Source organism: Polyergus mexicanus, unplaced genomic scaffold, assembly GCF_030449975.1.
Source record: "Polyergus mexicanus isolate NDT 795.1 unplaced genomic scaffold, iyPolMexi1.0 SCAF_14, whole genome shotgun sequence".
NCBI lineage: Eukaryota > Metazoa > Arthropoda > Insecta > Hymenoptera > Formicidae > Polyergus > Polyergus mexicanus.
In genome coordinates this window covers 7,173,862-7,241,632 of record NW_027223334.1, presented here as the reverse complement: position 1 = coordinate 7,241,632, position 67,771 = coordinate 7,173,862, and the positions used below count along the sequence as shown (strand labels likewise).

General features: G+C 35.8%; 9 protein-coding genes across 17 annotated transcripts in view; 5 read left to right on the top strand and 4 right to left on the bottom strand.

Annotated features, from left to right (window-relative positions):
- The first annotated feature begins 7,274 nt into the window (after positions 1 to 7,274).
- LOC138939557 (hexuronate transporter) lies at positions 7,275 to 22,877 on the top strand. 2 transcript variants are annotated; one of them, XM_070307426.1, is made up of 10 exons: positions 7,275 to 7,499; positions 14,693 to 14,809; positions 14,977 to 15,100; positions 15,567 to 15,719; positions 15,782 to 15,892; positions 15,999 to 16,161; positions 16,566 to 16,761; positions 17,076 to 17,354; positions 17,540 to 17,737; positions 18,042 to 22,876. In XM_070307426.1, the coding sequence occupies exons 2-10, from the start codon at positions 14,704 to 14,706 to the stop codon at positions 18,242 to 18,244; spliced, it is 1,533 nt and encodes a 510-aa protein (XP_070163527.1). In that variant the 5' UTR covers positions 7,275 to 7,499; positions 14,693 to 14,703; the 3' UTR covers positions 18,245 to 22,876. The 2 variants fall into 2 exon arrangements, with proteins under 2 accessions (XP_070163527.1, XP_070163528.1); XM_070307427.1 differs by lacking the exon at positions 7,275 to 7,499 and adding an exon at positions 13,883 to 14,300 and having other exon boundaries at positions 18,042 to 22,877.
- Positions 18,875 to 41,336, bottom strand: LOC138939556 (uncharacterized). Of its 5 annotated transcripts, XM_070307423.1 has the most exons (5): positions 40,890 to 41,335; positions 33,299 to 33,464; positions 28,766 to 28,874; positions 25,043 to 25,257; positions 18,875 to 22,453 (listed from the first exon to the last, which is right to left on the bottom strand). In XM_070307423.1, the coding sequence occupies exons 4-5, from the start codon at positions 25,225 to 25,227 to the stop codon at positions 20,149 to 20,151; spliced, it is 2,490 nt and encodes an 829-aa protein (XP_070163524.1). In that variant the 5' UTR covers positions 25,228 to 25,257; positions 28,766 to 28,874; positions 33,299 to 33,464; positions 40,890 to 41,335; the 3' UTR covers positions 18,875 to 20,148. The 5 variants fall into 5 exon arrangements, with proteins under 5 accessions (XP_070163524.1, XP_070163522.1, XP_070163523.1 ...); XM_070307421.1 differs by lacking the exon at positions 33,299 to 33,464; XM_070307422.1 differs by lacking the exons at positions 33,299 to 33,464; positions 40,890 to 41,335 and adding an exon at positions 30,061 to 30,285.
- A 3,108-nt stretch (positions 41,337 to 44,444) lies between these two features.
- Positions 44,445 to 49,616, bottom strand: LOC138939431 (uncharacterized). Its single transcript, XM_070307210.1, has 5 exons — positions 49,481 to 49,616; positions 46,866 to 48,386; positions 46,526 to 46,769; positions 45,560 to 46,186; positions 44,445 to 45,277 (listed from the first exon to the last, which is right to left on the bottom strand). Exons 1-5 carry the CDS (start codon positions 49,559 to 49,561, stop codon positions 44,460 to 44,462), a joined length of 3,291 nt encoding a protein of 1,096 aa, XP_070163311.1. The 5' UTR covers positions 49,562 to 49,616; the 3' UTR covers positions 44,445 to 44,459.
- Positions 49,617 to 50,197: 581 nt separating this feature from the next.
- Positions 50,198 to 53,266, top strand: LOC138939314 (uncharacterized). The gene is made up of 3 exons (XM_070306983.1): positions 50,198 to 50,483; positions 50,949 to 51,050; positions 51,382 to 53,266. Exons 1-3 carry the CDS (start codon positions 50,349 to 50,351, stop codon positions 51,724 to 51,726), a joined length of 582 nt encoding a protein of 193 aa, XP_070163084.1. The 5' UTR covers positions 50,198 to 50,348; the 3' UTR covers positions 51,727 to 53,266.
- Positions 53,267 to 53,982: 716 nt separating this feature from the next.
- LOC138939414 (uncharacterized protein F58A4.6) lies at positions 53,983 to 55,418 on the top strand. Its single transcript, XM_070307175.1, has 3 exons — positions 53,983 to 54,752; positions 54,844 to 54,958; positions 55,041 to 55,418. Exons 1-3 carry the CDS (start codon positions 54,322 to 54,324, stop codon positions 55,335 to 55,337), a joined length of 843 nt encoding a protein of 280 aa, XP_070163276.1. The 5' UTR covers positions 53,983 to 54,321; the 3' UTR covers positions 55,338 to 55,418.
- A 113-nt stretch (positions 55,419 to 55,531) lies between these two features.
- On the bottom strand, positions 55,532 to 58,526 carry LOC138939413 (bleomycin hydrolase). Its single transcript, XM_070307174.1, has 4 exons — positions 58,224 to 58,526; positions 57,493 to 57,803; positions 56,569 to 57,396; positions 55,532 to 56,492 (listed from the first exon to the last, which is right to left on the bottom strand). Exons 1-4 carry the CDS (start codon positions 58,231 to 58,233, stop codon positions 56,274 to 56,276), a joined length of 1,368 nt encoding a protein of 455 aa, XP_070163275.1. The 5' UTR covers positions 58,234 to 58,526; the 3' UTR covers positions 55,532 to 56,273.
- A 450-nt stretch (positions 58,527 to 58,976) lies between these two features.
- Positions 58,977 to 61,334, top strand: LOC138939273 (uncharacterized). Of its 3 annotated transcripts, none has more exons than XM_070306922.1 (5): positions 58,977 to 59,144; positions 59,302 to 59,513; positions 59,722 to 60,178; positions 60,257 to 60,334; positions 60,459 to 61,334. In XM_070306922.1, exons 2-5 carry the CDS (start codon positions 59,435 to 59,437, stop codon positions 60,790 to 60,792), a joined length of 948 nt encoding a protein of 315 aa, XP_070163023.1. In that variant the 5' UTR covers positions 58,977 to 59,144; positions 59,302 to 59,434; the 3' UTR covers positions 60,793 to 61,334. The 3 variants fall into 3 exon arrangements, with proteins under 3 accessions (XP_070163023.1, XP_070163024.1, XP_070163022.1); XM_070306923.1 differs by having other exon boundaries at positions 58,977 to 59,148; XM_070306921.1 differs by having other exon boundaries at positions 58,977 to 59,513.
- A 67-nt stretch (positions 61,335 to 61,401) lies between these two features.
- Metrs (methionyl-tRNA synthetase 1) lies at positions 61,402 to 66,667 on the top strand. Its single transcript, XM_070306916.1, has 16 exons — positions 61,402 to 61,810; positions 62,007 to 62,158; positions 62,241 to 62,360; positions 62,448 to 62,597; positions 62,679 to 62,804; positions 63,031 to 63,146; positions 63,238 to 63,354; positions 63,439 to 63,477; positions 63,550 to 63,714; positions 63,798 to 64,074; positions 64,157 to 64,541; positions 64,814 to 65,027; positions 65,118 to 65,357; positions 65,452 to 65,788; positions 65,860 to 66,090; positions 66,171 to 66,667. Exons 1-16 carry the CDS (start codon positions 61,708 to 61,710, stop codon positions 66,318 to 66,320), a joined length of 2,922 nt encoding a protein of 973 aa, XP_070163017.1. The 5' UTR covers positions 61,402 to 61,707; the 3' UTR covers positions 66,321 to 66,667.
- LOC138939271 (ionotropic receptor 75a) overlaps positions 66,617 to 67,771 on the bottom strand; it is a 3,612-nt gene continuing 2,457 nt past the window's right edge. For both annotated transcript variants that reach the window (XM_070306917.1, XM_070306918.1), the window contains 3 exons: positions 67,525 to 67,739; positions 67,174 to 67,442; positions 66,617 to 67,052 (listed from right to left, as the gene is read on the bottom strand). In XM_070306917.1, the coding sequence (XP_070163018.1) occupies positions 66,701 to 67,052; positions 67,174 to 67,442; positions 67,525 to 67,739 (836 nt within the window). In that variant the 3' untranslated portion in view covers positions 66,617 to 66,700. The remainder of the gene's footprint in view (positions 67,053 to 67,173; positions 67,443 to 67,524; positions 67,740 to 67,771) is intronic.

Below are 67,771 nucleotides of genomic sequence, written 5' to 3'. Positions count from 1 at the left end.
ATACTCTGAATACACTTATGCTAAGTCGCGCGTTTTTTCTTCCATTCTTGATGCGGATCTAAATTTATAGATCTAGATTTAAAAACTGCAGGATTTTAGAATCTCAGCAATCATAGTTATACCCAGAGAGAGCGCAATATATTCTTTGGCTATTCTATTTAGCGTCAAATATATTATTTTGCGGACATTCTTATAGAATTATCTATGAATCTTTGTAGAATATTTTCGTGTTAAAAGAATTTATAAATCTGCTTAGAACATTGTTTATTTAGAATAATCTCATTTTTCTATGCAGATTCATAGCTCGTTTTCTTTTTCACTTTATTAGAATATTCAAATATCCACTGAAGGATATTTATAGAATATTTATAGAGTAGGTTTGTGCCGTTTGCATCAGATTTAAGTTGAATCTTTAGGATACATTAAAAAATATCCCATATATCCAATATATCAAATATTGTATATCTTCAGAAATTATGATTTCGTATACATTTTGATTAAATCGAATTTACTGATGGATTATCGGTACCTCCAGCATGGCATCGTTATCGCCCAGGGTAGAATGATGATGTCCGCTGCTTCTCGCGCGTTTATGCGAGTGCGCCAACGGCGGAGGCTGCGGCGGCAATCGTACCGGACCAAGACCGCCGATCGGCGCCGGTTTGTACACCGGGCTCTCCAGCTTCTCCTTGGACAGCTCATGAAGATTCGGCAAGGACCCCATCGTCTCCGCCCGTTTCCGCCGTTGTCGCTTCGCGATTATTCGTATGGTACCTCCTCACGCGCGATCAGGTCCTTCGCTCGATCTCATTACGATCGAGTAACCACTGTCGTGATCATTTTTCACATCTGCGAGTTGGTCATCTAAACCGGAAGCAACAGACTTTGTACAAAGCGTAATGTGATTATTTTTTTTTTACATGTATACAAATTCAATTTTGTATGTTAAAAAATCTCATATTTATCAAGTAAATTATACGTCAAATAATATATGTCAAAAAGATGAAATATATGTTTATCCAGCTTGCAAGAATATTTTAAATTGCAAAATTTTTAAGTATACAGGGTATCCCAGACTTACCGCACCACCTGCTAATAGCAAATTCTTGAGATCATTTAGAAATAATTTTTCTTTAGCAAGAAAAGTCATTATTTTTTGCAATTTTCCAATTTTTTTCATCATATATCTTTCTAACTAAGCCTTAAATTATAATACTCTCTCTCTATTAAAGTAAAATTCTTTTTTTGGAATTAACTAAAGAATATAGTTTTAACTTTCTATAAAGTTTCAATTTGTAGAAAACCCTCCGTTTTTTGAATCGTTATTGATACCTCGACATTTTTGTTGAGAAAAAAATTGTCTCCAAATGATTTCAAGAATCTGCTTTTAGCAGGTGATGCGGTAGGTTTGCGACACTCTATACATATATATATATACAATATATAGAGAAAAATTTCGCAATTTAAAATACTCTTGCAAGCTGGATAAAAATACATTTCATCTTCTATAAAATTTTAAATCTGTAGCTTGGGAAGGAACAAAGCAGGACGTGAATGAGAAACTCTCGATACATTTTCGCATATACATATACTCAGAATTTTCGGAAATATCCATCTTTTTGACAAACGCACTCGAGTTGTGATGAAGGATCGCGATGTGCACCGTTAAGTAAAGGAATCGCAACGAGATCGCCGCGCGTCTTGCGTAATTATGACGATTCTCGGACTAATTAATTACGAGATGGAGAAAAAGAACGGAAAATAAAAATCCTAGCGATCACCCGCGCAACCTTGAACGAGAACTTGCTGAGTGAGTGAGCCGTTAGTGTAACTATAAATAAATGAGCCACACAGTATGAGGCCTTGGATGTCACTTCGTCGAACGGTTTCGTACAATAGGCGGTGATCGGCAATCGGCGGTTAAAACCGGAAATGCAAACAGATGCAAATTCGCGGGGAGTAAAACGGCTCGGTGATTGTGGTATTCACGATTTTAATTAGATCGAGAGAGAGAGAGAGAGAGAGAAACACAGGAGATCAATAGCGATATATACTCGCTGAGAATACGATAATTATCTGCTTATGTAATCCGAGATTGCAATTCAACAAACACCTGCTTCGCAATACACACCTTCTAGGGAACACGCGCAATCCTTATTATCAGACGATCGAATCGCGAAAATGAGAAACGATTACATTTATATTCTAATTTATAGCATTAGATCTCTAGACTAATTTCAATAATTGGAAAATTCTTTTATATCAAATAAAATCACAAAACATCACAAGTCTTTTATTTATCATAACGGGATTTTTAAACTACGATTAGAATGATCTGATAAGACGGTCACCGCTATTTGACATGTTGCTCGTTCATTTCCGCACGAAAAAAAAAAAAAAAAAAAAAGAAATTTGCGTCCATTGAAATATTTTGGGTTGTGATACTTCGCAATAAGGAGCCAGAAGAATTACGAGGCGTTTATGTTTACTCGAGAACAGCACCTGCATACGCCTCTTTTTAAAGAACAGAATATTCGAGTGAGCATTCATTGGAACCCAGTAAGTCGAGTAGTTGGATTAGCGAGAGAAATTTTCGGAGAGCAAATATTTTCAAGCTGAAAGTAACATCGGCTCCGCGATTTAAGCGATTCGTGGCTAACTTTCTGCTTCTCTCGATCATGAATCTCTCGTACGTCCAATCTCGTTTTTTTTCTTTTTTTATCTTTCATAACGTCAACGTGCGCGTAGCGTGCGATTCGACGATGGCAAATTGATGTGGAGATCTATCGAAAGAAATCGAAGCTATATGGGTGTAGTCAGTCAATCGAAGGTGAACCAGTTTCCATATGTAATATTATATCTAGCGGCGTGTATCTAACTAATGATCTCGGGGAATCTGCGGAGGTCCCGAGATCGAAAAGAAGAAAGAGATAAAGACAGAAGCAACGAGCACAGCTACACATTCGTAGCGATAATAAAGTCTAATGAGAAGAATTTCAAAATAAAACCGATTTCATTAACGTTTCAGCTCGTGAACGTGACGGTAGAAATAATTGTAAAAATAATTGGATAAAATGAAGAATGAAAAGTTCGAAATCCCACTGAGGGGAGGAATGTGAGAACAACCTAATTGTTCGTTGTATCAATTGATCCTCTCTCTCTCTCTCTCTCTCTCTCTCTCTCTCTCTCTCTGGCTGTACGCCGTCTCTGAAAGATCCAAAGACCTGTGGCGGTAGCGCGCTACAGTTGGATTCCGCGTGAGATATCCGCTGCGTGGATGCTGGATGCATCTCGCGGCGTTGCAACGACGTGCGTCACAGGGGAAAATGCAGCCGATGCGACACGGTGCGCAATCGATATTTCGTTTTTCAGCACTGTCCGCGCTCCTGACCTTGACTATTATTCTCGTGTCGGCCCACGTAACATTAAAGCAGCCGATAATTACGTAGGTTTGCGCCGCCTGACTCGAGTAACAAGGAACAATGATTGAGAATGAAAAAAAATATCGTAAATCCCTCCTCCCTCTCTCTCTCTTTCTTTAACAAAGCCCTGTTGAAGACTCGCTAGAATCAATAAAAAAGAAATTAATGATGAAATTTTACTTTTAAATTAATTGGTAATCAATTCTAATTGATTTTATCCTGAGAGAGAGAGAGAGAGAGAGAGGAATAATTTAAAAAGTTAATATTGCTAAGATAATTTGTAAAATTAAGAAATTTCTATATTTATATATATATAGTATCGTATCCTGTTGAAAAATAAATTTTATCTCTATTCAATCGGAATACGATTATCGATACAAACTGCCTAATAGAAGAGAATTGCGTGCGAAGTGGGATTTATTTTTTCACGCTACATTTTTACACATGACGGTAATATAACGCGGCTGTCAGAGAGCGAATCAAAGACAACGGAATGATGAAGCAGTTTATTGTACGTAAGCCCGAATCGTATATTTAGACGGAGGACGTTGCAGATCGTCAGAAAGACGAATTTAAGTCTTGCAAACTGAAAGAACTGTAGCGGGATGGTAATAGAGAAAAAAAATATCATAAAAAGTGCGGAGCTTACGTTTTCGCGTTCACGCTGCTGTACGGCCGTTCGACATTTGCCATGATTTCTGTTGACGAGAAGCTGCCAAAACTTAGCCAGTTGTCACGCCGCGGATCGTCACGGTTCATGATCGTCGCTCGAGAAATCGCTCGTCGTTTTCATAACGATAACGAACTTCGTCATCGACATTCGCGGTAGAAATTTCGCGCGTTGCCTCTTGGAGGCTTAAATCAAATACAAGGGGTCGATGACACGCGACGTTAAATATTTGCACTCGTGACACTCGCAAAATGTTAGCAACTCAAGGGGGAAGTCGTCAGGAATACTCGCATCCCACGTGAGTTCGCGCGTCACTTTAGATTTAATTAGAGTTAAGCTTGAACCGAGACGTCAACGATCGCGCTTGGTACAAAAATGACGGACTGCGTTTGGCATCAAAATCGAATTAAAATCATGAACGACGCGATGTCGCCCTCGAACAATTAAGTTCGATGGACCTAATGCATCTGCGAGATGCCGACGAAATTTCAAAGAGACAGTCGAGACGAGAATTAACGCGTCTCAAGCTGATCGCCATGAATCAACGCGTGGATCCGCGAATAACACTCCGGGGGCCATTATTAACACGCGGAACATTGACACGATGAATCGCAAAAGGTATAAAGGGCACTGACATACGATCGATCACCGAGCGAGATATTCCGTTTCACCAGCGCATCTAATTAAGATTCCTCTATTTCTATGAATGTCGGGAGATCCTGGTATTGGGTCCCATTGGGAAATGTAAACACGGTGCTAGTCCATAATCCTGATTCTTTCTTCCGAGTTCTTCGCGTCCGTTTAAAAGACGCGAGCGAAAGACGCGAGATATCTCGCGTTCGCTCGCTCGCTCGAGATCGCGATCGACAAATAATCCGAAATCCCGATCCGCGCGTTTTGCAGGACGGGATCTAGGTCCTGGGCCGACGAAGGGACGACTCACCGAGCGGCTTGACTCTACGTCCGCGATTCGGTGTCGCTCGGTTCCGCTCGAGCCAGCTCGGCTCGGCCTCTTCTCCTGATGGTCGATAACAACGAGAGTGCGTAGTGAAGGCGCGCTCCTTTAATTGCCTCACGAATCTCTCCCGAGTACGAATTTCCTTTCAATCTCACTCTGGCATGCGAAAGATCCTGTCGCGGGAATCTTAATCGGTCAATTATCGAGATCGATATTAGTCGATGGTTACGAGATTAGTCGAAAAGTTTGCCGAACCGATCTTTCGCGACGATATCGTCTATTAGCGCACCTTTCTCATGCTTCACGCTGTATATTTCTTCTTAAATAATATAATCGTTGATTACATTTATAATTATGTCTAATAATTATAAAAGATGCAAAGAGAAATCAAAGTAAACTTATTAAAATTAAGAAAAGATTAAAAAAAAATTTGTGTTACATAAACATAAACGATGAGCGCATTAAATAATAATTCGCGCGTTCCATTTCTGAAACGAAGCGATTTCGAATTAATTGATATCGAAATTTTCTATTGCTCGTTAAAAATCAGGTCGGGGTCACTCGTGGACGATATCAGATCCATAATCAGTGTCTTCCAGCCGCTAATGACCCACACTTTTGCGGGAACGAAGATTTTGCTCGCGAATCAAACGACCTTCTACTGATATACACGCACCGCATGCATCTTTCAATTATGTCACGAGTTCTATCGTTGACGGTAACGTCGATTGTTGCACTTGTCACATGTGGCTGACACGCTCGATAGTGGAGGAGAATCGAGCGTGAAGCGCTTAAATGCGGTATCGGCAGGGTGTAAAGTTAATTAAATCAGTGAGAAAGAGAGGAAGAAAGGGACAGGAAAAAATATGCACTATTTTTTAAAATATAGCAAAGAAGTAAGAATAATTAAACAAAATTTAATCCAATTATATTGCTGCGAGCAAACTTTCTAAATTCAATGCAATAATCCTAAACTTCCGCTTACTTTCGTTCGAGGGAATGATTTTGTCCCGCTGTATCCGGTTAGACATCCTACAATCTCGAAATTAAGAGATCCAGTCGTAGATATAGCGAATGAGTATACGAGACAGGCATGCGTATAAGAAGCGTACAGATTTATGACAGTGTTAACTCGTATTTTAACTTTTATATTTTTGCCCAGATTCAAATAATAGCCACCATTTTGCAATAACGTAACGCAGCTAAAATCAATAAAATCAAAATATTTGAGATGTAATTTATATTTTACAGAAACGAGATCTCTCTCACATCTCGAATATGCGTGCCAAGATACGTTTCGAAGGAGCGGCACGATGAATAATCGTGGTATGCGATTAATTTCATTTAACCTCCCTCCCCCAAAGATCACGTTCTCAGATTAGAGATCGCGATTAATAGTGTATGTCCTGCTCCTGCGCCTCAAGGAGAGACGTCGAACTGTCTTTACTATTGTATCGTCGCGCACTTAAGAACCGTGACACATGAGAAGCACGGGGAAGTATGTCAATGTTATGTACAATCGTGTGTCACGTAGGTATATACGTATATAGGTAGATGTGAGCCACTCTTCAAGCTATGAGGTTAATCACCCTAGACTACTCATTGTACTCTATCACACTTGACAGAGATTAGTACTTTCCAAGAATTGGTAAGTACTAATTAACCATCCTACTGTTGAAGAATTTTTCACACGTTTGATATAAGATTACAATAGTAAGAGAAAAGAATCGATACGTTGAATGTTGCCCAGATTCTCCATAAGGTATTAATAATTATCTTTCGAATAAATAATAAGTCTACTCTCGCAAATGTTTCCAAATACGGCTATATAGTAATTATTCGAGCTAAAACCCATGATATCTCTTTATGCCTTCCGCTGGATTACTAACGCGCGTGATTCGAAGGACTTCTTTGTTTCCGTGGCGAAACGTCGTAAGCCTCTCCCCGCTTCTCTTCTCCGCTTCGTTCTCTGTCATTTCAAACGCGATGATATAACGAAGCGAAGTGCAAGCGGTCAAGTCACGACGCCACCTTGAGAATCGAAGTTCGCGAGTATTCCCGTAGTAGTGGTGATCTCCCACTATGGAGAAGTATAGCTTTTTTCCATACACGCATCGCAAAGTCCGTAATCCTGTCTCGTATCCCTTCCTCCAGCTCGGCTGCTACTGACAGAAGGAAGATCCTTGGACACTTTCTTATAAATGAAGCTTGGTTACCGACTCGCGCCTCATTTAACGCTCCACCCTCCGCACACGGAGGGATCGATCCTCGAGAATCCACGTTCCGGTTCTCTCTCGTGTTTTCTCATCTTATCTTCTTCTCCACCTCCGGTTCCCATATCATCGGATTCCTTCGCGGTCGGTCCAACGTTAATTGCGAGCGCGGATTCTTTCTGATCCTTTCTGCAATTTGGGGATCTTGATCTCACGGATTTTGTCAAAGGATACGTGTGAGTACTCTTTCGCAGTCCTCTTAATTTTCGAGATTTTTACGCGAAGCCCAGAAGAGCAAATTACTCGCTAAGCTTTCCTTAATGGTAGATAATAAAAAGAACAAGGAAGCTCTTTATATACTTTTCGCGTTATCATTTGTCGAAAGAGGCAAGTAAAAAATTTATTGCGATAGAAATAAGCGAGGCATTTGTAAAAAAAATTATATATATATGAAAGATTTTAAATTTTTTTCTTCTATTCTATATATTTTAACTTCTTTTCTCAGCTTCATATTTTTTAATTAATTCTACTTTAATTACAAAAATTACTCTCTAACAGAATATTAAATAGTGAAACTTGATATATATATATATATATATATATATATATATATATATATATATATTTCTACGCTACAGAAAAATAAAATTAGCTAGAAGAAAGACGGTAATTTCGAGAAAACGTAATGTCGTATAATAGTAGGAACTAAAGTTTGCACAAGTGACACTGAATATAATAAAAAAGACACGTAGTAAAATTATCGAATACACGCGTGCGAATGAAAGACAATACGTAAAAAATTCCAGATCTACACGTAATACAACGGTACCGTGTAATATACAATATGTATTACGCCCGTGTAAGAATTGTGTTCGCGCAACTGTCTCCTTGTTTTGCGCTATTTATATAAAACTCGGCGTAAAGTAAAAGAATCGACGCGTGCAAAAATCTAGATCCGCATACGCATGCAAATAGGAAACTCAATTATTAATAACACACGCGTAACAACACTGTGAGACTAATTGGCAATTGACGAATTCAAATGTTGAATAAATGTACTCGTCGAGTCGATCGCAATGCGATACAAACGAGTCGCGCGATCACGATGGATTTTTTTCTACTCAATTGCGCAATTAATTAATTAATGCGGGCGCGATCATTATTGCGTATATAATGCCGCGTTGTTCCGTGCTACTTGCCGGACTCGTAACTCGCGATAGAGGCCCGTTAGATCCGCGTCCAATCCGGAATGCCAACGCACGATCTACGCCCATAACGTTCGTTCAGCCTACAACTTGTTAGCGCACAAAGCTCTAATTAAAATCTCTCGCATCCGCTTCGAACGATGCGAGTGACGCGGACTTGACGTCGCGGTCGATCGTGACGCGGTCTCTGATTTCACGCGAAATCACCATTGATTATTTTAACATGTCTTTTGTAGCCATATTCCTATTGTCTTAACTTCAATTTCGCAATCTGGCAAATAATTAGATAGATAATATAAAATCTTTGATTGCGTACAATAAATGCATGCTCAAATTACACGGAGTAAAATAGTCTCGCGAATATTTGAGAGATGCAACAACGATGGGCGAACGCTAATAATCGATAAATTATTCGCAACTGATGGAATAATCACGGCTAATAAGTATACAACGCGTAAATTCGCATTCATTCGCGTCGTTTGCATCCATTACACGTGTATTTATACGCTCGTATTTACAATACTTGTATTTACTATATGTGCAGTTATGAGCTAGCCAATATGCGGAATGAATTCGTGGATTTACTCATGGATAACTTGATGGATTTATGTAATATATTATTTATTAGTCGTGTGATGATCTGATGCGCCATAAATAGCTTATTAGTTGACATAGCTTATTCATCGACGTAAAACTATATGCTATCTGTTCATTTTCATGGTCAATTTTTCTTATTATCGTATCTCGCCAGCTATCGCGATCGCTTTATGTTGGCGAAATCATTTCTATACTGCTCCTCTTTATATATATATATAAAAGGATGTATAATTATTTTGCGCGATTAAATTTATCCTATATATTTATAAAATGAAAGGGAAAATTTGGATATGATATTAAGAAACAATATCGTTCAAATATATAAAACTTTCGCATCGCAAATATATATTTTTCATTACTCGATCAAACTTTCACCGAAGAAAGGTCATCTCTAGGCTTGTAAGAGCGTTCTCGTAATATGATGCACGCTTCGTGAAACACCCTGTATAAGCACAACGGTGTTCGTCGCCCTGCGGAATCTCTCTCTCTCTCTCTCTCTCGAGCAACGCTGGAAAGAATCATTAAATCCAATCGGCTGGAAAATACGAAAAGCTCCCCTCGAGAAAAGCGAGACGGCAGGTGGCTTTTAATCGATCGATCGGGGGGAAGAACAGGGGAAGGGGAGAGGAAGGGGGAGGGGGAAAGTGCTCTCTGGACAATGTATAAATAATGTATCGAAAGGGAGAGCCGAGAGTAAACTGTTACTGCAAAAATATATACACTCACGAAAATCATTGTATAAGAGCTTTAAGTTTCGCAAATACAAATGATTTCTCGATATGAATGATAACCATCGGTTTGTCGATTGTAAGTAAACGGAGATAATTAAAATATCTTTACAGATATTTAATTTGAATATGAATACGTATTTATATTCTAATCGCCATAATCTACGCGAATATGTATCAATATAAATACGTATTCATATAATCTTATTATCTCGTTTAATTCGCTATTTATCGTTCGCATATTTTTGCACGTTTTATCGCATGTTATCCGACTAGGGTGCACCGTTTTTCCTCGATCTACTCCTTTTTTTTTTTTGTCCTTATGGTAATTTTTAGCAACGCATAGTGCATAATACGATATATACCTCGCAATATTAATCTGTACGAATAAATCATTATATGAAGGAATTTTTTTATTGTCAATTTTTTTAAGCGAAGTAATTCACGTTATACGAGGACACTCTGATATTTTGTGGCGTCTTTCGAAGAAAAATTGTGAATGTGCTTACTTATAACTGTAAAGCAGAATTGCTAGATTCTTGATATGATATCTCTGACAATTTTTTTTTTATTGCTAGATTCTATCTAGAATCTCCATATTTCTAAGAATGTGCGTTTATGTAATCGCTTATTAAAAATGAACGGTTTTTCGACGCGCCCGTTCGTTCCGCTCGTCGTTATATTGATGTTGCGAAACGATTTTTCCGATCATTAAGTACTTGCCTTTTAATCGGCGTTGATGTAACATGAACAAATGACACTTTTGCGCAATAAGATATAAAACGCGATATATTTGATCTCGGAAATTACAGCTTTGACAACAACGTGATATATTTCTTCATCTTTTTCCGCTCTTGCACAATTTTACTGTATAATCTCTGAAGTAGCCTTAAAGAAACGCAATTAAAGTTTGTCTTAAATATGCGTTTTACGATGCCTCTATTTCCATCGCCCGATTCTACTTTGTAATAACAAACATCCAAAATAGCTAAGCTTCTGATCAAAGTCTTAAATTAGTAGATGCTAAGTTTCGATTACTTTAACTTTATATTTTCGTATATTTATACCTTTATATTATTTTTATTATTTTATTATAATTTGCATAAAAAAACGCGACCAATAAAACTTTTCGTAAATTACGAGTATTTAAAAAAATCCATGCTATAAATATATAGCAATTTCGATTCGCTCAAAGACCTCAAAGGATCTTTAATTTTACAAAAACTACAAAAACTAATCAAACTTTAAAAAAAAAAAAAATGTTCTACAATTGGCGCAATTGTCGCGTTGGAATTATTAGCAAAAATTTTCATGTTGCTTGGAGAAACCTACCTGTTACACACGAGTTCGCGACAGAGTTATAAGGATTAACGCGCGAATATACGCATGTATCCGCTGTGCAATAATGCGATAATACGCGCGATAATCTCGCGCAATGGAGATTAATTGTATTACATCGTGCTGTTTATCGAGTTAAAGAAGATAAAAAAGAAACGCTTTGTAAGATTGCTGTGTATCGAGCACACATCGAATAGATTATTTGTACAATACAAATCGCGAGCTACAATTAAAAAGAAGAAAATAAACAATTATATAAAACAACGTGGGCCAACATCCGCGTAAATGGATGAATGATATTAAGAAATTTCCAATGCACATAACATACGCTGCATTATGTAAAGTAATTGTATATCATCAATCTTTCCGTTGTTCTTCTAAAGACACGAATAAAATATATAATAAAACATAATTGAGATGGTTTTTTTTTTTTTTTTTTTTTTTGCTGTTATCCGATGAAATATCATTGCCGCATACGATGCAGAATCCTCGCTTACAACGATATTTTTATAGCATCAGCTTTATTCGTATTCTGCGAATAAAATGCGGCGAGTCAAGATGCCGCGAAAAGATACAACGTATAATTTTACATAGTACATGCACACCCACTCATCGCAATTTTATTTATGCGTTTGTCCATCTATCGTACGCGACCGCGACCAAGGATTTTTACATTATACATAAATCACATCTTGTGTTTCTCTCTCTCTCTCTCTCTCTCTCTTTTCTCCCATCTGAGAATTTCCGGCTCACCCGAGATACCCTCTGGCGATTCACGCATTGCCATAATAACAAACTTGCACACAAATCTTGGCTCTTACGTTTTTCAGTTACACAAGAATCGAACAAATAGATTAGCTATTAGTCGTCGGTTGTAAACTATAGCAAATAACTATGCTTCGCGTGTATATCTCTGATTGTATATCAGTGTACCATTCGCGGGTGTAATTACAGCGGATTGAATTACATTGCATTTGCATCGCTTCCATGCATCGGATGCACTTTGACGTTGATAAAACGCTATTGAAACGAAAATTTACTGTCATGTAACATCTTATGATCATTACAGCATTATATCTCCTATATTGCCAAGCACTTACATCTCGATATCAAGCTATATCAATTACCAATTAATTGATTGTAGCTGATAGGAATGTGAAGGAATTCCTCTGTCGATTCATTCCATTGTGCATCTATACATAATCGCATTTCTTGCCGATATTGAAATATTCGCACTAATTTCACGTTATTCGAACAATCATGATTCCTTTATCGATATCATTATCATTTCTTCAAAAATACCATTATCTTCTTTTGATATCCACCGTTTTATCAGATGAAGCGTAACGGTCTTTATAGATTAATTCCCTATTAGACTCCGTCAGCTTCATCTTTGCCTCATTTCTACGCGCTTTGCACATTTTTTATAAATCCAAACAAATATTTTTTATAAATCCAAACAAATCCAAACAAAATTTAAAATAAAATAAATATTATAAAAATAAAAAGTTATACATTATATAAGATTGAAATTAATATATGTAAATGTGATTGATCTTAAAATATGATTAACTCTAAGGGAATGTTCTTCCCGTTCGCGAATTAAAGTGGTATGTCGCTATTCTAACAAACTAAATGATACTAATGATAGTCAAATGACAATTTTCGTTCCGTTTCAATGATTTTGGTTCAAGGTGATCTGGCTGTACATATATACGGCGTAAGACTCACGCCTTAACTTCTCGCGCGTGTACAAGAATAAGTGTATGTGAGTTTTTTTTTTTTTTTTTTTATCCGTTCGTTATCATAATTATAACGATGAGTTCTCCTTTCCCGAAGATGATACTCGTGCGTGCGATGAAACATGATATCGTATAAAATCATGATGAAAACGAGCGCACAATTTCGCATTCTATTGCGCAAATTATCACGTGTCAGTCGTGGCATGTGCGAAAATATGCTGTCATCCACAAAATTGGGAAACTTACTTTAGTAACTCATTATCATTACTGTTCTTTTTGCTAAAGAATAATTCATTATCGTAACTCGTTACCAATTTTGAAAAGTAATTTGTTACCGTCATTATTATCGTTGCAATTTTCGTTACTGTTTCTCATAATGTGTAGGCGTCTAGAAAGAATATGTAAACGATCAGAGAGAATGTGGTAGTATGGGGCAGTGTGTGGCTCTACTCGAGAAAGGCTTACAGCTGTTATAAAATCAACTAAAAAAACATATATAAAATTAAACATATATGTTGTTACATATTTCGTCAAAATTATTTAATTTAAAAAAAATATTTAATACCCGTTATGTGTGTTTCTTTGCGAAAATCACGCCGCGTAGGTTCGAAAAGTAACAATAAAAGTAACCGTTGAATTTGTTACTCGTTAATGAAAAAAATTTATCAAACGAAACGCCGTTATTTTTACCGTTAAAGAAAAATAATTATAACAATAACGTCGTTACAAGTAATGCATTATTTCCCAACTTTACTTGTCATCTATCTTGCTAATCGTATTGATTCTTTAACCTAAACCTAGTAACCTTTCCGTCATGTATCACGATAATGTAAAAACATAAATTTACGACAACAAAATTGCATAATATCTGCAGAGGAGATAAAATTCTTAACACATATATATTACTTTCTTATTTCTTATAATTATAATTTTGTAACGAATTTTATATCGACACATTTTTCTATGCGATCCTAAAACAGTGATTTTTAGACGGAATGTGTACAACATTTGTGATTGATTAGATCGTTTTTCATTGTTTTTCTATCTGTCCAGAGTTAATCGTGAGTAAACCTGAGTAACGTGAATCGCACTCACGTCACTTATTTACTTTTAAGCACGATATGCAGCGCACCATTTTTATGTAAATTAATGGCATTTTACGTAAATTACCTTGGACGTTTGATATTATATCGATCGGCATAATTATTATTAGCTGGCTATTGAAATTAAAATACTACTGTCAATTAATCATGAATAATAAAGGCAGTTTCGTAACAATAGTTTTCCCGTCGCGATTTCCAATCGCGATTCGCGATCTCATCATCTCGTTTCAGTGATGAACGCACTCGTTCGCGCAATCGTTATTGTTCGTATTCATGAATAACACGAGTCACCGCTAAACGATGAATGCCCGCGGAAAAATCTATGTAAGTCGTATCATTCTTTTCTTAAAAAAAAAAAAAAAAAAAAAAAAACTGACATGCTAAGAGAACGACTTTAGAAATTATTAACTTCAATCAGATTAATCGATATAAATATTGATCAAATTAATTTGTAAGAAAAATCACAAGAACTTCTTCGCGCATATTCGAAAACGCTACTTAGGTATTTTGTAATTAAATTCATAGCAATTTCTTACATGCGCATTATCCGCAATCCTTCCGAATAATGATAAAAAGCTCGCAGTTAACTGCACGACGGTTGATATATCCGCCAACAAATGCGACAACTATAATTCTCATAGCATGTTAATTATATAATCCTCTTGCTACGCAAGTAAGAAAAGATTCTGTTTTAGTTATACGTTCTTTTTCTCCAGATCAAGCAAGAATGTTTCGTTCGGTAATGCAAAAATTGGCGTTTCTTTACAAGCCTTATGCGTTGGCTATATTGTCGATCGGTTATGTCCTAGCAGAATTGGGTCATTTTATAATAGGTAAGTCCTCCATTGATATTCTCTATTCTTTAGACATCTTCATCATCAGTGAATTTAAATGTTTTATTTTTCTTCTTTTTATTTTCCCGTGTATTATACAATATATTATGCGCAGTTCTCAATGCATGAGTCTAGTTTTATGAACGGTAACTAATTTTTTCGAAAAGGTGTAACGAGCAAAGAAATCGCCGAGGACCTGCATTACGGCGATATTTCCTGCCAATTTAATTCGACGACGCTATGGCTAGTCGATCTTCCGGTGCAATGTGAAATTGCGGACAATTCCACCTAGTAAGTCTATTACTTATTGTTAGTGCCAGCTATGCGCTCTAAAAATCCTAGAAAACGAGATGTAATAGTATGTAACAGTAAGCGTAATTAGTGGCCAGTATTTCCTTCTCTGACAAATCGACTTCCTTGTGAGTGATTGTGATTAATTTACCGGCTTGATACCGCTAAGTCACGCATCGATAATAAAGCGAGATACTATCGCGAGAGGACATGCGACATTGCATTAAGATTAATTGACTCGCATTTCCGTAAAAACTGCCAAGTGCCACGAATATAATTCGCGATTCCCAAGAGAGAAAAAAATCTCCCATCTCTCTATTTTTAATTTCCATTTGTACGGTAATTCAACGGGCATCAATCAAGCAGATCGAAAGCCTCCCTCCCGTACGCGCGCAGCAATTTATCGCATTCGTCATCATGTTGCACTTTCGCTCGGTCCTCGTATAACGCGTTCTTTGTTCCGCAGCTGTGAGTCCCTGGAATTGAACGGATCTCATTACTGCGAATGGAATTACAATGGCCTCGGTCTGGACTATCAAATCTTGGCGGGTCCTAGCTTCATAGCGATCTACACGATCGTCGGTGTTATCTTGGGTATTGCGGCGGACAGATATAACAGGTAATTAATAAAAAATTAACTAGTAATTTATATAGCCCATGAGTATTTTATCGTGTTTCCAGAGTGAGGCTGCTGACGGTTTGCACTCTGATATTCAGTGCCGCGATCTTCCTGAGCGGATCGGTAAAGGAATACTGGCAGCTTCTCATTCTTCGAATGGTCCTGGCGGCGGGGTAAGTCCTAGTAATAATGGCGCTTCCGCTTCCGGTTTCGTTCGTTCATTCGCGAGCGACAATAGAGGATCGCTGCGTATTAATAAAGCCCGAACGAATATCGCAGGGAAGCAGGATGCAATCCGATGGCCACTGGTCTTCTGTCAGACTGGTTCGAGGAAGAGCAACGAGGCCTTGTCATGTCCATTTTTAATTGGGGCATTTACGGTGGTTACGGCATCGCCTTTCCGGTCGGTCGCTACGTGCCCAATCTAAACGCTTGGGATTTGGTGAGTCAATTCCAATTGTCTCTTTTGTGTCTTTTTCTCTTTTTGTTTGCGTAGTGATTTTCAAAGTCGGTATGTTACAACGGATAATTGCTCGATACACATTTCGAAATTATTTCCGTGTGGAAGGAAAGCATGTGTATGAATGAAGGACACAATGAATCAGACTGTGTATGGATTGGCTTTAATAATAGTACCGATGGTATATACATATTTCTCTTTCTCTCTCTTCGATGATGATTGTAAAAAAGTAACTATGGTTTAGAATTAAATACCGACGATGTCAGAGAATACGAGGATGTAGTTAATAATTACGTTAATAACGCTATAAATTAAATATTGCTTTAACTGATTGTGAGATGTACAATTGAAAATTAACGTAATCGGGATAAATCGTCAATCGGCAGGGCTGGAGAGCCTGTTATTACGGTGCCGGCGTGATCGGTTTAATCATCGCCGTCCTCACCGGTCTGACGCTCTTTGAGCCGGAGAGGAAGACGATCGGCGAGGAAGCCAATGACGGGAAGCAAGTATCGATTTGGAAAGCGCTACTGCAACCGCGCATTATTCTCTTATGCCTCGCCGCCAGCATCAGACATTGCGGTAAAGGGCAATACCTTGACGCAAAAGGATTGAGATACATATCGAGGGTACAAGCGTCTATGAGTTTGCACTAAACCAGCGAATTCGCCTCGATATGGCACATATTCTTTTTTTTTTTTTTTAATCTCTTTTTCCAATAATTAAAATCTATATTCGAGTCTCGTTGATTTAAAAAAGGAAACGAATCGATTCTTTTCAATTCAATAAGTCACATATATTTCACATTATTATATCTATATCACAATCTTTTTCCAATTTACGCGTATCCCTTTACACAAATATTATTAAATCGACAACTCTTGCTTCTTTTTTAGGCGGCTTGTGCTTCGCTTACAATTGTGATCTATACTACAGGGATTACTTCCCGGATTATGATCTCGGTTGGTGGCTTTTCGCCGTCACGATCGTCATCGGCAGCATCGGTGTCGTGATCGGTGGGATAGTTAGCGACAAGTTTGTGGCAAAAATGGGAATTCGATCACGCGTAGCTTGTTTGGCGATTAGTCAGATAATTGCGACACCGTTCGCATTCGGTTCGGTATACTTTAATCCTCTTTGGGCTATGATCACACTGGGAATCTCTTATTTCTTCGGTAAGACGCCATGTTAAATATGAAATTAAGAATTCTAAAATTTTTCAAAGAAGATCTATATAATTTAATAATTAATTAAATGATGATATATATTTTATACTATATCGCATACATACATACATATATATGTATATATATATATATATATATATATATATATATATATATTGTCATTTTGCTTGCAGCTGAAATGTGGTTTGGAATACTCTTCGCCATCGTGGTGGAGATCGTTCCTTTAAATCTGCGATCCACCACCGTCGGCGTTTTCTTATTCGTCATGAATAACATCGGCGGAAACTTACCGATACTTGTCGAACCCACCAGAATGGCCATTGGTTTCCGAGAATCATTATACATTTATTATGCTGGCGCCTATGGTATCAGTAAGTAATAGAATTGGAAATTATTTCTCATTATCCCCTATAATCATTCGTCTTTGCCATTATTTGTATGTTATTAAGATCTTTATAAAAACTTTGTAAAGAGAATTGAGAAACTTTTGCAAAATTAATGCTTGGTAATATATATATATCTTATCATCATTATCGTATATCCTAATTATAATTTTAATGATTATCATACATTTTTAATATATATCTAAATGAGAATAATTACAAGAAATAATGAAACCTTTATTGTGATTCTTTTTGGTTACGGAAGGTCAATCTCATGATACTTTGTTTGTAGGTTCTATTATGTTCTTCCTTACTATGTTCTTAATGGACGGCTCTGCGGAGGTGGAGCGAAAAGTGAACACGGAGGTGGAAAAGACCGCTTCGCCGGCGTACGACAATAGCACATTTACTAACGACGATGGTCAACAATTGTCAACATTGGAGTTACCACGATTTCCGGCACGACCGCCGATCTATGAACATTCTCGGTTATGAGGAGCTGAAGAGTTGTTGCTCTACGGAATAAGCTGTAAATAGTAGCCATGTATAAGCTAAATACATAACGTGTAGCTTATGATGATAAGGGCAATAACCCATTAACATTAATCAAAAAACATTTTCGAGAAAAGCGCAAGGAGAAATATCGATAAATCTAACAGTTTTTTTTTTCTTTATGATAAAAAAATATCAAACATAAGTGTGATATTTCTTTCGCGTTTTTCGTTGATCGTTGATGGGTTAAAGTTCCTCGCGTCGAATTGAGACTTATGAAATTGTACGAGCGCGCAATTTATCAAATAACTAGCTGCGTTAATTAAGAATTCTGTTTTGTTTAAGCTTAATGCGTTGCAAAACGCTCGTGAACATACGGCGCGAATTATTACATATGATAAAGGATTTTAAAAAGCTTGGTAAACCTCAACAATCTTCAAAGCGCGTTTTGTGCTTTTAAAGTAGATATTTATAACAAAAGTGTAATAACTTGAAACTCCCGCAAAAAAAAAAAAATCTGTAAAGAAAATTAAAGTAATTACAGTTTACGCGTTTTAAACATCTATTAGGAAACGGATTGGTCTAGGTATCGCGAAATAGTTCATACATATACACATGCGCGAACTCATCCCATATCGATTGCCTCTCGCAAAAAATATTTTATTGAGAAAGTCACATAAATTAATTAATATTAAGTGGCGATTGGTTTCGTGTTATCACATGTTATAGACAGCCTGTGTTGAGTTCACCATGACGGATAATACCAAACGGTAACGACAATATATCATACATTACTACAGACCACTTTTACACACTGATGAAGTTCTACACACACAGGATACGAGTAATTCTACGTACAGGATACAAACTAGCAGTGGTGAGATTCGCCGTCCTTTTCTCTCTATATGTACAAATTATTTAATATAAATATAAATAAGTATATATATATATGTGTGTGTATATATATATATATATATAATGTATAAAAATAATAATTAGAGGAGCGGTGTCTTCGACGAGAATTTTGTCATGAAATGCTGTGTACATATCTACATAAAGTCGTACAATACACGCGCTTACGACGTATTCGAATAAATAATCGCTTAAAAGTGTATATTGCTGCACCGATTGATCTACCTGCGTGCACCAAACGATGCTACAAACGCAGGAGAAGGAAGTACGTGAATGCAGTACGTAAATAAGCGTAAAGACTAAAGCCTCCTTCTCGGGTTCGGCGAACTCTAATACTTCTCGAGCTGGCTAATACCCGACGACAATAATGCTCTGAATACTAATACGGATGTTCTCTTCGTCGAACGGTCATCGCGCCGTTCGCCAAAGCTCGAAACAATGCAACGAACCGTTTATTTTGATTACGGTGCAAGGTGATGCCGATGCGTATTATTCAGTTACTTTAAGAGACGAAGTCTCTCGCCGAGAGCTTTCAAATTCGCAATGTTTTCAAAACAAATTGTTTCAACGACGACCGATTGCACTTTTATTTTGCAAGATCGAATTTCGTACAAGTGAGAAAGCGTGTCGTCGGAAAAAGAAAGATTTACATTACACGACTTCAGAATGCAAGAAGGTACGCAACGAGAACGTCATGCTCTATTCATATATTCGAAAATAAAAAATAATCTATCTCTGGAACACCTAAGAACTATGACGAACTCGGGAAAGTATGCCGATTCGCATATCAAAACATACACACAAGTTATTCTCTCATTCGGCCACGTCATTTATTTCGTTATTGTCTCGATCGCTCGAAGACGATCGATATATAAACGCAGGAATAATTTACGCTGCCTCTCACACCATTCGTATCTCTTTTCACACATAATCATATTTAAAGGAACTAATTCTCTCGCGATTTCGACACACAACTTCGCGAAATCCATCGCGATTCAGCACTCCTCCGTAGACGTGCTGGAGATCTGTGTGCTGGCGCCGCTGGAGAAGCTACTTCTGCAAGTCTCCACTGCGAGAGCGGTATCTGGAACCTGCACAAATTGTACCTTCTCTTTGGGCCACTTGTTTTTACCGTAAACGCAATTGAAGATGTTATACCGATGGTCCATCTCCAGATGGCTTAAAGTGCTGCTGTGCCGGCGTTTCAACACCTTCTTCGCCATCAGGCTGCGATTGTTTTTGTACGATAATTCGCGATGGAAGCAAAAGAACTTGCGCAATTCTCGCTTCACCCGTTTTGACCGATAACCGAAGAGCAAAGGGCTCGCATAAGCGGCCAAGATCAAGAAGCTGAGAGCGAGCACGTCGTATTCGTGCGGGAACTCAAAGTCCGAGTACTGCGGTAGATTCTTTATGACACTCAGCAGCACGTACGGCGACCAGCAGATCAAACCCATGACGATCACCAGCGCGCTGATCCTGGCAGCCCGAGTCTCCTCGCGATATTTGAACAAGGAGCCGTTACTGATCCTGTGCTTGATACAGTTAATGTAACTGCTAGTGCTGCGAACACTGGCTGTCTGCTGCAGACCCGGCTTCCCGGGCGCCGGCGTGATTGTCACGATCGGCGCCAAAAGGCAAGACGAGGGTTCCAGGTTGTTGTCCGCGTTTTTACGCTCAATCGCGTGCGGTTCCCCGTTAACATCAAAAATGCCGGATTTCGACAAACGGCGACTCGGTCGTCTAGATCTCTTGTTCTCCAAATTACTATTGAAATTCGAGATCTCATTTTGAATCTGTTCCCGTTCTGCGTTTTTAACAGTGACAGAACTTTCTGGTTTTTCAACAGGACGAGTCGTCCTCTCGAGAGAATCCTGTCTGGAAGTTTCCGCATTTTCGCACGGGTCTTTCGTCGTTTCGCATGTAGCGAATGACAAGAGATAATCGGAAGATCTTTCATCCGCTGTCTTGCGAGTTGCATTAGGAACATGCAAGGAGTTGAAGTAACTATAATGTCGATCATCCTCGGATTCAGATCCGCTGGAATCTCCGGCGATCCATTCGGAAGACTCTCCGATCTCGTCTGTTAGATCGTGTGATGATTTCCGCCTGCGATTCGCTTCCATATTATTAAATTTTTTTTTGACAAGATTTTCATAAATCGAAACACCGCGATCGTTCTCGAGATCTGCCGCTTCTGTCAGATTATCATCGTTTCGTTCGCGCGAAGACGAGACTGCCACTGGTTGCATACCGACCGTGAAAACGACTTCTGACGATATCTTCTCGTCGTTTGATCCTGATGGCGCAGTGTCCGAGGATAACGAGAACGATCTTCGACGCGACGTCTGATTGGCCGCCGAATGCGCGGTCTCGCTAGTCTCATCGATGGACGAGAGACTCGAAATTTTTGGTATTCTGCGGAACTCTTCCGGAAACGTGTCAGCGGATTGATGCTGCGGTCTCGAATACGGATCTTCGCAGAAGCTGGCCGATGACAGGATCGGTCGCGAACCAGTCCTGCGAGTTCTCTCGGAATTCCGATGCGCAGCCGAGTAGATGCTGATGTAGATCCAGCAGACCCCGGCGAACGGGAATAGATACGCAAATACGCTGTGTATGATCGCGTAAATGAGCCCGTAAGTGACGGAATCGTTGGTCAGGGTAAGGAAGGTCACAGTGGAGTTCTCGAGAAGGCTGATGCTTCGATCAATTTTGATCGATTCTATCGTCTTTAAAAGCATCGGCGTCGTGTCGTCAATCTCCTCACTCGTCTCGTTGCCAAAGAACGTAAATGCGGGGTCGATCGATTCCTTCGCTACCGTGGAAATGTTCGGCGCAATGTATCCGCGAAAGGATGAATTATCTAACAACACCGTCGTCGTGCAAGATAACCACAGACTACGCGGATTGGGGTTCAAAGCAGCAACCAGGCCGAATCCCGCCGAGATCAGCCACACGGAGACGATCAGCACGGCCGACTTGAGCTTGTCGACCCGAGCACGGTAACGCAGCGGGTCCACCACGGCGAAGTACTGATCAATGGCGATCAGTAGAACCGAAAGTACCGATGACGTGGTGACAAGCGCGGTCGCGCCTTCTGATATCGCGCAAATATTGCTGGCGGCCGATGTGGACGTCGATGTTGACGTTGACGTTGAGCCGAACGGCGACGTGATGTCGTCCGACGTCGACCTTGATATTGTCAACGCGTTACCTTGTACCGGCCCGTCCATCATTAGCAGCGGATTCAGTATGGCACACGTCAGCAAATTCGAGATAGTTAGGTTCATCACGAATCTGAAATCGAGATAAAACAGGCCATTTCCTTCAATCAAATATTGATAGTGCCTATTCGATGCCTTTGCGATTGCCTTATCTAGATATTGAATAGAAAGATAAACCTTTTAAATTAAACTAAATAAGTAATAACAGTTTATAACAATATTACGTGGATATACAAAGAATTTTTCTTAAAATATAATTACAGAAAATGAGATAAAAAACAGGAAAAGATGAGAAATAAAAAGAGGAGAGAAAAAACATGTTATCGTTATGATTATCTTATTTTACATGTATCGATTTTGAATCATTATAATTTAATATGTCATAGCAATAAATTAATATACAACGCAGGGATAAAATGTGAGATAAAAGACATATGAAGCTATAAGATATAATTAAAAGAAAAAAAGAACGCTATTTCTTGCACAAATTACATTCACGTCACATTCGTATCTTTGCTGTATTTTTAATTACGAGTTGTACACTAATACATAAGAAATATACAAGTGTGTATAAATTATTGAATTGTCTAACGTTTTTATTCTTCGCGGACAAATTACATTTGCGAACTTAAATTTCTGCCAACTTGAAGTATTCATTATCCTGAGAAAGAGCAGTGACATTTAAAGAACTCGTAGCGTTTCGTTTCACATGTTCATGCTGTCAACAGATTGGCAGACGGATTCGCTCAACTATTCCGCCAAATAAACGACAAAAATTAGTTTGATCTAATTATAGATCCAAAACATTGTTTACGTTATTTTGTAAAATCTCGATACAATACGATAATATGATGAATAAATTTCCATTTTTACTAACAGTAATACATACTGTTAGTTTTTAGTGCAGTGTTAATAGCGATAAAACACTCTCGAAAAATACGAAGATTTATTATTATACTCGTTGCGGGGTAATTGCCAAAATTTTGTAGATATTAAGTACGTATGATTGATTTTCTTGGCTTAGCAGGTGGAAATCTATGTAATAACAATAATAGATCCAATCCTCGTGTAGTACAGAACTCTATTAATACATCTTACTAATATGAACAGTATGTGTTTGGTTTTTCGTCGAAGTTACTCGAATCTCCATCCGATCAAATTTCAACAAATATTATTCATAATTATACACAATTATAAATTTTTATACAATATAAATTTTATTTATACGATAAATAAATATATCACACACACACGTACACACACACACACACGCGCGCGCGCATACATGCAGCGTATAAGTATATGCCACAAATATACATATACGTCTGTTATCCTTTTACGTTTATTTTCGTACGTGGTTATTTTTTTAAATTCTCCACAAATATAAGCTTTGTGAGTCATTTGAGCGTGACGATTAAATTTTCAATGAAAATTATGCGAAGAAATTTACCTACTTACTTTCTTGTTTCCGCATTACATCGTATATCGTCAGCGACATGCCAAAATCGTAAACTGGAATATTTAGACCGGCAATGTCTCACAAGAAATGCGAGATGCAGTCTATAGAAACGACACTTGAAACGCGATTTTATTTACGAGCGTGATGCAAAATACATACACGCACTGTAGATCTGAACATTTCACAGAAGAATAATACGTAAGACGCGTGAACGCGAATAATCTTCCTACAACCGATACAGAAATTGGGCTTCAACGATTTTTAGGCAATCATATTTTGATACGATGTGACAATTCTAATAACTTGGAGATACGCGATAATTCGTAATTTTTCAATTCTTATTTATAACGAATAATTCGAAAATAATTCGGAATTTTTATCAGAGTGCTCTTAAAAATTTTTACATGTGATTTGATTCACAGATATGTCATTCGTATGACAAACTTGAAATCTTTTTCTAGTTGCAATGTTACGTTATCGTTATTTCATTTTATTTATAGCGGAGACTAAACTTTAAGACTTGTCGATTATTAATTCTCTGGGGAAAAAACTGCAAACGCTGCCGCTATCAACGGATTTGTGGGGTTATTAACCTCGGCATGAACGCAACACGCGTGAAATAAATGTACGGCATATTATATTATTGCACACCAATCATCTCGCGCGTGTGTTTTATTTCCGGTTTTTGGCACCACCGACGCCGCAAAGTATCGTGAGACTCGCGCGACTCTCGTATCTTTTTTGTATATTTTGCGGTTTTTACACTGTCCGCGAAAAGGATTATATCTGTAAAAATCTATATATGTGGCATACGTCAATGAATCGCGTTAACAAATTTCGAAAACCGTACATGGATTGACGTTGTTTGCATGATTGACGCTTATCGGTGATAACGCGATGGTAATTTTGCAACCATGTACGTCAATGGCGTTATATATCTACATGTATCCTTTTTCTGAAAAATAACCGGTACACAAAATGATTCAGAGTCACCGCCCATTTTTTTCTGATAAAGAGGTAATATTTAAAAAACAAAAATATAAGGCAAAATGTTAGACAAAAATGTCAAGAGGTTGGTGATGTGATTGGTTGCGTGATAATGAATTGATGTTAATGTTCCTTTTTTTGGGGGGGGGGGAAGATTGTTATTTTCATTCCGCGACGTCCTACTCGATACGAAACAGTCGGTAGAAACAAACTGACCTGTTAGAAATTGTGCGTAGTCCGGGCCGTACAAGAAACGCGAGCAGAAGAGTCGCGTTTAGGAGAAAGCAGCCGAAGAGCACGAAGCTCCAGGCCGCGATCCCTGGATTGTTCCACCATCTTTCTAAATCTCCCAGATCCGCAACCGATCCTTCTTCAACGATCCCCGTCGCAGCTCCATCCATTCATAAATAATAAATGTACCACGGGGCTTTCTGTAACATAACGCAACGCCTTCTCGTCAGAATGATATTCCTCTTTTCGAATGATTAATTCGCTTCGTGATTAAAAAGAATCGCGATCAATTAATCTTAATTAAGCCAGTATTAAGATTAATACTGGAATTTTTTTCATTTCGAGGATTGATTTATTTAAGCATAGAATGCGTTAGAAAAATTAGGTTTGCGGAAATAGAGGAGATTAATTTGCTCAGCATTTATTCAAATTCTAAGAAAATTACGTCAGATCGTTGTACCGTAAACTCTTCAATTACGACGCAGATTATTTCTCGAACAATGCTAGAGAATTGTATGCGGAATTACGTTCTCGAAATGGGTCAATTTATACGACGGTTGCGAGGAAATGGCGCGACCCCAATGTACGAAGCTAAGGTGTTCCCATCGACATATATTTTTAGACGGAGATTTCCCTGTGCTGTAAAAATATCTATATGCGTTGCATGGACACATACGCGTGCACGGCACATGCTCAATTATTCGCATATACTCGAAAAGTATGATTGAAATCGCACCGAGATTTAAATTCAAAAGAACGAGGAACGGAGTTTTACATGACAAAAAGGAAATGCGCGCTTTGTATTTTGTATGTAAAGAGAGATCGTCTTTGCAAATATTGTTATTCGGATATAAATAATTTGTCTGAACAAATATGCTCAATTTGAATGATAAAAGAAAAACACGATTCGCGGACACAAGCTAAGGCTTAACATAACGAAAATGCGCTTTATAAATATAGTGTAACGTATGTTTCATAGTTAATTATCTTTCTTTTTTTCGCATATAAAATTATGTCTTCTCTACAGATAATAAAACAGAATTGTAGCATCGCACGTGAATGTAACGGCGAAAACGTATTTTTATTCGCCACACGGTATGCGCAAATAGAAAGCGTAAACATATGTAACGCATTTCGAAAATAAAGTGTCCATTCCCCCCACCACTATGACGTCAACTAATATTTTTCGATTGATATTATCGCAATCTGCTCTTTTTTTTTCAATTATCTACCGCGATTAAGTCAATAATCTTGATCACGCGCATTTCTCCGCTTATCGCTTAATCCGCGCGGAATGTTCGTCGCTTTTCACGTGCCTATTTAGACAGCATGAATTTTAATACCATTTATTATCAAGATATCTTTTTAATATCATATCGGGTTTGAATTTGCTAGTATTTATATCATAAAACATCACATTATATATATATACATAAAAAGAATGAAAATCTCTTGTACAGATTTTATACCGCCCATTTAAGGCAGTCAATATTTAACGTCGTAAAATGTAGTCGACGATTAGTCAGCAATAAATTATATCACACCATTTTATGGTAATCTATCTATATAAAAATTACATTTGTGAGAGCTTAGATAAAACAAGATCAACCTCTCATAATATATATTATACGTATATATTTATATTTATTTATTTATATATATTATTATTATATATATATATATATATATTTATTACATACACATACATTATTATCTGTTTATATATATTATTTTTCTTTTGCGATGAAGAACAATGGAAAAAGAAAAGCCTGTACAATAATCTCTTTATGTATTCGATGTAAAATATAATTTTTATCTGTCGATATTTTTCACGGCGACAAATAATGGAAAGAGAAAAAGAAGCCAACAGAGGCTGTCCATCACTCTGGCGTGCAGCGATCCATCCTTATACTCAATCGCCGCGAGATTTGGCAGCGGTTCAAGATTCAAATAGTGAGAGAGCACATCTCGTATACATCAATCTACGTGAATTGCACGCGTGCGTATAGTCCGTTTATTTCCGTTTAATGAAACTCTTGGTGGAAAGTGTCGCTTAAAGAAGCGATCAAGAGACGCGAATCGAGCCGACAGTCGATTCATTTTATCGGCCCCCCAAAATCGTGTGGCACGCATGTCATGCGCTTGCGACAACGCGAACGTGCCAAAAGCAACAAACCAAACCCCCCCGCAATTTTATAAAGAGAACGATAACAACAGAGTTGAAGAAACCATTTCGTATGTGAATCGGATTGCGCAATAAATGCGTAATCCGATCTTTTATAATTCCTAATTCCTTAATATATGAAGAAGAGGAACTCTGTCTCTAATGTATTTTTTATGACTGGTGTCGAAGCGATCATGAGCGGAATCGTCGCGATATATCTCGGAATAAAAATTGTTGAAATACATAAAAGATACATTCTCTTGTTTTCCACATTACTACATTTTTTGCACGATACAATATGATACAATGTTATAATTCTGATGTGCATTATTATGTTTGCCTCTTTATTTTTAAAACTTTTAACTCATTCATATTTCTCTAATATATAAATTTATTGTATAGTATATTATATATACTACATATAAATTTTCAGCTGTATTTATCTTTAATATATAAAAGCTTTTTAGATAAATAAATTTTCTTTTTTTAAATTTAAATAATACATGTGTATCTAAATCTTCTAATTGCCACAATCTTTCTTTCTTTTATTTGAATATTGAATTTATTTATTTTTGATTTCTTTGTATTTAATTTAACATTCGATCGGAAGACAAGCAGTCATCGATGTATGATTCGTCGTGACCGATTCAGCATCAAATATTGAAGTTGTAGCTATAAAAGGCTGGCACGAGAGCCGATTATGCGAAATTGCTGCGTAATGTATTCGTCTTATAACGGCGCTATTTTCGCGCGCATGCCTCGATAAAGCGCGAAATCGTTTCCACGCGAACGACCGCGACAATGTCTACTATTGTGTTTATCCTGCTAAGAATAGCGCGCAAAAATCTAAACACACCGCAAAGTTGCTCATTTTCTTCGCCTGATTATATACGCGAGCGATAACAAAACCACCGGTAGTAAATCCGAAGCAGATGTCATTGTCATTCCGCGTGGCATGTCACTCACGTGAGTTGAGCTGACGTGAGCCGCGACCACGTGCGATGCGGGTGTACAAAAATACACATATACACTCGCATATAATATATATATACATATACAACTTTCTTATATATATATATATATATATATATATATATATATATATATATATATATATATATCGGGGAATTGGCGACGTCGGAGTGCCTACAATACGCCTCTGCCGGTTCCGATAAGATTCGATTGCGCATTTTCAGACGCGGCGTCAGCAATGCTGTCCTCCTATTCGTATCGCAACGATAGAGCAATAGAGAATTTATTGTTCCTCTCTCAAATTTATTTTCCATTAATCATGAAATAAATTTTTAAGATAAGATTTAAAAGAACATTTAGAAAAAGCTATATGTTTTCGTAGAAAGAACAATAGTAATACAATATCAAACATGTTTCGAAAATGTTTTGTATTTTCACGCAATGATTTTATCATGCTATAATCTGAGGACCGATTTATTAGGAGCGACGAAAAATATCTTAGCAATTTCTAATACCCCGGAAGGTTATTCAAAATTGGGTTAACAAGAATTAGATAGAGGTCAGCAACTCACTAGATGTGTGAAATTCAGCCGATGATGATTTCGTCGATACAAGGGCGTGACATGGCGCTGATGGCAGCTATTCCCTTCGCATCAGTTCTCGTGTTTCATTCTTGAAAAGCTTGAAGATAAAACAGACACAAGAAGCATTATTCTTTCTGTTTCCTGATAAACAGAATTTCCCAAGTATTTCTTATCGTACATGTGACCACGCAACCCTGGACCACGCAAGACGCAGCTTGAAATAAATTTTACATAAGAATGTTTTTTAATCTTCACCAAAACTATCATAAATAATTAATTTAAAAATATATATAAAATCCAACAAAAGCTTTCCCGTAGTATTAATTTGATTTAGATGTATCGAAATAAAGTATCGCAGAAAATTGAAATATAAAGGAGCAGTAAAGAAATGTAAAACAGAAACAAAAATCATAAAGTAATATAAATTTAAAGCTACATTAAAACAAAATTAAAATTTATTTTGAATCCATTAAATCTCCATTCTCGACATTATGCACGCCCTGTTCAAGAACAATTATTGAATGTCTTTGATAATTATAATGATGATAAATCTACAGAGAATTTCTCTCTCTCTCTCTCTCTCTCTCTCTCTCTCTCTCTCTCTCTCTCTCTCTTTGTGTGTGTGTGCGCGTGCGTGCGTGCAAATCGAACGGGCGCAGTCACGATGATAAGCAGTATTTTATCGAGAAACGTGTCGGTGCTCTTCCCGGCATTCTCTAGATGCCCATATTGTATTGTAACTTCAAACTGCGATCGATCCGCGAGGATTTAATTTCTGAGGCCTCATTATCGCGGAATTAACTCTGTTGGTGCAATTTATGCACTCTTCGTCGCGTATCGTTCGAGGTAAAATTGCACACGAATAGATAATTTGATAATGCAAATAACATGCGGAAACAATGCACGTATAGCATTGAAAGAATTTCAAATTAAAAGATTACTTATAGAATTTTGAATAGTAGTAAAGATAAAACGTTTATTTTGAGAAAATTTTTAGCGCATCAGGTAAGACAGTATCGTAGAAATTTTATTCGCGCGATAAAATCTCCTCGTTCAGTTATGTATTGAAATATTTACACACGTTGAAAAGATGCACGTCCAGAGTGAGATACAAATGTGTCGATATAATGTGCACTATTTCGCTCTACAAGATACAATCCGTTTAAGAAAACAAACTCCTCGTAAAAGAATTGCGATTACACGAAAAACGAATGGCCCTCACTAATTCGCGCGGCTCCACAAAAAAAAAAAAAAGTTGGATTTAAAAAAAAATACTTCCTTACGATCACATAAATTGAAGCTCATTTATAAATAAAGTTCGTAAAAGCAATGTTTGTCTTGCAGAATTTTTGAGAAGTTAGTAATCGCACTAAAGTCTTCAGGGTCGATCTAAGAACGAAGATCATCCAATTGAATCTTTTACGGATGCGAAAATCACTTGGATCGATGATGAGAAATTAATTTAAATCGCGAAGAGGAAATTGTCAAACGCGACAGCCAAAGACAGTTAAAAGTAACAACAAAGACAGTTAAAAGTAACAAGTATTTAAGGCAATTCGGCAAAGTCAACTGATATCATGAACAAACAACGTATGACTGAGAAATGCCGTCATTGATGAAATGTTTAAAATCATTATATGAAAGAGAGCATAGAGAGGGAATATATCTACATTTAACTTTAATGTCAGTATATGCGGTATCGTGTGATCCCCGAGTTAATATTGTATCTTATCGATAAAGTCTTATTGCAATGCAATCTCACGATGACATTATTGTTTTGAACGCGCGATTAAATAGTTGAGAAAGTTAGATAAGTTAAGAAACATACCAGCGAAAGAAAAATAATAAAACAGAATATAGAGAAGCGTAGAAAAAAGGCGTGTTACATAACGCGGAACAGACTTGACTAACTAAGATTTACTATAAAACGGTGTTCTTAATTCATGTCACGATTCGAGCGCAAGATCATAAAATATCTCCGCATATTCATCATGTGCATCTTTGCATTGCATAACTTTTTTCTCAAACATCGATTCCACCAACGAAACATCAACCGAGCTTTTGCGGAGAAGAAATCGAGAGATGTCTACGCGCTTTTTACAGTATGTCGTTTTTCTCATCACGATTACGCGACAACACTCGTAATTAATTAATTCACCGTCTATGTTTGTGGAAACTATCGTCTCTTTCTTTTTCCCCCCTTATTTACCATTACGTCGTATTACGACCTGCTATTATACTTCCGCGTATTATGTTGGGGGAGAAAAAAATTTTATGACGCGAATCTCGCGGAATCTTCCCGGAGTGTGTTTGTTATTGCCTTTGAGATTATATTACCAGTGACACAAAAAGAATATCGTTTCTTTCGTCGCGGATATGAAAATGCGTATACGCATATATAGGCACTCTTCCCCATAAACCGGTTGAAGATTTACGAAACTTTACGAGAAACCGGAGTATCGTCCCGATGCGCGTCGAATACAATCTCATTTCCTCGTTCGGACGAATACGAAATGTTCCATTTATTCTCCCGTGTTTATCGTTCTTCCCCGTTATGCGGTTTTTTTTTTTTTTTTTTTTTTTTTTTTTTTTTTTTTTTTTTTTTTATGCAAAATCACATATATAGACAAAATTATTATACATCCACACTAAACTTAAAAAAAAATTTGATAATGATTGAAAATTTTTATTATAACAATGATAATTTTATGTCAAAATTTTATTTTTACACCTTGTCTGATAAAAGAAATTTCATTGATTTTTTTTCAAAATCATATATATATATGATTTTGAAAAAAAATCAATCTTATCAGACAAGGTGTAAAAATAAAATTTTGACATAAAATTATGATTTGTTATAATAAAAATTTTCAATCATTATCAAATCAAATATCCGCAGCTGATATTATTACCGCTGGTATTAGTTGTAAAAAATGTATCTTTCTTCTGCACATAACATTGCCTGTTTCTAAAATTCGCATTAATTTTTATCTTCCAAGTGTCATACTGTTTTGAATAGCCGATAAGCATGATATCCACACGATAATCGCGCAAGTAATTCTATAAGTAACTCACAAAAACCCTATCACATATATTATTACAAGGCCACTGCTGTCGATTATCCTATTACGATAATTATACACGACTAATAGGAATCAAGCTTCCATATCTCATCTATGTAAGATCGTGATATATCATTTGATTTGAATGATACATCTTACAAAGTCTGTTTGCGCGCGTGTTCACAGCGACTTATCTATTCAATTGTATATATATATGCTCGATTGCCACAGGGCACTCGAAAATTATCGCAATTTCTATCAGTTGTTATATCTTCAACAAACTTAATTAATATTATATCTTTAACAAACTTGAGAAATTAATCTTTTCCTAGAAAAAATTTTTTGAAATTTCTATTATACTTAAAAATTATCGGTCGGTGAACCTCGTACTTTTCTGTACATTAATGTATAAGTTAATGATATTAAGAAAGTTGTTAAGAAAGTATGATAATATACCGAGGGACACTTTCTGTGTAACAAATGTAGCGAACAAAAAAATTAATTTTATAAGAACAAATTATATATATATATATATATATATATATATATATATATATTTTTTTTTTAATATCCACTTTAAATATTTTTTGACAGTTAAATTTGGAAATTTAGATCTTTTCTTTATAAGTTAATTATAGTGGGGTGAGAGAAAGTGCTTATTGATCCTCTCTCTTTCTTCTTTTTCTCTAGAATACTCTTTATATAGCGTGTAATGAACAAAGAGGACTATGTAAGAGCGAGCGTAGCAGGCGGTTATATGCGAGTTTAAGTACATCGGTACTTTTGACATCGTTGAAACTTCCCTCTTTCTCGCACTTGATGTTTGCTTTCGACCTACGCGAAACATTTCTGGCTGTGTTTCATCGAGTATAGTCAAAGTTTTCGACTCTATTTTTTATTTCCTTAGATTTTTTTTGTATTCTCAACTTTTACCAATATATCAGGATTTTTCTCTCTCTCTCTCTCTCTTTTAGATATTTTAATCAACTTATTAAAGTATTATGATAAACATACATATAATCATATATACGCATTGCGGGATGCAAGGATTTCTTCGTCAAGTATTACGCATCACTATCCAAATATTAAAAGTATCGAATAAACTGTGAATTGCGGCAAAAATCTTTGATCTGACGAATAATATCTCTACTGCACAGAAGAAATCTCTGATTTCCACAGAACGTGTATGCGTTGCATAATTAGAATGCAACATATTTCAAGCGGACGTACTCTGTTTTCTCACAAGCCTCACGTTTCCCGGGGGAAGAAAAAGATTTTCCCATCCCACTACGCAATCATCTACTGTTATAAGCGGCGTAAACCCCATGCGTGATCCCTTCTCGTGCGACGTACGACATTAAATTTTCCCGTTACACGAATAACTTCTTCCTTCGAGCTTTCGTCGGCGCGCACGCACGCACGCAAACGCTCCGCGTTTCGTAACGCAACTATAGCTTACACGACCCTCTCAATTAGCAAGTTCCACAAGGTGGATATCCGTCAACAGGAGCCGGGAGCGTCGTTTCATATATTTGTTAGCACCTTGAGCACTGAGCACCTCGCGGCCACTCGCGCGTGTCTTGCAACTCGCCATTGATACCTACGTCATCGGTCAACATCAAAGTCTTCTCGTGAAAGAGAAAGAAAATAAAATACGATTTTAAGACAGAATTAATTGGAAACACGTGCGGCCAAATATATACCATAAAAAATATTGAAAATTTTTATGTATCAAATTAATTTCTAGATATACTAGGATATGACAGAATTGTGCTTGGATCATGTACATTATAGTTTTCCATTTCTTTCGTGTTTTATATCTCTTTACTCTCTTTATAGCTTATTTTTATAATCCATTGTCGGAGCTTTAGCGACTACCGCTTATCCGTCTCGTGTCGGTGTCGACATGAAGGCTGTTGACAGTTTTTGGTACGTCCATCAACGGATCGCTGATCTTGAAATATTGTCTCGACACGCCGCCTACGTCCAATTTAACGCCTTAAAATTCATCGTGACGAAATGCACGAGGTGTTATTAATAAGCGAGCTTCGAGGAAAAAGTGCGTCGAGTGAGCGCGCGCCCAGAATAATTATGCTTAGGATCGCGCGAAGAAATCGCGACTCGCTTCGCCGAAGTTCAATACGATGAACGAAGATATTTATTCGAATAAAAAGCAGTGATACACGCGTGTGAAATAGATCCGACGCGAGCTCAAGTCGCATTAATTATTTTGTGAGCGATTATTATCTCCGTATATTAACTTCTTTAATATAGAAGAGAGATCGTAAACAATTCCACGCCAATTTTCCCCGTTAAATCGTAATGACACGTATACTATAAATCGTGTTATATCGCACGGAATAGATTCTGCACATCAAGGTTGAACGTATACACGTCAAAAAGTCGTGAATCAGTTTTGATAACGAGACTGAGATGTCTGTCATTCACTTTTGTATATTCGTATGGCTAAAGATAATTTCAACGTGAAAATACTTATTTTGCAAAATCATGCGAATGATAACTCTTAAGTGATTTAAAAAGAATCAAGATCGCATACTTATATCGAAAAGTTAAAGCTCTCTCTCTCTCTCTCTCTTTAATTTCTCATCTATTTTTCAAATATTTTATCAATCAAGATAATTCCAGAGAAAATACTTCAATCATAAAATATCGCTGATAATCTTTGAAATAATAATTCAAACGACAATATTAATTAATAAGAATAATAATCTTTTTATAAATGATCTCTCTCTCTCTCGAACGATTATTACGTCAGAATTGTTCGTAGAATATTGAATGCTCGCGAACGTAGACAATCACTTATCACGTTACGTACTTTGATGTCCGGCCATTATAAAGAATGGATTCGAATGCTAATTCCAACGATCTGCCGTGAAATGCTTCAACAAACGTTCTACCTCTAGCTTATAATAAGATCCCGCCATTCCCATCCCAGCCGTATCTGAAACGAATCTGAAGGATTTAGCAGCGGCCAACACGATGAGTCGCATTAATCATCGGTTACAATCAGTCTAGCGAAATTTAATAAGCGAATCAACATCGCTTGGCCGATTGATAAACTTTCTAAAATCTTTATTCAAAGTGATTATACGGGCAACGCGTGCTCAAATTGTATTTTATATTCTTTCATTACCGTGGTAATATTATATGTGACGTATTACGACATTAATAATATATAAACGCCTTGTCCGATTTTCCATCTCGCCACTATCTGTCGATCGTTAAATACAACGTAAGAAAACAAACCGATTAAGCGGAAGATATTGCTAAAGATATTTATGTATATTTAGAGCGTATCTCTAATAGATACCTGGTACCTGGTAGAGTGTTGTTGAATTTAGAGATATGCGTCATTGTTTACATTTCACGCTATTCCACGTTTGAATATCGCTCTTTCTCTCTCTCTCTGCTCACCTAGTTAGTATTACATCCTGCTTCGAGACAAAGTTTTAACAGAACAATGTTAAGAAATACGATCGAGAACGCAACAATTGGGGAAATTCGACGCGGTACAAAGAAACTGACCGATGAAAAATTATGACAATCTACAATAATATGTATGATATTTCAGAGGAATATATTCGTTATTCTTGGACTTTATCACGTATCGTAATTCGGTTGTCATATGCGTGTGCGTATGCATATACCTCCTCTCTCGTGGCGATTATATTATCGGGATCGTGCCTCGCGCTTATCCTCTTATGCATGTCATGTAAAGGAAAGTTCCTTAATTCAGCTCGAATCGTATAACGACTACATTGCAGCATCATGGAAAAATTATGCGACTTATCGGCATATATCGATTAACGCTCGATGCAGTGCCGCAACATGCAGCTCCTTCTGAGATTTTTCAGCGTCACCCCTTCCAACGTAACGCGGCCTTTCGATCTCGTATTACTAACTCCGCATTTCTTTTCCGCAATATTATTTACTATTTAACTAGAGAAACACGCGGATGTGTAATATCTTATCTAGAGCAAATGTAACGAAAATGATAATTTTAATAAATCGTGATATTTAATATAAATATATGCAATCTACATATATGTTAATGACTTTCTGAATATATATGCATGTATATACTGGGTGGCCCATTTTAATCTATCCAGTCGAATATCTCAAAAACCAAGCTCGGAAGAGAAAAATGTTTCCAACAAAAGTTGTGTGGCTTCAAGGGGGCCATAAAATGGTGACAATGATTTGACCTTGGAAAATCATTTGAAGGTCATGTGAAGATCAACTTTAAAATCTTAAATAGAAACCCCCATTTTTGATTTAGTATTCTTGTAGCTGACATCGAGAGCTTCCCAAAACGCTATAATAAAGTATTTTTTTATCAAGTACTTTTTGAGTAATTTTATATTTTAATCTGACATATTTTGATATAAAAAATTAAATACCTCGTAAAATATTTAGTTTTCGATAATCTTACCGTAATACTTCTATGTACAGAATAATGAGACAAATCCATTAGTATTAAAAAAAAATTGTTTTTAAAAAAATTATTTACAATGTATTTTCTTAAACAATTATTTGTTTTTTTTTTTTTTTTTTTTTGGCACTAATTAATTTGTCTTATTATTCTGTACATAGAAGTATTACGGAAAGAAAAATTATCGAAAACTGAATATTTTACGAAATATTTTATTTTTCATATCAAAATATGTCAGATTAAAATATAAAATAACTCAAAAAGTACTTAATGAAAAAATACTTTATTATAGCGTTTTGGAAAGCTCTCGGTGTCAGCTACAAGAATACTAAATAAAAAATGGGGGTTTTCATTTAAGATTTTAAAGTTGACCTTCAAATGATTTTCCAACGTCAAATCATTGTCACCATCTTATGGCCTCCTTGAAGCCACACAACTTTTGTTCGAAACATTTTTCTCTTCCGGGCTTGGTTTTTGAGATATTCGACTGGATGGATTAAAATGGGCCACCCAATATAATGTGTTCTTTGTTAAATATATATTTGAAATAAATTTATGATATTCGATCGAACGGGTTTACGATTAAGAGTCAATGTATCCTTAAATCGTTGATTCGTCTATCAATTTTCGCGATTTCGTCGACAATAAGGGCGAAATGAGCGCGATTCCATTCAATGTTACAGCAACAGCGACACGGATTGGCATTGCGCCGGTTATCGTTACCGGCATGATTTGCGTCCGTAATCATGGCACAGATCGGTCTGCACCCATCAAGCCTCTGCGAACTGGGTTAAGGCGAATGAGAATCACTGTTGACCTGGTCAGATTTTTATCAGACGTTAACACTAACTGCACCAACCCGAACAGCGGGGGAATCGCGCGAGCTTTTCTACGAGATAATCGCGAGCGAGAAAATGTTGTAACGGTACTTTTCCAGACCGCTTCCCGTCATTTCCTATGCAATCGAAGATAAATCGGGGGTAATACGGGGGAGCGCCGTCCAAGTGTTTTTCAAACGTCGAAAAGATAATCACATATCTCGCTCCGTTTAATAGATAATTCACTCGCAAATCTGGGAAATTAGATCAGAACCGTATAAAGATCCATATATTGCGGAGAAATTTTATATCAAGAGTCTTGTCCATGCGATCGGAACGCGATATTGAGATATTAGAATGAACAGAAAGTAAAATGTAATCCCCATGTATAGATTCCCAAAGTAATCGCAATTCCCATGTATATATTATGTACATTAAAGAGTAATTTATATTTCACGCCACTTTCACTACTCTCAACTTTCTTACCTATCAGCCATAATTATACGATACAACAGTAATTTTATCAAATTTCTTTCTTTTCTTTTTTTTATATATTAAGCTAAGAAACTGTGTTCACATGTCTATAAATGTCTCTATAAATCTTTTCTTCATTCTACAGATTGGTTTTCCATCAAAATCTTTGGCATTTTAAATGTCTAAAGTCAGAATAATCATTCTAATTATAATTTATTAATTCCGAAAGTTGGATATATTTTTATATAATTATATTTTGTTGTAGTATATGTTATGGAACAAAATCGCGAAATCAATTTTCGCGCGTATACAGATCGACGAGGTACGATCTATTAAAAGACTGTCTGTAACAAAAATAACAGAGCATAGGGCACTTATTCCATCGGGATTCGTGACCGTCTAATTTCGCTTGCTATTCGACAACGTATCTGTCAATCATTTCCGATCGTGTTCGGTACATTGGAAATTTTTTAGAGACTCCTGACCCGACGTCAGTCGGTTAGCGAAGATGAAATTCTAAATCTGTACTATCTTACGGCGATGATCATCGGCGACCGATCCGATTTCTGCTTATTCTGTTTGTTGTCTATATGCGAGTTATTATAGCTTTCATATAATTTTGCATGTCTCGCATGTGAGACAATAAAACAATAGAAGAAAGGGGTTGTTCTCTTATTATTATATCAATTAATATATATATATATATATATATTTTTTTTTTTTTTTTAAGTGAAAAATGCCAAATCTACGCGATCGTCCAAAAATTGACTACTTTTATAAGGCACATAGAGGAAAAAGACATTTTTATTATATAAGTAAAATTCAACCGATCAAGCTTATTAAGAACTTGATTAGTTTAATCGTTAATAAAATTTAAGATATTCAACAGGGCGATTCGCATGTAAATATATAATATATAAATACATAGTTCGTGATTTTTAGCATCAGACATTGTCGTATCTCTTGATTGAATGCAGGAAAAGGTTACATCGTTGATGATGACATCAGATGGGTACAAATGAACACCATGTAAAGCACCGTGTGAATCATCATGCACCTTCTTTAAGTGCAAACGTCATACGCGTTACGAAGCCATTAAATCTCTCATTTGATTTGTAGAAAAATATTGTTTCGCATATCTATACGTTATCGATTGCTAAAAGTCGATAATTGCATGCATTCTGTATATACAAGTGGATCCGAGGATAAATTAAACATTTTCAATAGAAATGGTACATAAACATGATGAATAAGTGCATAAATTTACGATCGTGAATAATATCGTTGGAAATAATAAATATGTCATAATTAAAAAAGTTTTCATATCTAAATTCTCTCTTCTTTTCCATCACTATAAAGTGAAGAAAATAAAGTATTCGATCATCTCATTTATTTCCAAATATTACACTACATCTTTGGCGTCATGTAGGATATATATACCGCAACAAAAATATAATCATGTAAAAATATATCTAATTTTCAGAATTAATAAAGAACGATTATTCTGGCTCTAGAGATTTATAATGTCAAAGATTTTAATAAAGAGCCAATCTATAGAACGAAAAATGGATTTATAGAGATATATGAATTTTATTTTACACACACACACACACATTAAAACAATTTTGTAAACCAATATTTCAAATATTTATCGCGAGTTGGGGAAAATGGATTTTAAGAATTGCTATTAAAAAAATTGTGCGTATATAAAAATATTAAAAAAATATTCTTTCGCGCGTAATCCAGTCATAAATTTTTAATCGCGATATATACAATAGTTATAATATTGTGCGGATATTTCTGCGGTTAAACTCGAAAAAAAAAAAAAAATTCCATGAAGAACTCAGATATGGAAAGCGGCTACTGCGGCCATTGTGAGGCAAAGGTCGCCAGCTACGATCTCGAACGAAATATATTACGTAAGTTAGCATAAATTTAAACTTTCTAAACGCGAGCCGCGCGCGATATACGTCGTGCCGCCTTTAGAGTACGATCTTGATCCATTCATAGCGATCTGTCATCCGTGATGACGATAAACTACAGAATATTGTATCAATTTATGACGAAAAAGAAATTCGCCAAAGTTGTTTGCTCTTTTTTTCTCTGCTGATCTTGATCACCATTGTGTCTGATTTTTGAATGTAAATATTATATACATACATGCGTATCATGTATCAATATACACGTGTCGATCATGCGTTATTTTGAAATATACTTGCTTCAAGTAAATTGCCGAAAATAATGATGTTACGTGATGTTGTTAGACACAACGGTACCGGTTCAACCAACGGAACTTTCCGTTTTTTTTATTATCGCATTAAGGGAAAAAAAAAATAACTGGAGAAACGTCAATCGTTGCGTTAATTGTAAGCGCGTTACAATGGGAAATTGATTGTTGAAATGTTAACTTTTAACATGTCATTTAAATACGATGCCGACATAAATATAAATTATTAATAATATGCAAAAAAAAAAAAAAAAATATTGCGGTGCGCGCGATCATGACAAAAGAATATGTAAATTTTAAAATTTTTCGGAAACATTTTGTCACTATTTTATTAATTATACGTGCGCATGTATGTGTAATTAAATTATTATCATAAATATCAAATGTTCATTAACAAGCTTCGCACCAGATTCCATTGAAAATTATAATTTTCTATTTCATTTAAATATTCAAAACAGCCGATTTTATATCCACAAAATTTCTCTAATAAATATATTTTTAATATTATAATGGGACTTCCCTCTATCGATAATTTTTATGCGACGTGGAATAAAGAGAGAGAGAGATGGAAAGAGAGAGAGAGAGAGAGAATATTACTCGTTGGGAAGTCCTGCCAACAAGAGGTAGCACCTAATGACATTGCCGTTTGCATTTACATATTTACAGAGCAGCTAGAGAAGGATGAATCGTCTCAATAGTGAGAAAGAAATGGCTTGATATGCAAGATATAAATACGTTCCGAATTCTGTTTTGGAATAAATGTATATACAGATTACATATATATTTTGTGTATATAAAAAAATCATTATTATAAAAAAAAAAATACTAAGTAAATGTGTGGCGACGGGGGAGGAGGAGGGGGGGGGGGGGAGTCGTTATACATATATTAAATGAATTAGAGAAAATGATCAAATTTAAATAAAATTTAAACGATAAGATTCGATTGAAACTTTATAGCGATATAATAACGAGAGGTGAGATTTATACAGGACATCCCATATCTCGAAAGAGACGATGGGCCAGTCCATCGAGAGTGCAAAGCGATTAAGTTCGAAAGCAGTAGACGATAAGTACTCACCGTAAAAATATCTCCGATTCGGCGCGACGTGCAGCCTCCCGCTTCGTTCTTCGCCTCTCTCTCTCTCTCTCTCTCTCTCTCTCTCTCTCTTTCTCTCGGCGATTCGCAGGTAAAATTCAAGCCGGAGGAGTCGCGTGCGCGATACGCTCGCTCGTACGATATGGCTGCGAAGAGTCGCCGCGGCTGGCCGTTGCCCCGAATGTCAAACGGCGCGAACAATGGCTCGTGATCGCCGGCCGCATGTCAGAGATGCGTGCGCTCAAGACGATTTTCTCCCAAGGGAGGAGAGAAGAGCACGTTTAACGAAAATTCTTACAAATTATATTCGCCGCCTGTGCGCGCGTTGTCCACACTGCGGCGACGTTGCGGCAACGGCGCGTTCTCTTTCCTAACCAAACACACGCGCGTCCGCACTGCGCGACGCACCGTAATGGACTGAATCGAACTGAAGTGAGCGCCGAGCGCGTCGTTCGCCGACCGCCGAACGCCGAACCGTCGCGGCCGAGTACGTCCGATCGCCGCACGATCGGCAGCCGAAACGCCGAGAGCGGGTGAATGTGCGCGCGCGATAACGCGCGGGAGATCGTCTTTCCTTTTCCTTCTCTGTCACAACAATTTTTCACTCTCTCATTCCCTTTTCTCTCTCTCTCTCTCTCTTTCTCTCTGTCTGTCTTCTCTCATCCTATTTGCCGCACACGCTTGTATGGGATCTCTGCCGCTGCCTAGCAACGGCGTCTCACAAATGGGAGTTTCCCGCGCGACACGCTTGACCCCCACCCGATCTTTAAATGATGATGGAATAGGCCTTTTTGCCCTTTAACGAAAATCTAACTGTGCGTAGGTAGATGTAGGTGGGCGCGTATACATATGTCAAGATTCTCGCGATAGAGAATGGAGCGATTTTTTTTATTCAAACGAATTAAAAAGAATGATCGTATTTGAATAATAATACCTCGTTAATTTTCGCTAGTATTTTAATTGTACTTTCGCGCGCGCGAAAGATTGTACAACAGCGCGTGATCGCGATATATTCTGGAATTTCGCAATGACGTATCCTGCCGCCTGTGCAAATCGCAATTTGTGTATCGATACAAATTGCCGGTCACATGAGCACGGCTGTAGCACGGTGTGTTAACCGCAGAAGTTAACGAGCACCGCAAATATGTCGCGCGTAGTCAATTCGCGCGCGTGCGAAAGGCGATTTATAGAGGAGCACGTGATGCCAAATGAATTCATGAAAAAAACAACTTACACGCACCGCTGAACGCGGGACAGTCGTATTTTAGGAATCGACCAACTTCAACTGGTTAAAGCTTTTTAAAGATATTTGTGACCACCAAGCGACCGCAAACGTCAATCTATCCGATGCATCATAAAATTTTGCATAAATTATAAAATTATTCAGCGGAAAATTTCTATCGTATATGTAAAATACGATCGTTTATTCAGCGGACTTATGAATGATGCATTCAAGGAATTATGATAAAGTATTGTAGATTAATACTTGTGCGCAAAACAATTTACATTTTACAAAACGATTCCTCACGATATAAAGCTTCCATTCTTTCGTTTCCCTAAGATATCCGTCCCATTCCATTTAGCTCGCGGTAGGTCAATGCGCGCGCGCGTGTGTGTGTGTATGCACTTGTCTATGTGAATTCACATAGATATGTGAATACGCTTCATCGGCCGCATTGTCTATGGAAAACAAACTAATATTTCAAATATCAGTCTGGCGCGTGTACTGATTATATCGACAATTTGTCTCGGCTTCTCTTTTTGCGCACGTATCGCGTTTTCCAAGGCAAGGTCCTTAGAATTTCAAGCGCTACGTAATCACGGATCAATACTTGCATCCGCATACTCTCTCGCAGTCACAAGGTCGACGAAGGATAAGTGTGTGGCATTGTGACGATAAGCTGTAAAAAAGAGAAGTGAAATATTTTATAAGAATATACAGGCTCTCTAATAATAATTTCTGACAAAAGAAATCCCTAATTTTTTTCAAAAAAAAAAGAATAACTTCTTTGTGCAGTCTTATCTTACAAGAAGTAATTTCATGTAAACTATCGTTCGAATTCGTCTTTCCTCACGGTAGGTTTATTTCTTCTCTAAGAACAATATATCGTCAGTAATTATTCACCATCGGCAATCCATTTTTTTTTTTTTTTTTTTTTTGCGAAATCGTTTACGTTCCCTGTTCTTCCAGCAATATTATACAGACGGCTCTCTTCATTTACTTTCACGGATATTGGTGTGTTCCATTCTATCCGCGAATGCGAGCCGCGTGGGTGAAATATTTACGTTTGTTGGAAACGAGCGTGTTTGCCTCGCTGATTGTGAGACAGGTGAAAGTGTCCGAGTTTCTTTCGCAATAATTCTAGAGTCGCGTGTCCGGCTATTCCGAGATCGCGAAGATTTAGCGGTACACGCGATCTCGATTAGGAGAAAAAGATTATTTTTGTAAGTCGCGGTGAAATAGCGTTCGATGAAATCAAGGAAATTCGCCGTGGTCATAAAGGTATCCTGGGGATGGAGAATTAATTGGCCGATAGCGCGACACGGCGCTTATTTCGAGCGTAAACTAAATTCAAATGTAATCGCTCAACGTGCGAGCGGGATCGTTTAATAAGACAGATTACGCGCCGCGCACTGGCCATGTCAAATTTACTTCTCATTGTGTTCTATCGTTCGCCCCGCTTATCCGTTTATGACATTCATACCGGACCTTGTTGTTGCTTCGGCACGAAGCGAAAATATATTTAACGAGTATTTGCTCAATGCTTGCTAAAAAAAAGGGCCTAAATCTAGTAGAAACAAACATCCGATATATTCAAAAATAATTGTAAATATATCTTCCATTAAATTGTCTACTCTTTCTCTCCTTATAATTTGTACTTCCAATTTTTATAAATTTTTTTGTTAATTTTTCATCAATCTAATAAGTAAATATTTGATATATCCGAACTATATAAATTATTGCATTATATATCTTCAATGTAATATTCGATTACCAAGTTATCTTTAATGGCTGAATATATCTTTATAAAACGCTAAGCATATTTACGAAACTCATCAAAATTTCTAGCGATTGATTTAAGATGTTGATGATTGATGATGAAAAAACGTTTCGGCCGTCCATAATATCATAGATCATTGCCTGAACCACTGATAAAAATCTCATTAAGATTAATTGATCGCCGAAAACGGCCTTTAGAAAGAGTCGGAAAAATAATTTTGTCAAGTACACAAAAATATCGCAATAGCCCTCAAATTAAAAATATATATATAGACGAGTATTAAAATATTCAGATCAAGTAATTGTTTAATGGAATTTGATAAACGTTCTGTCTCGAACACATAATTACTTCTTTAAGAATATGAAACTCGTTATGTTCCTTAAATATTTTTCATCTCTGATCGAATAAATTGGACGGAAAGTTCGATAAACGCAATATGGCGAATAGTAATAATACACACTCTATACCAATGATTTATATAATAACATAATATGCTCTATATATATAATATTATTAGCAAAAGTGATGCGTAATTTTAAATCGATAGATTTCAATCTTGTATCAGTTTTTTATGCGCTGTCGCGTTGATCGATTTTGCGCCTCCGCTGGATATCCTCTCGATCTGACTCTGATGAAGCGGTGTACTCATCGATCGATGCATCGACATCCTTCCAGTCAATTTTCCGTCGAGTTTCCTTGCCAGCCTTCTCCTCAATCTGTAAATTTGTTCCTGTTGCTTGCGACTTTTCGGATTTGCATCTTCAATTCTGTTCAACCCGCTAAGAGGTTTCTTCAACAAGTATTCTACTATCCTTCTGGACCTTCCATCCTTGACATCAGATAGTTTGGCGGCTAACAGATTATATAGCTTCTTGCTTGCGATCCGATGTCGCGATGCTTTTGACCTGAGAACATTGGCGTCCGACGTTGCAACGGCGGCGCTGATAGCTCGCATCTTTGCTAACCGTTTCATCTGGCGCCGATGATAAGGATCCCGAATCTCGCATATGCCTCGTGTCCGAGTGTGCTCGAAATTCATATTGATCGTCGGCACTTCCGATCTCGAACAATCATTCTGCCTTTCTTCGCATGACGAATTTTCCACATCCGAGACACATGACGTCATAGATTCTGCGCTTTTTTCCTCCTTGGAAACGCATTCGCAACTATTGTCAGTCTCCGTTTCGCATTCCGAAGAGATTTTCGGAGAGCTCTCCTTACAGCGCACTTTGGAACACTTGGCGGTGTGATTCTCTATTTTTTCAGAGATGTCTTTGAGAGCACTGTCCTCTCCATCGCAATCCTCCATGGAGACGCAGCTTGTTTCACAGGACATCTCAATGTTTTCACTTTTGGATCCGCATCCTTCTAAACAAGATGATTTCATCTTTTGCATTACATTTCATAATACATTAGAAAAAGATTCAAGATTTTTTTTTTATATAGCTATGTTTCAAATATGTTAATATGCATGCGCACATGTATACATATATATATATAATTCGATAACAAATATTTTTGAATTGAAATATTATTGGAATAAAAACGTCAAAAACGAGAAATCGTAATTTTTTTTACGGCAACGATATATATGACGTATAAGAATTTATCTCATATTATTATTGCGAGCTACGTAAAACTTTTACTTACGTTTTGTAACTGGCGTTCCGCTCAATTCCGTCGTCGAACTTACTGTCGTCTCGGTGATGGCAAAGTCCTGATCGGTCGTTGATGACTCGGGAGATGTTGTTTGAGTAGGTTCGAGAGTAGACGCTTGCGTCTTTCCGCTAATTTCTTCCGAACTTTGTTCACTGGAGCATTCGTTAGACTCGCAAGATCTCGTCAAAATAGATGTAACAGATGTTGAAGTCGGAGTAATACCGTCGTCGTCATGCAAATTATTAATATTTGTCATCCTCGAATGCTCTAATTCCATTTCTATGTTGAAGATTGGCAGTTCTGTAGTTGCTGATATCGTAGTAATCGTTGTGGATAATGTAGAAGTAGTGGTCGTTGTGGGTAATGTTGTAGTAGTCATTGTAGGCGCTATTGTAGTGATCGTTGCGGGCAATATAGTCGTTGTGGGCAATGCAGTAGTTGTTATAGGTAATATTGTAGTAGTAAGCGATGTTGTACTTGTCGTAGGCGATACTGTAGCTGTTGTAGGCGATACTGTACTTGTCGTAGGCGATACTGTAGCTGTTGTAGGCGATACTGTAGTTGTCGTAGGCGATACTGTAGTTGTCGTAGGCGATACTGTAGTTGTCGTAGGCGATACTGTAGTCGTCGTAGGCGATACGGTAGCTGTCGTAGGCGATACTGTAGTTGTCGTAGGCGATACTGTAGTTGTCGTAGGCGATACTGTAGCTGTTGTAGGCGATACTGTAGTTGTCGTAGGCGATACTGTAGTTGTCGTAGGCGATACTGTAGTTGTCCTAGGTGATAATGTAGTTGTCCTAGGTGATAATGTTGTTGTCGTAGATGATACTGCAGTTGTCGTAGGTGATACTATGGTTGTCAGAGGTAATGCTGTAGTTATCGTAGATGATACTGCAGTTGTCGTAGGTAATATTGTAGTTGTCCTAGGTGATTTTATAGTTGTCACAACTGTGGGACTCGTTGCGGGCGTAGTTGTTTCTTCTTGAATCATTGATATTTTATCCATTATCGTCGTTGTCGAAATAGGCTCAACATATTCAATTGCTCTCAGGGTAGTTGTTGTGGTCGTGTTTATAAACTTTGTATTCTCTTCCGAAGATGTTTCAGACTCTGTTAAAACTTCGGTGGATTCCATAGATTCGCTAGATATTTCATTGGACTCCGCAATTTCTTCAGATTCAGAACTTTCTGTACTTTCACTCTCGTCAAAGTCTTCAATTATACCAGGTCGAGTCGCGGCTTCGCTGATTGTCGTCAATTTAATTTTATCTTTTTTCATCACCGTATTCCACATGGCGCTTATGTTTGCTAGCTGCATAGAAAAACGCTTTTTGAATATTTTGAAGGGAATGTCCACTGAACGTCTCGATGTCTCTTGTGTCACAGACAGAGGATTCACGCATATATCGCTCAATTTAAAGAAATCTTTAATAAGCTCTTTGATTTCAGAATTCACATATTTGCAACTTAAAATCGATTGCAGACCTATTCGCAGACAAGCTCGTGGAGCGTTGCAAAGGATCTCAACAGGAATGTCTTTCATATTCCACAAATTTTTTTTAATGCTATCAATCTTTTGCATCATGTCGTTATAATACGGCACTTGACGTAAATTTTCGTAGGCGTCAAACAGTTCTAGCAGCTCATCGAGACTCTCGATCCTGCGGTTGTTGCGCCAGAATCTCGCATGCATTCGCAGAGATATCGCAATGCTCTTGGCGAAATCGATATCCTTTAGCTGTCCAGTGATCTCCATCGCCAACTGAGCCGGTGTCGCTTGCTGATATCTTTGCACCTTGAGATATTTTTCTACCACGTCAAATTCATTTAATTTCTTCACCAGGTATCTCTTAGCGTCAATGACATCGTTGTCGAGTAAGTCGTCAGGCAATACAAGATCAAAGAGATATTTGATGTGAATTGTTCGGTTCTCGTAGACATTACCAAGTAGATGAATATTCTCGTTGATCGTACCGATGTCATCGACGATATGTTTCCTGATAAGAAACGCGTGCCTCTTCAAATCATCGCCCGGAGATCTTTCAGCATATATACCTATATAATATTTGAGGAAGGAATTTACAGTGCGAAATTTCTTTAGCTCTGTTGTCGGCAACGATATCGGAATTTTAGTATTCTGTGCGATTTTGCGAAAAGATTGTACAAGCTCTCTCTCGGCGAGACGAATGTCATCATCAATATTATCGTATCTTACGTTATAAAGAAATCCGGATAACAGATCAGGCGTGATTATTAGCACTTCCCTTTCTAGGAGCTTTAATAATGCCGATAAGGAAAATCCTCTGAAATATTGCCTCGATATCTTGGACAAATGATACGCTAAGTACGTAACATTCAAAGCGGGCGTGGTGAGATTGTCAGGATGCGGAAGATCATGATCGTTCCTGATCGTACGACATATGTTGGCGCTACTTTTCAGGCAGGGCTCTGCATTGGTGTAAATTGTAGCGCAGATCTTTGACGGTCTTGTGTCCGGATTCCTCAGAATGTCAGGGATCAGGTTGAATATATTGTATCTTCGCTCGAAGATCTCTTGATAGACCTTGTGTAACGCCTCCACTTCCTTTATGCTGAAGTCATCGTAATAGATGTACAGGAGACTGCCGAAGGTGTCAAGGATTTGCGCTCGCAAGAGTGCACCAAAATACAGCAAGCGCTCCGTGCCTTCTTGCAATGTGTAATTCGCTTTCGGTGCGACAAGATTTAATTGCTCGAGAAGATCACGGTTCGTTAAGATTATGTTGCTGTTCAGTTTCGTCGGTGTTATATCATGTCTATGAACTTCATAGTTGATCGCCTAGAGAAATTGTTGAGAAATGAATTTCTATCCTGAAACACTCAGAGAGATTGTCGAAGCCGCCTCTCCCCTTTTTTTTACGCGTCAACATACTTTACATAAACTAAATTAATTTATTAAAATAATTAAATAAGTTAAAATTATGTTAACCACTATTGAATAATACTTTTTTTTAAATTTATTATGTATATACATATATTGTATCTTACTTTTCGTTTTTATTTTAATTATGTCTTTTATTTTTATTTTTATGTATAACACATTTTTTATTTTATTGTATATAGAAATAAATAATATTACATACAGAAACATTGTATACATGAAATTAAAGCATGAGTAAAAATTTTTTACTTTTCAAACAAAAGATTTAAGGATTGAGAGCCTGCTTAAAAAATCGAGTTTATAACATGATCAGTGTTACATTTAACCGTACTGACCGATTATGCGGAAACTATATCGCCGTTGACAATATAATCAGTTAGTAATGTTATCAACTAATTTTCTAAAAAAATTCCATAGCTATCCATGATTTCTTTTATTTTCTCCAGCCTATTATTGCAAGAATCACGAAAAATTTAACGACCTATATCAAGCATCGTTCTCGTTCTTAACCCATTCGATAACAGAATACTATTATTCATTTCAAAGTTGATATATCATTGACAATTGATGTTTTTAATTTGACAAATAACAACCCACAATAAATCTTAAAAAATAGATAAATATAGGTAATCCTTTGCGTTCTCTCATCAAGCTGTAACTAGATTTTATTACAATTGTTTATAACACTTGAAATTATTCGTTTTGAACATTAAAACACTATATATTAAATACAATATGTTAATATTAAAAGTTTCTAATTAATAAAATGTTTATTTTTATTAACCGACTAACCGATATAAATATTTTTTTATTTAAATATTTAAAATTACGATTCTTTATATTCATATAAAAATAAATAGTTAAAATATATTAAAAATCTCTCTTTATTATTATTTCCGATCATTATTTTCCTCTTTCTTTCTCCTTCTTCCTCTCTTTTTTTTTCCTTTAATTTTTCACTTGTTGCAATAAAGTCAGCATCCCTATCTCACCTGCACGGATAACACAAGCAGCATGGTCCAAGTGCATCCGATTCCTCGTATTACGAATTGAGATGACATTGTTAGTGCCATAATTCACGCAAGTCACTCGCGAGACGATGCAGTTCGCTCCGACAACAATGCAAACCGATGAAGTTGTCGCGTAGCTTATATAAGGTGCACATGAATTTCTTTACGATGTGCACGTGGGTGAGGACGTGTGTAAGAGCGTTGTGCGGACTAGTATCGATGGGATTGAAATTAAATTATATGAGCACGTTATCGCGACGATACGTTGCGCCGTCCTGAGAACTCGAGTTCCACTCATACTTATCTCACGATCTAATGCTTTTTTCTCATAATCCATGTAATTATATAAATTGTTTTTATAAAATTAATTGCATATATCTAACTCTCTAACTTGTAATCCAATACTATTTGTTATTATCATAGTTGCCTTACAAAGTTTTTCAAAATTTGGAGATTTTCGAAAACGTTCTTATTTATATATTATTCAATATTTTTCTATTTCTTAAGCTTTTTCTATTTCTTAAGCTTACTGTCTTGAAAATTAATATATAATTAAAATTAATTTAAATCATTTCAATAAGATGAAAAATATCACAGCTTGCGAAAACAATCGCTCCGCGTATAAGCTTTATCTAAAATTCTGCCCACCTCGACGATCGGTCGAGCTTGCGCAGTTTCTATCCTAATATGGATTCCCTCAGTAACGCATGTCTCATGCTAAGGGTGCAGCAATTTTAACGGAATCTCGTGTCTTAGAGTACTCGGGAACGATCGTTCGCCTCGTCATCAACGATAGTCTCCGATTTGCGACTGGATATAACTCGTTGTCATATAGCTAGAACTTAGTATAATGTCTGAAGACTATCAACTTGCTTGTGCGAGGGCAGAATTATTGGGCTTGTCGAAGCCGAGCGAGGAGGAGTGGAGACAGACACAGGCGGAGGCGGCGCAGAACGAAGATCATGACGACGACAGTGTATTAAAGGTAATCGCACTTTATTTTAAAGCTAAGACTATAAAAATTCATAAATCACAAGCTGAGAACACGTCGAGAAGAAGCGCGGAAAATAATAAATTTTTATCGACTAATCGACATCCATCAACAATTATATCAATGTATTTCCTATTAATTATAAATTAATAAAAATTTAAGATTGAACATCGCACCGAGTAAATAAATAAACGCTCAAATGACAAAAGCAATTCAAGCAATACACACTTCGCGGTGCAATTCCTTTCCTTTCACCCATCTTTTTATGTATCTACAAAAGTCTAATACACTTATGTCAATATCATGTTCGCGATAGACATTACGCGGCAGAATCTGGTTGCGCGTCCACGTGCAAGCCAGATTGTCGGGAATAAAACGCTGACATCGAATAACGAGTTCATTAACGCCTTGCGTTTGCGTGTCACAGTATAATTCCTCTTACGACGATTTTTATCTTAGGATTTGGATCACGCGGACGAGAAGACCAGACGCGTCGGCGGCGGGCTGGACGAGCTGAACAGCATTTTGAACAGCACGCAGAAGAAGCTCAATAGATTCAAGGTGACTCAGGATAATTAATTGTTGAGCGAGCCCGCGCGCTCATTTCGCTCATGTTCGCTCGAATTAATTATTATTTTGTCATAACGATAGCGCGGAATTTTTACGACTGATACGACGGAATACTTTATATCCTTACCCGGTCGCAAACTGATAACGTTTTTTTTCTCGCTGCACTTTGATTTTATCGGCCGACTAAACAAATTATTTCAGGCAAAAATCGTAACAATGTAACTTTTTACGCATACCGACAATTTACTAATCCATACCACACGTGCATTTGTGCACATTACGTGAAAAGAAAATTCTTACCTGAAATAAAAAAATTTTATAGACAGTTTGCGGCAGTCTGGGATCGTTGCTCAAAGTAAAGGTGGGCTCTCGCAGTGGTACGCCGCATCACAAGCCCGAGAAGTCGAATCCCGATGGCAATCAGGAGGTCCAAAAGGATCCAGGATCTGCAACAGACGAGGTGATGATGGTGGAAACGTCGGATGATATTACCGCGGATGCTGCGAATAATCCTGCGAATAGCGGCGTCAATCCGAAACAAATTCATCTCGATCAGAAAATGATGTCTAATCTGGATAAATTGGAAACTCTGGTTACGAAGGCTGAAAATGCGCAATATACTATGCAACATCAATCGAAGCAAATGCGCAAGTTTCTGAAGAAGTAATCGGAGCTTCCGAAAAATCGCCACTAGGCATCAATTTACAATTAACGAAATAAATTACTAATGACGGACCTCGGCTGGACGATAAATTCCTATAAGATATGATTATTAATTAAATTCTAATTCGTATCTTCCATTTTAAATATATAAAAAAATTCATATAAAAATACATTTTACAAATGTGTTATTTAATATAAGTATAACCAAGAAATTTTCCAAAAATTTCTTGGCATAACTTTTACAGTTTTGCAGGGAAGATTGCGTTAATTATATAAGGAAAGATAATAAGCAGTAAGCGTCCAGCATACTATATACATAAAAATTCGTATAGATTGACGACTGTTAAATTGCGTGTATAAAGTTCAATTGTTGCATCATATATATTGATATTTTTCTCATGATATATTTTTGATTTTGTAATTGTTATTAATTCTTTTATATATTCCGCGACGTTCTCTTTGTCGCTGAAAGCCCAATATATTGTTACGATAATACATATATTATAAAATGTATATACACAAATATTGTTGACAAATTTAATATTGTTATGTAGACACAAATGTGTGTGTATGTGTATTTCTAGCAATCAAGGCTTTGCGCTTACATCTTTGACAATATTGACATATCAGATGTGAAAAAACGCATGTTGGCGAACCGAGCCGGTGATAAACTTTCCTAATATGCAAATAATGTAATATTGTTTTACATCGATTTAAAGATATTATAATATTCTAGAAACCGTATATATATATATATATATTTTATCATCAGATATATAGTTTACGATTTAAAATAATAAATTATATTAAGTGCCTTGCTTTCGATTATTTCTTATAAGACACGGTAATCGCGATTCGAGATATTTATAACCCTCTTTGGATGAAATCATTATATCTTTTCTCATTTCCGAACGAAGCACAAAGTTTCTTTTTACACAAATTTTAATAAAATTTAACTTTATTTTATATTTTCAAAAGTAAACGGACACAGAGAGCTCCACATGACGATACAATCATCGAATTTATTATAAAAGATATATTCTACGTGATATATTACTCATCTCAAATAATATTAATCAACGAGGGTTAAGCTTCTCATTCTATTGCATGTTTAAAAATTCTTCCATTCTATATACATGTACATACGGAAATAATGCAAGAAATAACACCTCAGCACAGAGCATTGCAGCAATATTACCGCAATATTGCCGCAATGTTCTGTGCTATATATTTAGAATAATCTACTGCTATATATGAAAAATAATGTATATTACTCAAATATAATAGCATTCCTAATATTAATGATGTTTTTAGTCGTACAAGCAATATTTTAAACTATATATGACTTTATGAGCAAAGCGCGCGCGCGCGCGCGCGCGTGCACACACAAATATAACACACCTACGAATACAAACATACACACACATAATACGCGTTCCATCGCAAATATAATAACGTAATTATTGTCTATACTGTTGCTATTTATGATGTAATTTATTCACCAAGATATCTGTGTAACATATTACTTTGTAATTAAATTCTTAATGCCCTATCACCGATGAGGTAAATTTTGTCTTGACGTTGATTTGATATACATATATTTAAATTTGCGAGCTAAAATGTTGTAGAAAAAAACCTTAAACTAAATTTTTATATATAATAACGCCGATATCGGCGCTAATCCATATCAGCCGAAATCTTGGTCTCCTCTTTAAATAGAATATAAACGTCGTTTCACAATATACATAGATAATACGATTGGTAAATAATCGAGATGCAAAAAAACGCGCGAAAATGTTTAACCTTTCGTCGAAGTTATTATTGTCGACGAAATGTTTATTGATTTATCGATCGCGCGCCGTTGAACCTGTTTTAAATCTACTTTCAACACATATATAAACTTTTCGTACCGGAAAAATATTCGTAAAAAATCGTGCCGAGTGCAGCGACACGCGTAAGATATGATAACTAACGCGATGGCAGACTAGGGAAATTTATAGCGAATTCAGTCATCTACACTAGTGCATACTAAAGGCTGCTATACATATGAATATGTATATATATTGTCTAAATATTTAAAGATATAACATAAACATTTTAAAGAATTAAAATCCCATAATATGATGTATTATTATTGTTCACATTATTTAGCAAAATATATATTAATTATTTCATCAAGTGTTCATATATTATGCCATATTGCATTAGATATTTCATATATAACAGTCTTTAGTATGCATTAGCGCAGTCACATGTCACATGTCACGTGCAGTACAGTACGGGCGATCAAATTCGCTATTAGCGATTACATTCGCAGATGATTCTCAATATCTCAGTTTGAATGGATGTCATTTCTTATGTCACATCTGTGTAATGCATGTCATACGTACATATCACGTTGCAAACGATATTATAACCTTAATTCCACAAATCGATTCGAATAATCGTCAATGAAATACAAACAATGGGATTCACATTTATTTATAAAGCCCAGTTTTAAATAAATTTTATAGATTTAACAATATTTCCAATTAATCATGAAAATTTAGATAGAGAACTATTATGTGAATAAATTTTATCAATAAATTTTAACGTCATAATGAAAGGACCGAGTGCGATAACGCTGCAAAATATTATAGAATTACATAAATTAAGACGAGAAATGGATGTTCGTCTACGATTGATTATATACAGGGATAATATGATTTTCAATGATATTATTGTCAGACTACAAGCAGTATTTAAATACGATATCGGTGAACGATTCAAAGGACCTGCAGGGGATAATATTGAAAATACATATAAGAACGTAGCGAAGCCAGTTTGTCTATGTGCAAAGGGACTCAATTCCTACCTCGTCTCAGCTTACACTGTAACGTTGTCAAAATCATTTATTTATCGTAAAAGTGCTATGAAAGTGTTGAAAACGTTTCTGCGGACTTGTAATAACTTAGCATTTGATGAAGGATATTTACAGATAATATTTATAAGATTGAGAATGCCAAAAAAACAATTTTTAGATTACAAATGGCAAGTTTTATCAGTGATCTTATAATATAATTTTCAAGTTGTATGATAAGCTAGTTTTTTTTTTTTTTTTTTTACATTTATATTTTCTTAGGAACGAAAGATTAATGCAAATGGTTTTGGAAAAGCAAGAAACTGATTGTGCTATGTCTTGGTTGTCCACATTGGGAGGAGCATTTTCTGCATTGGGGGAAGAATTTAAACATTGTGTAAGTTGAGGCTGAATTTTTCGTTTTGTCAAGTTACATAGGTAGTATGCTACAATTAATCTATAATGTTTCTCTCGCATAGGCTGAAATGGCAGGCAAAATTTCAGTGAGACAATTTGAATTAGCATTACGTCTTGATAATCCTCTCCTTATTGCTCGTTGCAGATTATATTCTGCTTTAAGCTTAATTCAACGTGGTTGCTTTACTACTCCAAAATACATGATACAGAGAATTTATAAATTTGCACTCAGAGAGAAGGATGTGCGTCTACAAAATATGTGTCTGGGTGTATGGGCCAAATTGCAACATAATTATAAACAATACAAACAAAAAGAGTCTGTATCACTTAAAACTTTGCGTATATCTTCAAAAGTATAGGAAATTTGAATTTTGTATGTGTGTTTTTGAGTATGTTAATAATATATTATTTTACAAGCACACAGTTCTCTAAAATTTATTGAACATTTTCTTCTTAATTAAAATAAATGTTATATATTGCTTATAACCCAAGCAAAAACAATAGGTAGTAATAAATGCAAATTGATCTATTTATCAAACATTTGCATCAATCATTGGCAAGTATTTATTATAAATTTGACATATCTATTTATACATACATGCGCATATATATTTATAATTCTTCTATTGCTTTATGTTGTAATATATGCATGTAATTTAAAAATTGACATATACAGAGATACAAATGCCTCTATATTACATCATACATTACTGCACTTACTTAGATAACGAAAATTCTTCAACTTGTATGTAATATAATATATAAAATTGTTTGCAATTTGAATATTTATTTTTGGTTTTGAGAGATTGACGTAGTTTATTGAATTAAAAACGAAATATTGGAACGATCATTTGACTATAATAGATTCCATTTAAGATTGATATATTATTGCCTATTATGATAAAATATGGGACATAATATTACAAATTAATATGTTTTAGCAAATGTTACACAAATGATCAGAAACTGCAGTTTTATGCATGTGCAAAAAAAAAAAAATAATCATTTATAATTTATAATTTCAAATATGGTAACTCATGCATTCAGTCTTGATAATTGACCTAAATAATGTCTTCATATATGTAATAAAGAAGAGATAGACTTGAAATTCATATAAATGACGAAGCCACTTATTAATACTACTACATTCACTTGTAAGTTATAAAATATCTATATTTTGTACGCTCGCTGTATCGAATTTTTATTAAATATTTCATTTTTCATAATATGCCTCAAATCTTTCATCTGTAAATTAAAGCAGCTTGCCACTGCATTTGATTAAATCTACTTTAATATCAATGAGCGAGTGTGCCCATGGGATCCCAGGCAGGTAAAACGATAGGTTCCTGATTGAATACAGCAAGCACATCCTCAGGTATGTATTTTTTATCTACAACCGCCTCAAAGACGAATTCGCTGAACCATTCAGGGGATACGACCTGATAACCTTTTTGCCCATGATCCTCACCCCATGAATTCTCTATCCGAAACTTCTTTATCTTACCATTTTGAGGCTAAAAGAGTAGTATCCCAATGTTAAATAACCTATTAATAAAATTTATTACTCATAGTATTTGCAAAAATACTTACATCTATTGAAACAGCTGTAAAAATCATTGCATGCACCATCATGGAGTCACCATAAAGCAGTCTATCAGCCTTAGAAAGTCCGAGATGAATATCCGTGCCAAACATCAGCTCAAAGTTATAAGTTTTTAAATCATGGATACCATGCTTATCTATTAATCTTTTGTTAACATCGCAACCGAACCAAACGGGCTCGTTATCTTGAATACTCCGTGCGCACAGTTTCATCAGCAATTCCACTGGTTGATTATTGTAGCGAGTAGTTTTTCCATCTACAACATTTCCCAAGCAATCCACGGTATATAGTTTCCCGTAAGGATTACCCGGCCGGGGATCGGTCACCAAGCATACTTTATCGTCCACATTGTAATGTAGTTTCACATAGACCTCATAAAACTCCAATGGTGTAATGGGTCCTATACGATTGTAATTCTTCGATTTATCGTAGTATTCCCATACAATCTTCTCAGAGGGTATACCCAGACAAATGCCGATTATTCGGTAAATCACCGTCATCTGCTCGCTTATTCGCGTCTTCAATTCCTCATCAGAAGCATCATTCTCGATCATGTTTCGCAGAGCTTTCGCATACTCTCTTAGTTTACTCTTCAACAAACTATTCATGCGAACACTGGCTTCGCAACTGTATGATTCTGGGAAACATGTTTTTGGTACGACACCGTATTTAGTTATCAGGTTTACAATCATATCCCACTGGCCGCCATCAGAAGTTGGATCGGTCAATAAGAAGTTAACTAAACGGCCTTCAACCGGTTCGCCGCGTTTTGCAGTGTTCACGATATTATGCAAAAAATAATTGCAACGTTCTACCTATAGGAAAAATATTATCGCATGTAACAATTGAATATATAACAATAAAACAAGACATATATAATATTGTCTCGTATAAGTGGCATATATACATACTTTATCCCAGAAAAACAAGTAAGCCTGGCTAAACTCAAACTCATCTAAATTATATTCTTTCATGAAGCTAGTCCTCATAACATTTAAGATGGCAAACAACCAGCATCTTCCAGAATTTTTCTGGTTAGTTACAGGTTTGCCTTCAATCTCGATCTTATCGGTGAAAACATGACTGGTCTCCTCTAAGATCTTCCTCGAAGAGCAGGCTTCGATAGGATTCATTTTCGTGCAGACATTTTGCGCTAACACGTTACGGTCGTCGGCATAAAACTTTGTCCGCAGATGATTAAGAACATCTTGTGTTAGAGAACCTAAGAAAAGAAAAAAGGAAAAGAAAAATATTCAGTATTAATTCCACATGGTTTAATTATATGTAATTTTAGAACATTGCAATTGCGTGTTACGACAAAAACGAAAAAATCTTTATTATATATCTTTATCATGACCTTGAAGATTTATTTACGCGAAGATACCAATAAGTAAATATTTGCGCGATGCTATAACGGCTAATGAATATGTTGATTTTTAAATTATTAATAGCGCCAAAGGGGTGTGGCTTGTTTCGGAACAAAAAATCGGGCATATTATAGGAAGGTTAAGGTTGGTCAGTTACACTCTTGCATATAGTTCTCATATCTAATCAAGTTTCTTTTTTTAGATTAGTATTTCATATTGAATATTTTCTACGATGAAAAATTTTCGATGTATGTAATATAATTTATGTAACTTACAAACAACCATTGTAACGGATATAGTAAACAATTCCAAGCAATTCAGACGATACCAAGAAGTTGTATATTGTACGGATTGTACTTGGTTGTACCTATACTCCTGTATCCTATATCACACTGCGGTTAGACGTTAGACTACGTTCAAAGTGCCGTTTATAGAAACTCAGATCGCACGCATATATATATAAACTCCGTTTACATGTCACCCCTAATCGGGTTTAATAACATCCGTAGTTCTAAGACTGACCAATCACAGTCATTCCATTCTTTAGAGGAATAGCTGTGACTGGCCAGTTTCACAACTACGGATGTTATTAAATCCGATTAAGGGTGCCGTGTAACATATTATATAATATATCTATGGTCGCATGTCGCACGTCTTTTTTATCCCGTGATCGATAATCGGAGATGCTTGACGCTTAACGCTGCCATGTAAAGGCACCTTAAGACGTAACAGACGTAAGGTTTCGACCAATCACGTTGCTCGATTAATTGTGCTCGCCTTTAATTGTAATGTATCTTATTACATATATCTGAAAACTTGTCCCACATTGCTAAAGTGCTCAAGTTCTTTGATATTAACAAAAAATACTTATTCCCCTAACAACACACCTTCTCCGGAGTTGAGACTGGAGATGTTAAGTTAATTGATATTGTAATTGAATATTCAAGTGTACGCGATAGAAATAATGAATTGATAAAAATATAATAATGAAAAATTTCAGGTTTAGGGACCAGCCTTACCGATCTCGTAGTAGTAATTCCGTGAATGGCATTTGATGGCGCTACCGTTGCATATGACGCGAAGCAGAATTGGAATATATAAGAGATCTGGGTTCTCTCTTGAAAATATTTCTGTACCCATTCCGATGCTTCGATCATCCCTCTCTCTCGAGCGAGCGTTTCCTGCGTTTCCTCATCGTAGGTAGATACGAAAGTTCTTCGCCGAAACGCAGTACAAGTTCCGTGATCATATATTTACCACGCCTGCACCTTTTTACACTTTCTGCAGTCGAAATATCGAAGGTGCAAAAGGTGCAATGGAATAAAGCGCGAAAATAAGATATTGCGTTTTCAGAGAATAGAGAAGAAAACTTTTTCTTATCCCAACTAATTGCGATATAAGAAAAGCAAATGTGCTGAGTGTCTCGAGAGAGTCGAATAATTTCATCGATTATATTCGGCTTTTGCGAAGCGTTTTCCCAGCAAAAATGAGGGGCTGTATTCAACGTGACGAGGAAGGCAAACCAATCATAGACAGCAATGGATTCGTTACAATTACATGCGAAGGTAAAATGGATCATAAATATTTTTATTTTACTATATATATATATATATATATATATATATATATATATATATATATGTATATAATATAGCTAAAATTGCATAATACTTATTGTTGGTTTTGCTATATATTTTGTATATATCTTTAAGTCTAGTTAGTAATAAATTATAAATAATCGTTATAAAAGTATATAAATTTGCATATATATAGAAGACAATTTGGTATTCCAACTACATCTGTCAGAAATTGATGAAAAAGCGGAGCAAATGTGCTTCAATGTCAATGGTAGAGATGTATATATTGATGTTTATCCATGGGAAATGGTTGAGAATGATTCGGAAAATGACAAGGTAGAAATATCTGAAGATGATAAAACCAATACCCCATCGACAAGTAAAAGTGGGAATGCACATTTTCCTTGGTGTGACGCCTCAACAAAAATCTTCTTGAAAGAATATAAACTCAAGAAGGAACTGGTAAGGAATCGAAAACTAAAAAATATGAAGCTCGCATATCAGGAAATATCCAAGAGTTTGCAAGATAATGGATTTACCGTATCTCCTTTGCAAGTAGAAAATAGATTCAAAACACTGAAACGCGCTTATAAAAATATGATAATACATAATAGAAGGAACGGAAGAGGAAAATATATCTGCAGTTATGAACAGTAAGTTTGTTTCCAATAGTTCTTTTGTTTATAAATTAGCATTAATATTGCAAATTAATATATTAAATATTATTACAGGGATTTAGATGAAATCTTTTCCAAAAACTTTTTAAGTGATGATACAGAAATGAAAGGAGAAGAAGCTATAGAATCAGAGTAAGTTACAACTTGTCAAATTGAAGTTTAAAATTTATTTAATTACAACTGATCTAAACTAATCACAAATGTCTTAAAGATTTTGGAAAATTATTATTAATGATCAATTACAAATGATTTACAGAAATGCTACATTCAATGCTGAAAGAGTACATAATTCTGGCAAGAATAATGAACAATATGCAAGATTGGAAGCTCAGCATATGAAGCTAATTGATAATCTGCAAAATTATCAGCGTATGATGAAGAATTTAATCACCAAGACAGACAACAGGAGTAAAACTTGCAATGAAACACAAAATAAAATTTTACAAATATGCATGGAAATGCATGAAATGCAGAAAGAAGCATATGCTCGTGCAGAAGAACAGAGAGAGAAAGCTAATTTACAGAGAGAAATGAGAAATAATTTACTCGAAGAAATTTTAACAATCCTAAAGTCTAGAAAAGAAACATAATGTCATCTATGTCAGATAAGCAAATGCGTAATGTCTTGTTAACATTTTTAATAGTTGCAAAATACTGAATTATTTATTTTGTTAAATGCAGAGAAACCCTGATATCTTTTTTGTTGTATATTTTATAATTCTGTTACAAGATTAACATTCTCTTATCTGGCAACTTATAACAGATTGTATATTTATGCAATATTTTTTTACGTATATATATGTATATACACATTAATATAAAAATATTGAAACTTATTTTTCATGGAAACGAGAAAATCATCATGTAGACAAAGAGACAAAAGGTCTTGCTTCAGTGATAAAAAATTTGAAATCAAATTTTAACCCACTTTTTCCAAATTTTTCATAAATTAGTCTATATTATTGATATACACAATATTTATATTCAATATATTTCTAATATTGTCAAAATATTCTAGTACTCTTTAGCTTCTCAAAAGTAGCATGAGATAGCATAAAATTTGCATATAATGGTCTAATTATTTTACAATGTCCTACACATTTTTTATAAGAGATGTAAATACATCCTATTTAAATAATTCTCATTTGATACTATACACGAATGCATATTGAAATGCACGCAGTTTTACATTATTCAAGTTCCTATTTCCAACAGTCGAACATTTGACTCGATGTCGGGGAGCACACTTACACGCTAAAAGCGTCGTTCTATCTTTGTTATTTACTGGAAGTTGAACAAGATCAGAGTATGCTCATAGTGCTAAAAGCGTGTTTCTGGTACGCATCCTGATTATAAATATACTGATGCAATCCAACGTGTTTGTAGTTCATAGAAACCAGGTTTTAAGTCTATGACTAATTCATATACAGTCGCTCACATGTCTCGCGGTTGTGCGCTAACATATTTTCTTATTTATTGACATATTTATTAATTTATTGGTAACAATGATCATTTCGACGAACGAGAACAACCCGAATGCGTTAAAGTTGATTATCGCGGCTAAATTAGTTCAGGGGACTTTTATCCTTAAAGTCCTAAAGCCTGGCGGTGAGTCCATTAACCTCTTTCTGTGCTCACTCTTATAATTAACTTGTAATTAAATAAAGTTTTAGCAGAATTAAGAGAGATATTTAGAGAATAGATTATTTTTTATTTTAATATTTCAATTAATATTTCAATTAATATACACGTAGCATACATGTCGTTTTTCATGCAATAATAGCATGTATTGCATTATGTACAGATGCCGCTCTGGGTCGTTTACCAACGCTAACTATACCCTCAGGGTTATCCTTATTCAGTATCTCTTCAGCATTGCGTTTTCTATTGCCTATACCTAAAGAATTGGAGGTCCTCAATAATAGATGGTTGGAATGGGAAGTTTCTCAATTACAGGTATAATTTTGTAAACATTAAAACAAGATTTTTTTTCTTTTTAAACAATGGGATATATTTAAATTTAATATATATATTACAGCCAACTATATTAAGTCACATAAGTGTGAGGACTTTCAAAACTTCACAGAAAAAATCAGACTTATGGTCTTTATTAAAAGATCTCAATAGTGAATTACAAGATAAACAGTACTTAATTGAGGTATAAAATGACATGAATGCATATATATTTTATTCTTTTATTTAAATATATTTTATATTTTTTATTTTCTCATATTTGTCTTTTCAGAATCATAGTAATTTATCACCAGCAGATATTTCTATTTGGGTAAGTCTTTGGAGTACCATATTACTTGCAGATATCAAAGATGATATTTCCAAGGATCTGGTAAATGTTAGTAATTGGCTAGTTAATATTGAGAAGCTACCAATTATTCAGGTATAAATAATCACCACACTATGCAATTATTATTTTATAAACATAGATTTGATATATCATTAATTTATTATAAATATGCAGGAGTCTATTAAAGAGTTTTCCTTGGAGAGAGGTGCAAAGGCTATTGCAAGTATTGAAGCTGCCTCTTGGTTTCCTGTTAATATTATCTCAAGTAATTTACAACTTTGTGAGTCAATATCAAGTGATGTAAGTATTTGGCACTTTATATGTGAAATATATTGTTTAGTTTTAAAAACAAACAAATTAATTTTCTTTTTTATATTTGAGATTTCTGTCGATGTAAGTAATACTACTTATAAGTTATAAACAACAAACTTGGAACACAATTAGATTTAAAGTTTGTCAATATATATATATATATATATATATATATATATATATATATATATATATATATATTAAATGATTTTAGATTAGCCTAACTAAGGAAAAAGAGATGGAAACTGTTAGTCAAGAAGAACTTCGTAATATAGAAAGTAGCTGGACTACTGGACAATATCCAGAAGTCAAAGAATGTTCATATCCCATGTAAGTTGGATAGATTGTATAAATTTATGCACAATATATATGAATTCATGAAATTAAGAATTATTTAAGAATAATTATGTTTTTTTTTTAGATTGCCTAAAAAAGGCGAAAGGAATGTATTGGTAACATCAGCTCTTCCATATGTTAATAATGTTCCACATTTGGGAAACATTATCGGTTGCGTTCTTTCGGCCGATATCTTTGCAAGGTTTATATATAAGTACACATAAATATCTATAAATATATCATAATTTGTAACACTAATGCAATATTATTTTCTTGACATGTACAGATATTGCAGGCAAAGAAACTACAATACCCTTTATATAAGGTAATTATTATTTTTTTGATAATATAAAAAAAGTAATACATCTGTAATTAATTGAAATAATTTAATTTTAAGTGGGACCGACGAGTATGGCACTGCAACTGAAGCGAAAGCTATGCAAGAGAAAACAACTCCTCAAGCTATTTGTGATAAATTCTTTGATATACATAATGATGTTTATCGTTGGTTTGGTATAGGATTTGATTATTTTGGTCGTACTACTACACCCGAGCAAACAGAGTAAGAGTAGATAGAATAATATTATCAATAAAGTTTTTTTAAATTCTTACTTGTTTCTTTTATCATTTCTTGCATTCTTTCAGAATTGTTCAAGCATTTTTCCTTAAAATCAAATCACAAGGTTACATATTGACTGAAACTGTGGAACAACTACATTGTGAATCTTGCAATCGGTTTCTTGCCGACAGATTTGTGGAGGGCATGTGTCCTAGATGTAAATATGAGGATGCGCGCGGTGATCAATGCGATGGTTGCGGTCATCTTATGAATGCAGTCGAATTAATAAATCCTCGATGTAAGATGTGTAACACTAGACCTATTGTTAAAAACTCGACGCAATTTTTCTTGGATTTACCCAAAGTAAGTTTATAATATTGTGATTGCTCTACTGATGACATTTCTGACAAATACAAGTTACAAGTCTCTTTCTCATACATTGCAGATAGAAGAGAAATTGAAAGAATATTCCGCTACTGTGGAGAAAGGATGGTCCAGCGTCGCGAGAGTGGTTTCGAAAGCGTGGTTACGCGACGGTCTTAAACCGCGTTGTATAACTAGAGATTTGAAATGGGGTATACCGGTCCCAGTAGAAGGTTTCGAAAATAAAGTGTTTTACGTCTGGTTTGACGCCCCTTTTGGATATATCAGTATTACAAAGAGGTATACTAAAGAATATAAGAAATGGTGGCAACCTGCTCAGGATATGAAAATCGATTTGTGCCAATTTATGGCAAAGGATAACGTTCCGTTCCACGCGATAATGTTTCCCGCTTATTTGTTAGCGGCCAATCAAAATTATACGTTGATCAAGTATTTAATGGCAACTGGTACGATATCTCCAAAGAATACAAGAATACACATTTGTTGGATGCACTTTACTAATTCTATACCTCTGTTTCTCTCTCTCTCTCTCTCTCTCTCTCTCTCTCTCTCTCTATATATATATATATATATATATATATATATATATATATCTTTAACATTTCTTTTTCTTAATTATATTTTTCGAACTTATATATTTCGCTTTTTTTTCTTTGTATCTTATCTGTCATTTGCTTCTATCAGTTCTCTTCATTATTTAATATTTATTCCATTTTAGAATATTTAAATTATGAGGATAAGAAATTCTCCAAATCTAGAGGCATTGGCGTATTTGGAACTGATGCCAGAGATACTGGCATTCCAGCAGATGTATGGCGATTTTATTTAGCCTACATTAGGCCAGAAACTCAAGATTCCACTTTTAATTGGATGGATTTAGTTACGAAAAACAATTGCGAATTATTGAATAACCTTGGCAATTTTGTCAACAGGTTTGTAATTGTTTTATTTCTTGGTAATACAACAATAATTAACATTATGATAACCTGTTATTAACAGTCCCAAAAACTTGTTACGGATAGAGCTCTGGTATTCTCTGAAAAATTTTTCAATTCTACCATACCACCGATTGAACGGCCGGAAGAAGCTGATTGGACCATATTGGCATTGGCACAACGCGAATTGTCATGTTACATAAACGCAATGGAGCAAGCTAAGTTGAGAGATGGCTTAAAATACATATTGGCGATTTCAAAACACGGCAACCAATACATGCAATTCCAACAGCCATGGATAAAAATTAAGGGAACTGACGATGACAAGTAATATCATGAATTTTAATTATTGCTTTGTGTGTTTTTGAATATGAATATTTGTTTTTGAATTAAAAAATATTTTGATTAAAAACCAATATAGGAAAAGGGCTGGAACTATTGTTGCAATTTGCTGTAATATAGCTTGCCTTTTATCTGCTCTTTTGGCTCCTTTTATGCCATCTACAGCTAAACAATTGAGATCTCAACTAGGTTTGAGTAATAAAAGTTATGGCTACATTCCCGAGATAATAACAAACATGTTACCTACTTGGCATAAAATCGGCAAACCCAACCCATTATTCACTAAGATTGAGGATCAAAAAGTAGAAATGTTACGCAAGAAATATGCCGGACAACAAGAGACTAATAATGAATTGTTGGCAAATAAAACTTCCGATGAAAGTGTCGCATCATTAGAAGTTGCTATCACAAAGCAAGTTAGTAAATCTTTCCCTTCTGTCTATGAAAATAATTTCATCTTTTGTATCTTATCTTTTGTATTTTTTAGGATAATTTAATAAGAGAATTGAAAGCGAAACATGATAAGAGCATCTGGCAACCTCAAGTAGAAATCTTGTTGAACTTAAAGAAAAAGCTTAATGATCTCAAAAGTAACACAAACGCACCTGAGAAAAAATTACTCGCGAAAAATAAGAAAGTCGAACCAATGCATGTGCCAGAACAAAACGGAGATACTCTAACAGACGTGGCGGCGTTAGAAATGGCTATCGCAAAACAGGTATTGAATATCATAAAAACAGGACTTTTTCTTACCATAATTATGCGCTCGATTTACACTACACTATGTCGCAACTTTAGGGCAATCTTGTACGAGAATTAAAGGCCAAAGAAGATGGGAGCGTGTGGAAGCCACAAGTGGAGATATTATTGAAACTGAAACAACGTTTAATGAATCTCACTGGAACAGCGCCAGTCATTGTCGATAAGAAATCCAAAAAGAAAAAATAATTTCTAACTCATTTCTTTTATAATAAAAACGAAGTATTTCTTTTTTTATCATGTTTTTTTTCTAAATTATGTAAATTATCGTATTTATATCATTATTTTTTTTATACGCAAATAAAACAATGCATTAATAGTATTCAGATAAAAGATCCATATGTGTTTTGCATATGTTTATTATATTATACTCGCGTATTGTATATTGAGAATTCTAAGAAAGGGATCATGGAAGATATTTGTATTTAATTTAAACATATATCGTGGAAGATATTTATATTTAATTTAAACATATATTCATTCAAACTACATATACCTGTGTATGTAATGTGATCTGATAAATAATTTACATGTGAAATTGAGAATTCTGTTATTGTCTAAAATTTTATCTATATCTTTATCATTTCATCATTAGAATCTTGTAAGAGAGACTTCTTGATTTTTGGAAGAACCAGAATACTCTTATTCTTAGACGATGTTTTATCCTTAATCTTGTTTTTTTTATGTTTTTCTATTTTAATGTCAAGTGCTCGTTTTGAATGCATCGTATAAAAAACAAGCTCGATCCCAAATATAATCAATGAAATTATCATTCCGAAGAGCAGAAGAAACAAGATTGGCGCCACTTCGTAGATAGTCACACTGGAGACAAAGAGTTCATCGGTTGGACAATAAGGTCTTCTGGCCGATCGGCGATGTATCTCTCGTCGTCGAAGTCCCGAAGTGGATATCTTCAATAATCTGACGATATCAATTCATGTAATGTTAAATAAATTTCAACCTGGGATATTTATTCCTCATCTTGAGGAAAAAATCTTGTGAAAATTATCGCAAATCTAATACATTATGAAGATATACTTACCCTATTTTGCTGATTTCATGAAAGTGACTTTTAAGATTGGACCACAGGCCCAACTCGGAGGGCTGTAATAGATGAACTTCCGTGAGCTGACAAATCATCTGTTTGTCGAACGCTTTTTCAATGGACGGATAAATATCGTCTGGATCTGCGTGGAAAGCAAAGCTACCTCTTTTTATTCTCTCCACGCCATCCTCAATCGCGATAAATCTCTTTGATTCCGGTATAGCGTTCCAAATGTGCCTGAAGTATTGTACGTCCGGTCTTTGATTCTAGATTCAATATAGAAGTTCACTAAAGCTTCATTAAACTTAAAAATATCGGAAATTAATATAGTAAGATGTGCTTTTTTACCCGTAATAAAAAGTCAAAGAAAATGTTTTTCTCAGCCGCAAATTGCATCTTGCTGCGTGCCAGCGAATAAAGTGAATCGTTCATTTTCTGGAGAGGCTCGTTTAATCTAGCAGACACTATTGCCGCCGAATAATAATTATACACCAATAAGCCGAAAACTGTGATCTGAATCAAAGCGATTCGACTGGCCGATTGATCGGTGAGAGAAGGAAAACCTGATCGTGATATAATAAATAACGAAAAGACA

Coding starts and splice junctions, on each gene's coding strand:
- LOC138939557 (XM_070307427.1), top strand. CDS start 14,704: ATGTTTCGTTCGGTAATGCAAAAATTGGCGTTTCTTTACAAGCCTTAT. Junction 14,810..14,976: donor ATTGGGTCATTTTATAATAG/GTAAGTCCTCCA, acceptor TTTTTCGAAAAG/GTGTAACGAGCAAAGAAATC. Junction 15,720..15,781: donor GCGGCGGACAGATATAACAG/GTAATTAATAAA, acceptor TCGTGTTTCCAG/AGTGAGGCTGCTGACGGTTT.
- LOC138939556 (XM_070307425.1), bottom strand. CDS start 25,227: ATGGATGGAGCTGCGACGGGGATCGTTGAAGAAGGATCGGTTGCGGAT. Junction 22,454..25,042: donor CTACGCACAATTTCTAACAG/GTCAGTTTGTTT, acceptor TCTCGATTTCAG/ATTCGTGATGAACCTAACTA.
- LOC138939431 (XM_070307210.1), bottom strand. CDS start 49,561: ATGGCACTAACAATGTCATCTCAATTCGTAATACGAGGAATCGGATGC. Junction 46,770..46,865: donor TGCAGCTAGCAAACATAAGC/GCCATGTGGAAT, acceptor GACTTTGACGAG/AGTGAAAGTACAGAAAGTTC. Junction 45,278..45,559: donor CGGAACGCCAGTTACAAAAC/GTAAGTAAAAGT, acceptor CATCTTGTTTAG/AAGGATGCGGATCCAAAAGT.
- LOC138939314 (XM_070306983.1), top strand. CDS start 50,349: ATGTCTGAAGACTATCAACTTGCTTGTGCGAGGGCAGAATTATTGGGC. Junction 50,484..50,948: donor ACGACGACAGTGTATTAAAG/GTAATCGCACTT, acceptor TTTTTATCTTAG/GATTTGGATCACGCGGACGA. Junction 51,051..51,381: donor AGAAGCTCAATAGATTCAAG/GTGACTCAGGAT, acceptor AAAATTTTATAG/ACAGTTTGCGGCAGTCTGGG.
- LOC138939414 (XM_070307175.1), top strand. CDS start 54,322: ATGAAAGGACCGAGTGCGATAACGCTGCAAAATATTATAGAATTACAT. Junction 54,753..54,843: donor CAATTTTTAGATTACAAATG/GCAAGTTTTATC, acceptor ATATTTTCTTAG/GAACGAAAGATTAATGCAAA. Junction 54,959..55,040: donor GGGAAGAATTTAAACATTGT/GTAAGTTGAGGC, acceptor TCTCTCGCATAG/GCTGAAATGGCAGGCAAAAT.
- LOC138939413 (XM_070307174.1), bottom strand. Junction 57,397..57,492: donor ACTTGTTTTTCTGGGATAAA/GTATGTATATAT, acceptor TTTTTCCTATAG/GTAGAACGTTGCAATTATTT. Junction 56,493..56,568: donor TTACAGCTGTTTCAATAGAT/GTAAGTATTTTT, acceptor CTACTCTTTTAG/CCTCAAAATGGTAAGATAAA.
- LOC138939273 (XM_070306922.1), top strand. CDS start 59,435: ATGAGGGGCTGTATTCAACGTGACGAGGAAGGCAAACCAATCATAGAC. Junction 59,514..59,721: donor CGTTACAATTACATGCGAAG/GTAAAATGGATC, acceptor GCATATATATAG/AAGACAATTTGGTATTCCAA. Junction 60,179..60,256: donor TATATCTGCAGTTATGAACA/GTAAGTTTGTTT, acceptor ATATTATTACAG/GGATTTAGATGAAATCTTTT.
- Metrs (XM_070306916.1), top strand. CDS start 61,708: ATGATCATTTCGACGAACGAGAACAACCCGAATGCGTTAAAGTTGATT. Junction 62,361..62,447: donor ATAAACAGTACTTAATTGAG/GTATAAAATGAC, acceptor TTGTCTTTTCAG/AATCATAGTAATTTATCACC. Junction 63,147..63,237: donor AAAGAATGTTCATATCCCAT/GTAAGTTGGATA, acceptor TTTTTTTTTTAG/ATTGCCTAAAAAAGGCGAAA.